This window comes from Vicugna pacos, chromosome 11, assembly GCF_048564905.1.
Source record: "Vicugna pacos chromosome 11, VicPac4, whole genome shotgun sequence".
NCBI classification, from domain to species: domain Eukaryota; kingdom Metazoa; phylum Chordata; class Mammalia; order Artiodactyla; family Camelidae; genus Vicugna; species Vicugna pacos.
The window spans coordinates 32,244,915-32,317,003 of NC_132997.1; the positions used below are offsets into that span (position 1 = coordinate 32,244,915).

The window sequence follows — 72,089 nt, forward strand, 5'->3', positions numbered from 1 at the left end:
ACACGATGCTGGGACAGTAGGTAAACTGGGCTACTTGGGAAAACTATGATTTATGCATCGTCAGGTTAGCAGATGATGCCAGAGCATTCCAAGGTGTGTGCTAAGTGTTCCCCTTGCTCTCATGTTTTCTCTGATGTCATAGAATCTGACTGGTTCCATTTGAGGCTTTGTTTTTTAAGTTTATTGAGTGATAGATATTGTATTTTTATTTTCCATCTCATCCCTCAAGAGTTTTATCATCTTTAGCAGAGAAAAGCACACATTTAATTTAAATTCATCAATATAGAATTCAAAGCATCAGGATAAACTAAGCAATACAGTGCTTAGAAATAGACAAACTGACTAATCATCAGCTTTTGAAAAAATGTGTAAATTGTAGCGATGTCTTTGCAGGAGGATTTCACAATACATGTGCAAGTTGAAAATGTGTGTATCTTTCATGCAAAGACTGGAGTTCTTGCTGTGTATCCTAAGACATATTTATCCATTAACACAGAGGCTGGTGCAAAATTTTTTGATTAAAGCTACAATATAACAATTTAATACTAAGTTGATTAAATGCAATCTTACAAATGAATTTTGTAAGTTATATATATTTTTTTGCAATGATAACAAAGTCAATATAAATTTTTCAGTGAAAAAAATAAGTTTCTATAAATATGAACTGGCCAACTTACCAGAAAGCTGATGAAGCATAGGCTGTAGAGCCCTTCACCTGAGTGGGACCTGTCCAGTTCCGGATCTGCCCTGGAAACATGCACATTACAGTATCACACATGTAATAAAGCTTTTCACAAAACAGAGAGATATGCCTATATCTCTAACAGACAGCTCAGCAAAAATGCACACTTACATAAATGCCTAAGGATGACTATTTCTGAAGGTGGGAATTAATTTCCAATCAGGTTGAGGCTGGAGAAGTTCAAAGGAAATTTAACTTCATATACATTAAACATTTCAAGGGGGCAGGGTATATAGGTCAGTGGTAGAGTGTGTGCCCAGTATGCACAAGTTCCTGGGTTCAATCACCAGGACTTCCACTAAAAATAAATAAAAACCTAATTACCCCCCCCAAAAAAAAACCCAAACAAAACAAAGAGTAGAGCAAGTGCAGTAATTAAAAACCTATTTTAAAAAATTTCTGTAGAATGAGTATGCTAGTGTATGATTTATGTAACTGAAATAAGAATGTTAACTTTACATATCCAAAAATTAGAAGGAAAAAGCTTGATAGAATTTTATTCTCTTGTCAGGTATAGAAAAAGGATATATATAGAAAAAGTAGGGGAAAATGGAAACTTAGAGGACAGTTTGAAAGTCTGCAACATAGTTCTGAAGGAAGCTACAGAGAATTAAAATGGGTAGAATAGTCTGAAATAATATTCTGAAGGAAGAAGTCTGAGAATTCTTATGACAAGTAGACAGGTGAGTTTGCAGCTTGGCAGTTACTGCGAGGCCTGAGGGAGAACAGATCCCTCTGCCAAGCTCTGCAGCCCCTGCACTCAGAGGGGACCTGCACTCCCTGCCCCTCGACTCTGCGCTTGTCCAGTTACATGTGGGCGGAAGTGAGGGAGCTGTGTCTGGGTCAGTGCTGTGTCTTGCCACGTCTTGCTCTGGCGTTTCTGGTGTGTATCATGTGGCGTCTGTCCACCTGTCAGGCTGGCTGATCCCAGGACTACCTGTAGATTCATGAGCATGAATGAGTGTTCTTTTTAACGACTGAGTGTGGGGCTGATTTTTCATATAGCAGCAGTTTGACTAATACAGGTGTTGTGCGGGGTGCCCCTGGGCGGAGTTACAGACTTGAGTGTGGCGTCTCCCTCTGTCCTGAGGGCTCTGTCTGGGGAGGGGCTCAGGCCTGGCCTTCTCCATCACCAGCTGGTGAATGCGTGTCTCAGGCGACGGAGGCGGGGTAGGGGGTCTGGGCCTCCAGCAGGTCTGCTTACTGATTTGTATTTGCAAATAGTGGTGATGAGCAGCATGCATCCTTCTTTGTGTCCCCTCCCTGCAGAGCTGTCCCTCTGCGTCTGACTGTGAGGAAGGGCCGTGCAGGCGAACTCGTCCCTTGCGGGCTGCTGAGGCTCCAGCAGCATTCTCGTCTCTTCTGTAGATGCCTTCTTTCTCTCCACCTCATGTGCGGAGTGTGGGATTTAGCACTTCTACTCCTCCAGCTGGGCGGTGCTTGATTCTTAAGTTATGATGGGATGGGACCAAAAGCCAGGAAACCAGTCAGAGCTCTTTCTGCAGGGTTGCTGAGCACCACACAATGTGAAGAGGACAATTCCTCCACATACACGTTTGTTTTCCGTGCTCCCAACAGTTTCCCTGAAGGCAGGAAACTTCATTGTCCTAGCAGCCCTGGACTCCAGAGCTGGCACTTCCCAATACACGTTTGGTGTAAGAGGGCTGAGGAAGAACCCAGAACCCAGAAAACTCTGGGCAGCCGTTTGCCCCTGAGCCCCAGCAGTCCGCAGGGATGGTCTGCCCTTTGCTGCATTGCTTTGGGCATAAATTGTTAATCCTTGAGAACACAGAGCATTGACATGTTTTTGTCTTATTTCGGATGCTAAGGGCAAGCAGCTTCTTTATTTGCATGCAAGGAGGAATCAAGACGCAGAATCTCTAGCAGAGGACTCTAAGTGAGGGATGGTACCCAACCTCTGTGAGTACTGACAGGAGCAGGCTGTGTGTAGTGACACTTCCACCGCTCAGGGAAAATTGTCATCATTTTCCTTTTGTTTCATAAGCTGCTTTAGGAAGGCTCTCTCATTACATATTGGTGTTCAGAGTGTCAGGCCTGCTTTTGTGTTTTCCTAAGCATCTCCCCTCACATCACCAGGAAAAAGTGGTCTCTCCCTCCTTTGAATTCACACGGCAGTTGGGATTATGTCAGCGCCCTACACCAGTAAGAGCCGTGTTTTGATCAACAGGAAACCTGCGTGTGAGCTTGCATTCTGCCAGTTCCTTCTTTAATGAGTTGAGCCCGGGTCTGTGAAGTGTAAGCCTTTATTTTCAGTCCTGTGACGTGAGAAGAACTCTGGAGTGGTGTCCTGCCCTGGGACAGGGAGGTGCAGTTTTTATACAGTCCAGAGGCTTGAAGTTAAGCTAGTTTTAGGAATAGTTGGTCAAAATGGTTTTTGGAAAAGGGAGGAATTACTCTTGCAGTTTAGCAGTTGCTGGCGGGACACTTCAGGGTCAGCAGGAAGGTGGAGCTGGGGCAGGGGCTGGTCATGTACGGTCGTGGTGGGAAGGAAGGCCTGCAGGGGTTGAAGTAATGCGGGGGCCATGGGAGAATGTTTAGCCTTTCAGGGTCTCTTACGGACTGGTTTCCTGGTCAGCAAGGGAGCTGTTGCTCTGCTTGTCACCAAACCAAACCTGGGTCCACTTTCCTGCGCAGTGGATCCAATCTACTGACACCAGGTTGTGGGGGAGGAAAGTGCAGCGTTCACTGCAGGCGCCAGACAAGGAGTGCGGGCGGCTCATGCTCAAAGGGCCCCAACTCCCCGCAGGGTTTCAGGGCAGAGATTTTAAGGGGAAAGTGAGGGAGGGGGTCAGGGTGTGTGATCAGCTCGTGCACAGTCAGCTCTCTGGTTGGTGGATGGTGAGGTCACAGGGCGGGGTCGCCGGGGTTCGCACCACCAACCCTCAGGCTCCAGCTGGCCTGGGGGCCACGTGCACGCGGTCGTCGTGTAGTGAGCGCCTTCCATCTGGCGGGGGCTTTAGCGTGTGTGAGACAGCTCCGGAGCGTGTGACAGACACTGTTGTCTAAGTCCTTCAGGGAGGGGCTGAGGGTTCTGTGACTCTACCGTGTGGCTGGCTTAGTGTTCACACTGCCACCAGGTCTCCTGGCCCAGCGGCTACTTTTGTCACTACGTGTTCACATTGTTTCAACCATTCATTCTTGAGCCAGGCTTTTGTGACTCAGGCGAGGCCTGGGAGACTGCAGATTTCCACAGACAAGACGCAGGCAGGGGACTTGAAGGGGGTGGTCTGTCCCAAGAGGATCCTGTGGGGCCCTGCTAGGTTATGTGCTCTGACTCTAAAGCAGCTGCATCCTGCGTCCCGTGCCGTCTCAGACTCGCTGGGCAGCACTGCCACTGGACTTGCTGCAGCTGTTGTCACTGGCACTGATCTCTAACATTTGTTGAGTTAGTAGCTGTGCAGAAGCATTTGAGAATCAGGAGAAAACAGTGACTTGTGGTTAGAAACAAGCATTCACGTGAGAATTATGAGAAGGCTTGAAACAAGGCCTCTTGGCCCAAATCCCGCCTGGGATCAGGACGGAGACGAGATCCCGTCCCTTCTGAAAGGACCGCGCAGGTCTGATACCCAGGAATTTGTGTTCATTCTCTAGATCCATCCAAAGAGCCAAGATTAAAAGAAACATTAAGAACTTCATGTTAACCATGAAAGCCTTAAAGCAAGAGAGAGGGAGAAAAATGACAATGGAAGAGAAAATGACCAAGACCCCTGTGGCCGCTCAGCCTCGTGCGGGGGTCGTGATGGAGAGGCCTTGGGCAGAGGCAGCTCGTGTCTGCTTGGATGCCTGACCTGAAGCTCCTGGGAGAACGGTCTCCTTTGGATGAAGTTTAATTCTGCCCAGTTCTGAGGAGACTCTGTTTGAGGTCTTCTGTCTGTGTGGCTGCCTTAGGGGTGACTGTAAGAAATGTCTTAAACTTGGAAACGAGAACCCAGACTTTTATAAAAGCAGTGGAAAGTGCTTTCCTCTTCCGGCCTCCGCCTGCTGTGATCTCCAGCTGGAGCCTGTGAACGGTGCCTTCAACAGGCTGTTACAGAGAACGAAAGACAAATGTACGTGTGTGTGTCCGTGCGTGTGCCTGTGTATTTAACGCAGACCGGAACACAGCGCCTCGCCTCACCTGCAGCAGACTTGATGCCGGTTCAGGAGGGAAGTGTTTCCACTACCTGGTGATGTGCGTCAAGTTAGCAGAAACATCTCCAAATGCCACTGATGCTGGTCAAACTAGTGGTAAGGTCCAGCTTGGGAGAAACAGACAGTGAATGGGAAGGTTCAACGACAGGCAGTTTGAAAAAACAGGTTTGGACAGTCTGATACGCTGTGTTGAGTTCTCTCGTAGGCAAAGGGGGAGGCCACTGAAGTTTGATCCGGGGAGGAAAGGATTCAAGTTGTTCTCGAGGCAGGTGTCCATGGCAGTGGTGTGTGCTTCGGCTTGAACGGAGAGAGCCTGAGGCAATGGGACAATTTGAAAGCCGTTGGTACATTCTAGATGAGGTAACAGGGGTTAAACTTGTGAGATGGCAGTGGGGGTAAAACAGAAGGGACACCCATTATACATATTACACACGTGATTTCAGAAGTAGTCTGTTTAATCTGCAAGGCTTTGTGACTGATGAGGTTTTGAAGGGATAAGGGAGAGAGGAACTTAACCAGTTTTGAGGGCGTCTCGGAGGATACTGGCCCCATTAAAGGAGAGGTTTGGTGTGGTTGGCAGACACCTCAGACTTTGATTTTGGACGTTGCAGAATTGCCCTCTTGTCGCTGGTTCTCACTGGTAACATCTGTTACATCAAATCAACCCTTTTGACTAACCTACATTTGTGAAATGACTGTGAGGCCTGCAGCGTGTGTGGCGTTTATATTTTTAAAATAAATTTCACACTAGCTTTTATGATGACCATCAGGGCAGCCTGCACTGGACAGGAAGTTTACGAAGCCATGTATCCTCAAGAAGCTAAAAACTCTGAAACTCTATTTTTATGTGCAGAGTAATCTTGATAACACAGAAGCGTCGGGCAGCGCTGCCAGCCACTCGACAGCTTGCTTGGGTGCAGGGCTTAAAGGACAGTTTAGCGGAGCAGTGCTCCTGGGCATCATCACCGACGTCCAAAGGGGCAGCACACAGCCCCACCCTACGTGGACGGCCCGCTCCACTGTAAGCCCCGTCGAGCGCCAGTGCACATCTCCTCCTGTGGGACAGTCTCTCTGCGTGGACCACGGCCTCTGTGCGTGTCCAGCCTTCCTCCACAGGCACAACGGAACAGCTGGCAGAAGCCCTCAGCTGCAATTCCTTGTGGACTGGATGGTGGGGCATGGAAGAGGCAGAACTTGAACTCTTTGCAGGACCTGAATAAGGCTGGGTGTTTTAAATTTCAAGGCAAACAGTTGAAAACATTCTCCTTCGTCGTTGCCAGTTTGCAAAATGAACGATCTCCCTGCCTTTCTGTAAGTCAGGAACTTTTTCCATGCACATGACTATTGAGAGAAAAAAATAAGGTTCGTATACTTGGGGAGGAAAGTCAGAGCTGTTATCCCAAAATACAGATGTGCGTACAGTCATCCTTCATTTGGGTACACGCCATCTAAAAGATGGACTCACGTCATCTCAGTACCCACAAGATGCGTCTCAGCAAACCTTCAGTCTCCCCAGCCCTCTGGAGCCCGAGCCGACTCTGTATTCCAAACACCCTGATGCCCCCTTTCCCCGGAATTCCCTTTCCGGCCTCCTGTCTTTGAACAGGATGCTTCTTATCTATAAATTTCCTTCTAATTTACCTAGAAATCATTTGTTTATCCTTGGACACTGAATTCAAGTGTTAGATTTTCTATGATCTTCCCTGAATTTCTTAAGGCAGCTTGAGATTTAAATTAACTATTATTTGGTCACAGTTGGTTTTCCATTTGAACGCTTAGCACATAAGTGTGTTTTCATATATTTATACTAATTGTTCCATTCGTCTGTCTGTTCTGCCTCATGATATGCTTCTAATTCAGATCTCCCACAGAAACTCAAATAATGAGAGAAATTAATAATTTATAATAATTATAATTATTATTGGGAAGTTATTCTGTATTAGGAATTGTACACGCAGTATCTCACCTGGCCTCAGAGCAGCAGTCAGTGCGGTGGGAATCATTATCCTTAATTTGCAGGTGAAACAAAGTCACACGGCTAGAGAACAGCTGGGGAGCCACGCCCGCTTCACTTGACTCCAGAGACCTTGCCTGTAAACACAGTAATGTCCACCCCCTTTAAGATGACTCTGCTTTTGGAGAGTCTTTACATTGCACTTGCCTTTGTAGCAGTTGGTCAGCGTCTGATTTGTCTTTTGTGAAAACACAGCTGCGGCACCTGAGCTTAGTATGTGAATACCCACGCAAAGGTCACGAGGAAGCCCGTTCCGCTACTAATTTTACATCTCAAGGACTCTGGAAAAACCGTACTCTGGAACATTCATTTTCAATCAACTGTCGGAGGCACAGAAAAGAGCTTGTCAAGATGAGTGGCGAATGAGCTATGAAACACAGTGCCTATTATAAGCAGACTCTCAATAAATTATTGTTGAATTGAATATGATGGGTTAATTATTACGCATGAGACTGTGAGTTAAAAGTTTTGACATTTTCCTAAAACTGCTTTTGACAGACAAATATTGCTCTCGCATGGCTGAACTTGTAGTGTGTAGTTAATTAATAGGTGTTCTTGATTGCTCTTAGCACTTTACTTGGGCTTCTCTAGTAAAAACAGAGGACCATTACTTAAAATGGATCATGTTCAAGCTCTAAAAATGAATCAGCTAGAATATATTTAATGTCATTGGGGGCTAAGAAAGAAAGGTGCTGTTAGGGACAAGGACAAATGGACTTTCAAAAATTGCAAATACTTTCTTCTTTCTTGTGTGGTTTACTTGAGGCTATTGGATTCCACTTGGAAGATGTTGATACTGATGAAATTCTCTCCTTAACCAAATTCTAGCCAGGCTGCTCAGAGTCACCTTCTCCATTGTCTCAGCTCTGGCCTGTGAAGACCTGAACAGACACGAAATAGTTTCTGACAGCTCAAGGCCACATCTCTAGCATGACCCAACATTTCATCCCCTGTTAAGGTGTCTGCCTGAAAAAGCTCCAGACTGCCAAAGAAGTGACTGTCCAGCCCACACCTGAGGATGGGCCCGGACCACCCTTTCTGTTTGTTTGTTTTTGTTTGTGTGTGTGTGTATTCTTTTTTTACTTTTTTTAGATTGACGTATAGTCAGTTTACAATGTTGTGTCAATTTCTGGTGCACAGCACAATGCTTCAGTCATACGTGAACAAACATATAATCATTTTCATATTCTTTTTCACCATAAGCTACTGCAAGATATCGAATATAGTTCCTTGTGCTGTACAGTAGAAACTTATTGTACATCTGTTTTATATATAGTAGTTAGTATCTACAAATCTTGAACTCCCAGTTTATCCCTTCCCAACACCCTTCCCCCCATAACCGTAAGTTTGTTTTCTATGTCTGTGAGTTGGTTTCTATTTTGTAGACAAGTTCAGTTGTGTCTTTTTTTTTTCCAGATTCCACATATAAGTGATATATCACATGGTATTTTTCTTTATTTGTGGCTTACTTCACTTAGAATGATGATCTCCAAATCTGTCCATGTTGCTGCAGATGGCGTTATTTTATTCTTTTCCATGGCTGAGTAGTATTCCATTGTATAAATATACCACAACTTATTTGTTCAGTCATCTGTTGATGGACACTCAGGTTGTTTCCATGTCTTGGCTATTGTCAATAGTGCTGCTGTGAACATTGGGGTCGTGTATCTTTTCAAATTAGAGTTCTTTCTGGATATATACCCAGGAGTGGGATTTCTCGATTATGGGTAAGTCTGTTTTTGGCTTTTTGAGGAATCTCCGTACTGTTTTCCTTAATGGCGGCATCAAACTACATTCCCAGGAGCAGAGAGTTTGCATTTCTCTGATAATTAGTGATACTGAGCATTTTTTCCTTCGCCTGCTGGCCACTTGTGTGTCTTCACTGAGAATTGCTTGTTTAGGACTTCTGTCCGTTTTTGGATTGGTTTGTTTTCTGTTGTTGTATAAGCTGTTTATGTATTTTGGAAATTAAGCCCTTGTCAGTTGCATCATTTGCAAATATTTTCTCCCATTCCACAGGTTGTCTTTGTCTTGTTTATGGTTTCCTTTGCTGTGTAAAAGCTGATAAGTTTAATTAGGTTCCATTTGTTTATTTTTGCTTTTATTTCTATTGCCTGGATAGACAGCCCTAGTAGAAGATTGCTAAGATTTATATCAGAGAATGTTTTGCCTATGTTTTCTTCTAGGGGATTTATAGTGTCTAGTCTTATGTTTAAGTCTTTAAGCCATTTTGAGTTTATTTTTGTGTATGGTATGAGGGAGTGTTCTAACTTCATTGATTTACATACTGCTGTCCAGTTTTCCCAACCTTTCTTGCTGAAAAGCCTGTCTTTTCTCCACTGTATATTCTTGCCTCCTTTGTCAAAGATTAATTGACCATAAGTCTGTGGGTTTATTTCTGGGCTCTCTATTCTGTTCCATTAATCCGTATGGCTGTTTTTGTATCAATACTACCCTGTTTTGATTACTGTAGCTCTGTAGGATTGTCTGAAGTCTGGGAGAGTTATTTCTCCAGCTTTGTTCTTTTTCTTCAGTATTGCTTTGACAATTCTGGGTCTTTTGTGATTCCATATAAATTTTAGGATTATTTGTTCTAGTTCTGTGAAAAATGTCCTGGGTAATTTGATGGGGATCACATTAAATCTGTGGATTACTTTGGGTACTACTGCCATTTTAACAATATTATTTGTTCCAATCCAACAGCATAGGATATATTTCCATTTTTTTAACTCATCTTTAATTTTCTTATTCAGCATTTTATACTTCTCCATGTATAAGTCTTTCACCTCCTAGGTCAGATTTATTCCTAACTATTTTATTTTTTTAAATGATTGTTTCTTTAATTTCCTTTTCTGCTATTTCATTGTTAGTGTAAAGATATGCAACTGATTTCTGTATGTTAATCTTGTATCCTGCTACCTTGCTAAATTCTTTTATCAGCTTTAGTAGTTTTTGTGTGGAGCTTTTAGGGTTTTCTATATATAGTATCATGTCATCTGCATGTAGTGACAATTTTACCTCTTTTCTTCCAATTTGGATCCCTTTTATTTCTTTTTCTTGCCTGACTGCTGTGGCTGGGACTTCCAAGACTATGTTGAATAGAAGTGGTGAGAGAGGGCATCCTTGTCTTATTCTAGATTTTAGCAGGGAAACTTCCAGTTCTTCACTGTTGACTATTGTATTGGCTGTGGGTTTGTCATAAATAGCTTTTATTATGTTGAAATATGTTCCTTGTATGTCCTCTTTGGTAAGATTTTTTTTTATTATAAATAGGTGTTGAATTTTATCAGATGCTTTTTCTGCATCTATTGAAATGATCCTGTGAGTTTTGTCCTTTCTTTTGTTGATGTGTTGTATCACATTGATTAATTTGCATATGTTGAAACATCCTTATGTCCCTGGGATGAATCCAACTTGATCATAGTGTATGATCTTTCTTCTGTGTTGTTAGAATCTGTTTACTAATATTTTGTTGAGGATTTTTGCATCTATGTTCATTAACAATATTGGCCTGTAATTTTCTTTTTTGGTAGCATCTTTGTCTGGTTTTGTTATCAGGGTGATGTTGGCTTCATAGAGAATCTGGGAGTACTCCTTCCTCTTCAATCTTTTGGCAGAGTTTATGAAGGATCAGTATAAGTTCTTTGTATGTTTGGTAGAATTCCCCAGTGAAGTCATCTGGTCCTGGACTTTGGCTTGCAGAAAAGTTTTTTTTGTTACTGATTCTATTTCACTTCTAGTGATTGGTCTGTTCAGATTATCTATTTCTTCTTGAGTCAGTTTTGATGGACTGTGTGTTTCTAGATACTTGTCCATTTCTTCTAAGTTGTCCAATTTGTTGCCATGTAATTGTTCATAGTATCCTCTCATGGTGTTTTTTTGTTTGTATTATTTTGTTTTTTGCATTTTTCTGCTGTTTATAATTTCTCGTTTCATCTCTTATTTTGTTTATTTGTGTTCTCACTCGTTTTCTTTTGGTGAACTTGGCCAAAGGTTTGTCAATTTTGTTTACTCATTCAAAAAACCAGCTCTTGGTTTGATTGATTTTTTTTGTATTTTTTTTAATCTCTATTTTATTTCCTCCCTGATTTTGATTATTTCTTTCTAGCTGCTGACTTTAGGTTTTGTTTGTTCTCTTTTTCTAATTTTTTAGGTAGTAGGTTAGATTATTTATTTGAGATTGTGCTTTTTTTTTTTTTTTTTTTTTTTTGAGGAAGGCCTGTATCACTATGAACTTTCCTCTTAGAACTACTTTTGCTGCATCCCATAGATTTTGTGTGGTTATGTTTTCATTCATTTGTCTCAAGGTATTTTTTATTCTTCTTTGATTTCATTGTTCACTCATCAGTTTTTTAGTAGCATGTTGTTTAATCTCCATGAAGCAATTTTTTTCTCTTTTTTTCCCCCTGTGGTCAATTTCTGGTTACAAGGAAGAAAACTGCTCTTTTAAGAGTCATGTTGAAAAAACACACAGTTATTCTAGTTAATGTGAAGGCAATGCCTATGGAGAATAATTTGATTTTGATTGCCTCTAGGTTTGATCTAGGGCACTGGGAGTTTTGGATAAATTACAGTAATTTTCTTGTAGCAGTGTATGGGTGGTGTGCTCTAGCAAGCTGCATAACTCAAGATGGAAGGAGCACCCCTAGAGAGCTGGTGCAGAAGAGCCTGTGGGTAGTGGAGGAGCAAGAGACTGGACTTCCAGGACTACTTCTGATAAGGCTTATTATGTGCCTGGAGCAATTGATTTAACTCCACTGGGCATCCATTTTCCCCCATCAGTTTAAACTGATGAAGTTGAACTGAGGGGCTTACCTTGAATTTTTAGTGCTCAAAAATTCTGTCAATATCATGGAAAAATATTATACATACTTAATTTTTTTACTGAAGTATAGTCAGTTTACAATATGTCAATTTCTGGTGTACAGCATAATGTTTCAGTCGTACATATACATACATATATATTTGTTTTTATATACTTTTTCATTATAGATTTGAAAAATAATATATATACTTTAAAACTCTTTTATGTAGTCCTTAAAATTCACTCTGATTTACTTGAGGGGTTCCTTTTATTATTTGCCCCTCCTTTTATTTCTTCAAGAATCTCAAGAGAAATGTGTCAGCATCTCTTTATCTTACTAAAATTCATTTTCAGTGGACGTAAAAAATAATTTCCAAACATTTAAATGCTAAATTTCTGATGGGGGAAATCTTTCTCATAAAATCATACTTACCATTTTTGTTTCTGTAGGAGTCTTCAAAATACTGAATAGTGAGTAAGGGGGTGGAGGTGAAGGGAACAATCTGAGTGTATTTGTCAAAGACAGAAGAATTTTAGGTGCTTGGAGTGAATTTGAATTAAACTTTGAATTGTCTGGCAAATGTTTATACAATTTAACAGAGGATATGGTTGCAAATAAAATGGGGACCATGCTCATGCAGATAATGGGACATCAAGGCAATTTTGTGTGTGTGTAAATTTCCCTTTCTTTACCACCAGCAATTAACATGTAAATTGAAAGTATTTCACTTTGACAGAAATAGCATTGCCGTTTGAGTTTTACTACTGATTACCTATGTTTAATATTTTATTTACCTATTCATCAGCTTTAAAGTAAACAACAAAAATTGTATGATTTCCATGTTCATTGAAAATCAGCTGTATTACTTTTACAAAGGGAGGATTGATTTGGCTTTGTCCTATTTAAAGGAACCATTGTATTTGGTTGATAAGTTTTCCTTGTGTTTTTCACGATCACATTATTTGCATGTTGTTTTCATTTATTTGCAAGGATCCTGGTTAACTTCTCATGAATATAATGCTGAGTGTTCTCTTTATAGCATCAAGCAAATGACTCAGTCCACAGTCCAGGGCTGACTTTTTGTCTTTCTTCACGTACATAGGGTGCTGTTACCTCTTTCTGAATTATTGAAAGCCATACTGGTTCAGAACTTTTCTCCGGGTTTTGCCAGCCTCTTATAGAAAGGAAACTCCAGTTTGGAAAAATGGGGTAAAGAACTGAAAACACTTTCACAGAAGAGACAGATAAGCAGACATGCTTATTCGCTAGTATTTCACAGCATGGCACTGCCTCTTGGGGAAAGTAGTTCCTGCACTCATCACACTGTCAGCCATCTCATACCAGTGATGGACATCCTGAATATTTGTGCAGTGAGAAGATCTGGATTTCTTTTAGGTTTCAGGACCAACTTAACAAATCAAAGCAAAATAAATAATGCTCTTCAGTCAGATAATGCATCTCTGCATCTTTCATACGTCCATAAATAACATTTCTCTGGGTAGCTCCAAATCCCTGTGCTATCTCCAGCCCTTTGGGCTTTGGCTATCATGCTTCTAATAACCAGCCACCATTTTTACTTTGCTTGTTTTCTTTAAAAACAATTTTTCTTGAAATACAATAAATATCCAAAAAGTTTTACAGCTTAGTGACATTTTCAAAAATTGCCCACATCTTTATAAACAACATTCAGATAAAGAAACAGAACGTGGCGCTACCCTTGTTTAGTGACTTTCCCTGCCAAGAGCAACTACTGTCCTGATCCCAACAGCATAGAATGGTTTTGCTTATTTTTGAAATTATTGTAAATAGAATTATACTCTAGGTACTCCTTTTCTGTCTTTAAGTTTATGATGTTTATTCATTTTATTGCATATAGTTGCACTTTGTTCATTCTCAACGTTTTACGGAAGTTCAAGGTCTGATTTTACTATAGATTATTTTTTCAATTGTTGACAAGTATTTATTGAGTTTCTAGTTTTTTTGTTTTTATAAATAGAGAGCATTACAAATACAAGAACATTTCTGTGCATGTATTCTGGTGTATGTGAGTGTATGTCTGTCGGAGGTATGCCTCGGGGTGGAATTGCAGGGTCACGGGCACTGCATATATTTAGTCATTGTTAAAGAGTTTTCCAAAGCTATATACACACAGTCTGCGACGTGAGTCATAGTTTTACTGTGTTCTCACCGAAACTGGTGTACATTTTCTTCTTTTTCTCCTTTTGCTTCATCTTCTTTTGAAATTTTATCCATCCTAATGGGAATGTATTTGTATAGCTTTGTGGTTTTTGCTTTTTCCTAATGTCTAATGAGATGAAGCACATTTTATATGTATTTCGGCCATTGGAATATACTCATATGAAATTTTTGAACAAGTTTTTTGCACAGATTTTAATTTTATTTAGACTTTTTCTTACAGTTTGCAAAAATTCTTTATGTATTGTGAACACAAGTCTTTTGTCAGATATCTCAAATATCTTCTCCCACTCTATAGCATGCATTTTTCTCTCAGTTAATCAAAGTCTTAAACTATAATATGTTTTGATTCATCAAATTTTAAATTATTTGTGATTATTTACTTTCCCATTCTATTTAAAAAGAAATTTTTGCCTCCTTTAAAGTCTCAAAGATATTTTCTATTTTCTTCTGAATATTTTGCTGTTTCACCTTTTTCAATTAGATATACAATGGTCATGGCATTAATTTTGGTGTGTACTGTGAATTTCTTATCAAAATCCAGTTGTTTTCGAAACAGATATTTAATTGACACATCATCATTTATTTAAAAAAAATCCTCCCTGCACTGCAGTGTCATCTTTGTCAGAGTATCCATACATGTATGTGGTTGCTCTCTTTTTTGAAAATAAAAAGCTCAGGTAAACTAAGAAGGATAGAGTGGTTTGGTAAGTGTGTGTGGAGGAGGAGTGTGTGTGTGTGTGTGTGTGCGCTTGTTTTAGTTCCACTGAGATACAATTTACTGCCACAAAATCCACTGGTATTATGTGCACAGTGATGGAGTTTTCTAATTGTATACAATCGTAAGACCGCCATCAAAGTCAAGATACAGGAAAGTTCTTTCTGTCACTATGAAAAGTTTCCTTGTGACCTTTCTCAGTCAGTTCTCTCTGGTCCACTGGCCACAGGCAACCACTGATCTGCTTTCTGTCACCCCAGTTTCGCACTTTCAGTATAAACATGTGCCTACTGTATGACGTTCTTAGCATTAGACTTGCTCCTCTAGCATGTTCCTGAGGTTCATTCCTGCCGTTGTGTCGGTGAGTGTTTGGGGATTTTTACTGTTGGGTGGTACTTGATAATGTGAACATGCCACACATTGCCTGTACATTTACCAGTTTATGGATGACTGGGTTGCTTCCAATTTTGCATTAATATGACTAGTGCTGCTGTGAATATCAGTAAGTAAGTTTTGTGTAGACATGTTTTCTTGCCTTTCTCTTGGGTAATATTTCTTATGAAACATTGTAATGGGATGTTCTGAGATCATGGAAATGTTCCTATAGCCCCATGTGCAATATGGTAGCCACTAGGCACATGTGTCTATTTGGAATTTGAAATGTAAGTAGTTTGACTGAGAAACTTAGTTTATATATTATTTAATTAATTTAAATTTAAATAGCCACATGTTGCTAGTGGCTATTGTAGTGCACAATCCCATGAGTGCGCTGACTAGGTCAAATGGTAAATGTATGTTCAGTTTTATGGTTACATTTACCATGTAACTATGGGTTTATTCTTGCTTGACCTTATTCTGTCCCAATGATATATATATATATATATACACACACACATACACACACACATATATACACACACACACACATACATATACACACATACACATTTTATGCATGATAGGTATTTATGTCACCTTCTTTATATATATATGTGTGTGTGTGTGTGTGTGTGTGTGTGAATATATATATAATTTCTCTCCTGATACCAATACTGCACTGACTTGATTAATGTAGCTTTACTATAACCTGAAATTAGGGAATGTAAGTTCTTCAATTGCATGGACTATATGATCAATGTGGGGAGTACTGCTCTTTTAGCAATATTGAATCTTCCAAAACATGCAAGAGTTTATCATTCTCATTGTATTTATCTTGCATTTTTCAATAATTTACTCCTAAGTATGTTGATGTTATTATAAATGGAACTGTTTATAAAACAGTTATTCAAATAATTTCATTTTCTAATTGTTCATTGCCAGTGTATATGAATACAAATTATTTTTGTACTTCGATCTCATGTCCTGTGAGCTTCCCAAACTTACTTTTTAATTCTAGTAATTATGATTTTAGGTAGATTTGTTAAGGATTTCTACATATTTCAGCATGTCACTTCACGTTGATTTGTATTTCTCCCTTCCCTGTTTTTATGCCTTCTTCCCTTGCATTACTGTGCTGGTTAGCCTCTTCAGTACAATATTGCGGAGACCTGTTGAAAGCAGACATCCTTGCCTTCTTCTTGGTCATAGCTGGAAAGCACCAGGCCCTTTGATGGTGTGACGTCAGTTGTACATTTCATCATAGATGCCGTTAGTCAGGTCATGTTCCCTTAATTCCTGGTTTCCTGAGAGGTTTAATCATAAAGGGGAGTCGAATTTTGTCAAATGCTTTTTATCTTGCATCTATTGCAATGGTTATGTGTTTTCTTCTTATTCCAGTAACATGGTGAATTACAATGATGGAAATTAGATGTGATAGAAACTTTAATTTCTGAAATAAGCCTTACATGGTCATGAAATACTTTGCTTTTACATATTGTATAATCTGATTTTCTAAATTTTTTAAATGTTATTTTTAATCTGTCTTCATGAGGAATAATCATATGTAGCTTCCCGTTCTTACGCCTTTGACTGGTTTTCGCATCGTGGTAGTAATGCTCTCATAAAATAAGCTCTGAGGAATTCCCTCTTCTATTTTCTGAAAGTTTGTGTTAAAATGGTAATAATTCTGCTTAAAATATTTGAAAGAACACACCAGTACAAGCGCATCCAAATTTGCTTTGAGGAGGTATTACAATTTGAATTGAATATTTTTAATTAACTCAGGGCTTTTTAAGTTTTCTGTTTTCTTTTTAGGTCAATTTTGGTCATTTTTGCCATTCAAGAAGTATATCCATTGAATCTACATTGTCAGATTTATTGGTGCTACGTTGTTCGTGATCCTTCCTAATTATCATTTTATGCATGATAGGTATTTGTGTCAACTTCTTTATTCCTAATGTTGCCAGTTTTTCTTTTTATTTTCTTTTTAATTTTAAGGTTAGTCTTGCTAGAGGCTTATCAATTTCAGAGAACTTTTTAAAGAACCAGTTTTTGGTTCATTGATTTTTCTCTGTTTTCTACTTTCTGTTTAATGGAACTCTGCTTTTATCTTTATTTTTCCTTCCTTCAACATATTTTGGGCATACTGGAGTCTCTTCTTCTAACTTTTAGGGTGGACAGGAGATCATTAATTTTCATTTTTTTCCCCGTTTGAGAAGACTAAGCCCGAGAGCTCTGTCCTTGTGCAGGTGGGAGGCTCCCTACCAGGACTGCCTCTGCTCAGCCACCGCCCCGGCCCCAGCCCCCACGCACAGGAGAGAGACAGGCCAGCACTCTGCACCTGCTGTGGGGGTCTTCCCTGCTTCTGCAAGACCTCAGTTACACAAGTAATAAACCTCCTCAGAACCTTTTGGTGTGTGCACTTGTGGCCTCATCCGTCTTGACATTTGGCCCAGGTTTGGGGTTGGGGTTCATCTGCTTCTGAAGGAGGCCATGATGGCTCTGGGTTTAGTCACTCTGCATGGTGTGTGTCTCCTATATGCTCTCTCATCTTACCTCTCTTTGTATTGAAAGTGTGACTCCTGTAGACATCCTATAGTTGGGACTAATTTCTAAAGCCATTCTGACAACCTCTGCCTTTTAGTTGTTACCCATTTCAGCTCAGATAACTTTTCACATGTTTGACTTTGGGCCTATCCTTTCGTTATTTGTTGTCTATGTATCTCTTCTTTTTTTGTTGTTTCTCATTTCTCATTTACTGGCTTTTGTTGGATTATTTATTTTCAGAATTCTATATTGAATTTTCTATTGGCTTTTTAGCTACAATTATTTTTAAGAGCCTACTCTCCATAAAATATATGCCCTTAATTTTTCAGTCAAACTATTATTAATAATACATCAGTTCATATAAAATATAAAAACCTTCTCACCAAACAGGCCCTTGACTCGCCCTGATTTTTCTTGTCATTATCATTACATGTATCATCTCTACATAGATTATAAACCCTGTAAGAAAATGCTATAATTTTTGCTTGAAATAGTTAAGTGAATTACAGAAATGAAGAAGTATAAACAAAGTAAAAAACGTTTAAAACCATTTTTCCTTGGACATGTAGCCTTTTGAGTATTCTTCATTCTACTCTGTGGATGTGAGTTTCTATCTGATGTCCTCTCCCTTCATCCAGAAGAACTTCCTTTATCACATCATATAAAGCAGCTCTCCTGGCAAAGAATTTTGTCAGTTTTCTTTTATCTGAAAATTTCTTTATATTTGCTTTTTTTGAAGACTGTTTTCACTAAGATACAGAATCCAGGGTGGATTTCTTTTCTCCTGGTGTTTTATACTTGTTGTTCTACTCTGCTCCGACCTCCGTGGCTTCGTATGAGAAATGAGCTACTCATTTGCTCATCGTTCGACTGTTTGTAATGTTTCATTTTTCTCCTTGCTGCCTACAAGACCTTCCCTTTATTTTGACTTTCAAAGGCTGAACAGTAGGAAAGTCTGAGGAGCCGGGCAGGTGCAGCCACTGCAGATGGAGCAAAGCGGGGACACTGCAGAGAGGACTATGGGACTGCTGTCTCTGTGCGTGGGCGTCCCAGGGCCTGGGCGGACCGGGGCGCTCTCTTCAATAGAGCTAGAAGGTGCAAAGACGAAATGCGCAGGGAACGGAGAGGAGAGTGTATTTCGAGGCCTGGTGGACACATCCGATTTTGTCATCCTGTCTGAGCCCCCGTGACTGTTTTGAGAGCAGTGATTCTATTCTCCAGAACTCACTCAGGATCAGTGAGGAGCAGTGAAAGCTTTGAAGCACACAGAGACGGTTTTCGTAGGTACTGCTCTGCTCAGCCATGGAGGATGGCTTCCAAGGGGCTAGGAGGGCTCGTCACAGCCATGCAGGCAAAGCTGGTCACTCCTCGGACAGGGGACGCAGCGGCATGGCTGGTGTGAGGAAAACGTTCCCCTTGTGGGTAGAGCCAAAAGAGCCTGGCGGTAGATCAGACGTGCAGGAAAACTGGGGGAGATGAGCCAAAGGTGACCAGAATAAATGAGGAGGTGGTGGGGATGGGAGTGTTGAAGACGGAGCTGGCCGGGAGATGGAGGAAAGGGAGAACTGACCGGGGGCATCAAGGCTGGTGTCCCAGCCACATGGAGAGGTTCACCAGGAAGCTGGCACTTGACCCAGGATCTCAGGGCACTGTGCTGAGATGCAGATCTGGACTGACGGAGATCGAAAGTATGGATGTGGCGATAATGAGAACAGAGCCCTGGGCTAGAACCCATGGAATGTGGGGGGGCTCGCCTGTCACACAGCACTGTTTGTCTGTTGTTGGTCATAGTAATGATTCGGAAATGAAACTCTGACTGTTTGTTGCTGTGATTAAGAACATAATGCAATACGGAGGTTCACCTTTCCTTGGGTTTGTAATATCTGTTCTACTTTTTATTTCATTCCAATAAAAATTATGTAAAGCATCTCATTAATAAGCTATGCACTGCACGTTTCGCTGCTCTTAGTGACCATCAACCTAGCACCCAGACAGATGACCCCTCAGGAATTCTCTCTGGGCCTTTCTTACTGTATGTTTTCTATTTACGATACAAATTGGACTTGACAGTTTCTCCCCAGCTGCAATCTTACTTGAAATTGCTAAAGTGGAAAAGAGAGACAGCATAAAAATACAGATGACTAGCTGCTTGGACAGCTAGGGTTTTTGACTTCCACACACTGGTGAACTGGGTGGTAAACAGTATTAACCGTCATGTCCAGTTAGATGCTTACTAAATATAGATAATCTTATTTAATTATTTAACAGTTAATTGTTTCAATTTGTGCTTCATTGAAATGAAGGTGGTATCAGACTTCATAAATGCCGCTGCCAGTGACTGTCCCTTATACAGTTGCTTAAAGAGGTTTTTATTTGTATCTTGTAAATAAATGGCAATTACAGATCAAACTTCAAAGAGACGCAGTTACTAGGACGCACTAAATTAAATGCCAGTTTTCTCTCTGCAGGATTGTCCTGGGAATGTCATTATGCTGTGGTACTCTGTCTTTTGCCTTTTAAAAACTAATCATTTAGTTATGAAAAAAGTCTCAGTCACAACCATCCAGTGACTTTGTCTGCTTTTGTAGCATCCCTGTGTAAAAAGTAATATTCAGAGAAACAGATTAATTCAGATACCACATAGCATAGTTACCGCTAGGTAGCACGTTATCACTGGCAGACTCGTTCAGGACTTAACTGTGAAGTCAGCCTTCATCACAATACAAAACGCCGTCGTCATCAGAGTTTGTGTAGGACACAAGCCTGCGTCACCCGCAGTCCCCTGCGGGAGGGGCTGTCACGTTCCCGTGGGTGTGGTGCCCTGTGGACGCTCTTTCTTTGGCTGTTTCAACACCCTGGACTAGCACAGGTGTAGAGAACAGAGGACTTCGGCTTGGTCTGCACATGGTTGACATTTCTCCCCCTTCACCGGTGACCGCAGACCGCCTTCTGGACTTCGTATTCCGCTGACTGGCCTTCACCCTTGTTCAGCATTTGGATTTGTAATTTTTGTAAGGATTTCCTTATTTTAAAAACAACCTTATTTTTCAAATTAGTTATTTGTACGCCAGTGCACACATGCCTCCTCCTGAATGTGCTGTGCCGTTCGAGGCAGGTTCTGCAGCGCCACGTGTAGCACGTCAGCCAGGAAGACGCCTGGCTGGTTTCACATTCTTAGAAAAGTGTTTATTTGGTTGGCACACTCCACATATGGACATTTTTACTGAAATAGTCATTTGGGTTCACCTGAATCCAGTCTTTTCAATCATGGTCATAAATAATTGTGGTAGATAAAAGACTACTAAATTGAAAACATCTGCATCATGATGCTGGTAGTGGAATGAGACATCTGAAAGTCCCTTTTATGGCTTAACTAATGATAGAGATAGGCCTATCTTAACATAATGTTTCCCAGTAAGGACTGGCCCACTGTGGCTGAATGGATGCTCTGTAGTGTGTTGATTTTACTTTATTTTGACACCTTAGTCCTAGTGGTCCACTCTGGGGTGTCATGTGATGTTCTGTGCCCTCATCAGACTGGCCAGTGTTGTCTCTTCTTGGTGGAAACAGCTTTGTTACTGGTTGTAGAGACTTCTCACATCTGCACAGGTAGTGACTCAAAGTTAAGATTTTTCTATGTTGCTTTTTCTTGAATTATGTTATCTCAAAGTTGTGGCATTCACAAAAATCCATGAAGCTATTTTCTCAGTGCCTGGAAGTGTTTCTCTTTGTGGACCCCGCCCTCTTGCCAGACTTCACCTGTCACTCTTCCTGCTGGTGCCACCAGGTCTTGGCAGGGGGGAGCTTCACACTTGCTCTTCTTGTAGGAGAAGTAAACTCAAGGCTGCATTAAACATAAAGAATCCCCCACTCTGTGGAGGCGCAGTATAGATCCGCTCTGGCTGTAGACGTTTGGGTTTATTCATGTCTGGAATTACAGGGAATTCAGTTACTGTGTTTGAGGTACCTTTAAACATGTCTGTTCATTGATTAATTAATCATTTCACTTAAGATGGCAGATCCTCATTCCATTAGGAGATACTCCTTTAGTAATCAAATCAAAGCAACCTTATAAGTCAGGCAAGCACATGGTATAGGATAACACATGGTAGGTCTGGAAGGGAAGTGTTGCAGATTGGGGTTGGATCTGGGCATGTCTATATGCAATGCATATAATTAACATTGGTATGGCCGCTGTCTGTACTCTTGCCCTGGTCACTGAGATGTCTGGGCCGGGCCTGGAGGGAAGGCGGAGCAGGGTGTAAGCCACATTCCTCCTGCAGCTCACAGGGAAGTGTGGCAGATTGAGGTTGGATCTGGGCATGTCTACGTGCACTGCATATAATTAACATTGGTACGGCCGCTGTCTGTACTCTTGCCCTGGTCACTGAGATGTCTGGGCTGGGCCTGGAGGGAAGGCGGAGCAGGGTGTAAGCCACGTTCCTCCTGCGGCTCACAGGCTATCGGCGTCAGACGGGAAACAAACCTGATACCCACACAATACTGACTTGAAAGGTTTGTTAGGAGAGTCGTGATTGCTGTGTGATGTCCTAACACGGTTCCGGGTTCTCAGAGATGTTTGATACATGCTGACATTTTCCTTTCTCTGAACAAACGGTGCATATAAGAGGAAAACAACTTTTACTGTGTTCATAAGGTTTCTTACATGTAGCTGTTTGTCTTATAGAGTGTTTTTGAGATGTGCTTTCTAAAAAGCGATCTAATGAATCCCTGACTCTAACTTCTGTCTGGCTTTGACAATAACACTGGATGAATTTGATGGCAGATTAATTTTTCCCTACTAATGCTGCATTCACTAAGCTAGTTTAGACATGCGCACTTGGAAAATTCATGTTCTCTTTGTAAGACTCTGTTATTTATCTCTCAGCGTCTGTCTGCCTGATGTACATTCCTTCTCCCCCAGAGGAGTGCAGTGCGAACACTGCTCACACACAGTCCAGGCACAGCCTGTGAAAGGACGGACACATGCCTTCCCTCCCCCATTTACACACAGTGCCCAGGGCTTAATCCAGGACGCCGTTTTTCATTTCAACAGAAAAGCATTAACGTTTTAGAGGAACGGGAGAAACCCACCAAAGGGATGGAACCATAAGCAGTGTTCACCGTGTCAAAGGAATACGCAGCTGGGGGATTTAGCCTGTGAACTCCCTCTGTCAGTGGCCTTGAACTTCACGCTGTAGGATTACTTGACGTGCTTTGGCACAACCCACACTTGGACCTCTTCGCCATCCTGCTTTTTTATAAGCTGGGCTTCTGCGTATGTGTTGGGCAGGCTCTTCTATGAACTTTGACGTTGCAGACTTTTTGGTGCCATCTAAGAAGCTTTTCTCACCTCTTTCAGGAATTGAACTGTAACCATTTTTGTATCTATCAGTGATTTATGCTCTCCTTTAGGCTATTGAATCTATTTTTAGACTCGGTTGATGAGGGCCTGTTTCAAGTATTCCAGAATGTCTTGTGCACGTCTGTGTTGACAGTACTCAGATTCCGGGTAGTAACAGTGCTCTGTAAACGTCACGGCTGTGTCCTTAGAGGCTCCTCTTTGTGGACAGAAGCATTTTTGTTTTCAGTTATTTGTGTTTCAGTGCCGCCAACCCCTGATGCTCGAGGAGTGTAGGCTTCTTCTCAGCGTGTCTGCTGGCTCCGTTAGAATTTTGGGGTGCCTGGCAACAAGGCTGGCTTCAGGGCTCCGTTTCCAGGGGCAGAGCCGACCAGGAGTGGCCCTGCTCTCTCTGCGTGTGAGGCACTCTGGGTGCAGGGCCATTCACTCAGGTGGCCGGCTGCTCTCTACTTTCGGAACAAGCTTTTGTGCTGTGATCAGTTTGTCGCGGCAATTTCTCAGCTGCAGGGTAGGCGCCACAAAGTCCTTTTCAGATGTGTTTGAACTTAAGGTAGTTTCTCTCCTATTCCTTAGTATTTAAGGCATTTACTGAGAGAGAATGTAGCACTGAATCTGGGTGTCTGAGACCGCTCTGTGTTCTCTGCTCGGCGCCCCAGTCCTTCGCCATTCACTGCTTCAGGCCCCTGCAGACCGCGTGCCTCTCTGAGGGACAGAGAGATATTCAGGTGGAATGCGAATCTGGTAACTGTCTGAGCTATTTTTCCTTCAGCGAAGACCATTTGTTTTGTTTGTTTTGTATTTTTCCTTTTTAGAAAGGGTTTCATAACTGTGCTCAAGAAGCATAAAAAACTAAGGTCATTTTATTGATTTTGATGGAGCCTTACTCTGAATTTAAAGAAAAATTAATTGATTAATGCTCAGAAAATATATATACTTAAGTGTGTGTGTGTATATATATATATCCATGGATATATAAAATGAACATAATGAGTACATACACATATCTATGAATTTTGCACATGTCTGCTTACACATATGCACCTGAGTTATTGCTAGGTGGCAGATACAACCTCCCTCAATTATTATAATGCCAAACAATTTTCTGGCTTTATTCTTAGAAATTTAAATTAATGCTTATGATATATTTAAAATTATATTGAATTAAGAGAAGACATTTTAAGAACCATTTATTTTGGGCTAATATTTATTACAGATTTTAAAATATTCTCATTTTATTAATTATTGGTTTTCCTAGACCTTCATGAAAGCTGATTTTTGAGTATCATTCAAAGTAATACAGACAAATGATTTGGTCCTTCTATGATTCTTCCTCCAAAAGATATTATAAACCATCTTTTCCCTAATGCATTATTAATTAGAATTTGAAGAGACGAGGAAAACCATTTTCTAAATTTTTAAATTCTAGTAATTTTTCTATGGATCTCTTGTGACTAAGTGTCTCTATGATCTGTGTGGTGATTAAACTTTGATATCATTCATTGCTTTTCCTCTGGGATTGGCAAGGCTCTTCACAAGTACTTAGTAATTAAAGTAAAGCTAAGAAGAACATTTCAATTAAAAAACTAACATATTAAAAACACTCTCATAAATTTTATTCAATTTCCTCATGCCCAGTTTTATTAATTTGCATTTTCTCTCCTTTATTTTTGTGAAGCTCTAACTTTTCTTTCTGTAGTCCACTTGGGCATCACCTTTCCGCGTGGCGTTCTTTGACCCCCGGACTCCTCTCTCATACGCCCTGAGTAACTGCCACACTTTTCTGTCCCATTTACCGCAGTTGATTACACACTTACTTCTTCTGTTCGTGTGATAGCCTGTAAGCTCTCTGGAAGGGAGACTCCTGTGTTCTTTTCACGTCTGTATACCTCGACTCTAGGATGGTGCCTGGCACAGAGTAGTAAATCACTGTTGGGAGGGAAAAATAGACCAAAAAATAAGCAACTTCACCTCCATGATGCATGTGGTAGAGCACATGTCTTGGAATTCCAAATCCATGATCTCACCACTGGGAACAGTGCTTCTTTACCAAGAGTCAGAAATCAGCCAGCATACACTGAACAGGTAAGAGATCCTGAGAGAGTGGAGCTTCTCCTGATCGTGAGTGGACCACTGCAGAAATCTGAGAGGAACTAACTGGCTTGTATGATCGTGGGAATGTATTTCTTAAAATGGCATTGATGTTTCCAAAAAGGTAGATGAATGACAGTGGTTTTCTGTCATTCCCAGTGTGTAAGTAAGCAAACCAATGACCAGTCGTTGTCAAGTTGTCATGGATGCTTTAAAAAAAACAATCCTCCTATTCATGAAGAGGCTTCCCTAGAAAAGGTACAATTCTGGTCCAGTGTTTGGGTATGATTTTGAGTCATCGGGTGATCCAGGTAAACTGTGTGCAGAAGGTCTACAGTGAAAGAAAAACCAGCCAGATGTTTCCAAGGCCACCAGAATTAAGCGGTCAGAGACACAGAACGAGAGAGCAGGTGTTTGTTGCTTTCCAATTTAGTAAAGCACAGTGGATTCAGTGTTTCAGCTCAGGTATGTAAAGTGCTAGAAAGAGCACAGCTACCTGGCTTATGACAGGGAAAAGCTGGGTCCACTGCACAGGCAGGGGTTGTCTTGAGCCCTTCAGAGAACAGGGATTGCAGAGCAGCGGTCTGGGGGAGAGGAGCGTCAGGGAGGCAAGAACCCAAGGATCTGTGTGCCTCGAACGAGCAGACATCGCCAAATGCAGTGTAAGCTGCTACGAAGATTCATCTAGAACTGTTAAACAGAGTGCTCCACGCCAGGTGAGGGCTAGCGCAGGAGGCTCCTTGGGAAGCAGACAGAAGCTCCTTGGGAGCGTGGGCTCCCACGCTCCGCAGACGTCTCCCCCCGAGGATGGCAGCAGGGGATTCAGGTGAAGCGCCCAGATCCTGGCTGGCCGAGGGAAGGCAAGGAAGCACGAAGACCTGCCCAGACGCCTGTCCCCCGTCCCCCGCCTGCCTGGTGAAGCCACAGCCTTGATAGACTGCACCCCACATCTTCCCTCTGCAGCAAAAGCCCAGTCCCTGCGCTTTGGCCTGGAAACCCTCCCGGCAGTGGCCTGGGGCAGCCAGAGGGCTCCCCTTGACAGTTTCTGGTACCTCAGGGGTCAGCATCCTTCACTGCCGGGTGTTCTTTGTCTTGAAAACTATGGGCATACACAATTTCTGGTCTGTTTTAGACAGGAGGGTAAATTGCTTTCTGCTATTCCAGCTGGATTGGAGACACAGGCTCGCCAACACAGACGTTTTAGCACCTCACTTATAAAGACAGAGCTGTCTGCGTTCTAACTCTTGAATAAAGGATTAGGGGTCCCTCTAGTCTTCACTTCGTCTGAAACGCGGGCTACAAATCCCTGAGGTGCCCAGTCAGTTCTCGCACCAAGGAACAGACCTGTTCTGGTATTTATTTCTTACAGTCACAAGTTTACATCATGGGAGCGCTACAAAGTGTATTTGTTATTATTCCGACTCTGAGAAAATATTCTCTTCATTTCATATAAATTGTACGTATTTTTCCTTGAAAGCATTTATAAAAAATGGATGACATTTTCCCAGTTATCTCTCAGTCTTACTTTATAATCTTGTTACACATTTTAGTAAAGGGGGTATCTTGAAGTGTTATTAAATCTTGTTTCTTGAACCGAACAGGGTTCAAGGTATCTTTAAAAATTCCTTTTAAAAATCTCAGAGTAGGTCATGGAGTTTTCAGAATCACTGCTTGTCAAGGTCTGGTATTGTCTGGAGAAATCTTAAGTAACATTGTTTCTAAAGCACTTTTTTTTTTTTTTTTTTTTACCGTGGCAGCCGTGTTTATGGATTGCTGTTCCTCTAATTGCTCTCCTCTCATGACAGTCTCGTTAAGACAATTACTAGCTCCATTTCTCCCATCTTCTGTTTTGTATTCCTGATCTGATGCTTTTTCACATCTCACATTTTTTCTCATACTAATTCAATAGCTGTTCCCTTGATTTGTACTTTACAGTCAGTAATTTCTGTTATTTTGCTTTTACTGATACGCATGTCCGCAGACTGTGAGGCAGAGTGCCCTGGGGCCGCACTGCAGACTTGCAGGGCATTGCGGGATGCTTTCGCATCGTTGAGGGTCACAGCGATGCTAGCCCTGGCGGACACTGCGTGAACTATAGCTTAAGGTCTAGACTTCAACACTGAAATGTGCTGTATTCTTTCCATTAGAGCCTATCTTTGCGAAGCTGGCTTTTGGCAGCTCTGTTACAGGAAAGACCACACAAACCCGGACGTGGGGGAAGCAGTGAGGGCAGAGCTGTCCAGCCTGACGCAGGGGCTTGAGCAGCGTGAATGCCTGGCGGATGCCCGCATCTCTTAACACAGTAACTTGGATTTTTTTAAGAGTGAAAATAAAATATTATTTCCTTTTAAGTTATGTGTATAACATTTCAAATAGTTACTAAGTTGTGAAGACGTACATATTATTAAGTTGTTTAGGTTTATGTACTTAATAGAAGAAATAGATACTTGTCACAGTGTACAGATTTCATCTAAGAAAATGGACTTTCGTTACCTTCAGATAATATTCGTCAGCCTGTAGCACACTATTACAGCATTATCAAGTAGAGATTTGATTTGAACTGATAATTTTGTGAAACATATTAAGTATAAACATGTGTCCAGCTTAGTTTTTACCAAATAAAAAAAGTGGTCCCCTAATAATGAGGTTCTTCAAAACTCCTTTGATTTCCTATGCTGTGTTGCAACCTCAGTGTTTTAATAATTAAAGAGAATTATAAAACAAAAAATAGTTCACTGAACTTGATTTTGAGAAGAAATGAATAAAATGTTCACTTATTTTTGAATTTAAAAAGTAATATATAATTACAAAGAAAAAAACACAGAGATATTAAGTGCGTAATTTGATGAGTTACACAGATAGTTCCACTGGCTTCAGCCAAGTGCCACAAGACACAGAACACTTCTATCCCCACAGAAACCCTCCGTGCTTTATTCTAAATGGGCTCCTCACCCTGAAAGCCAGCGGTTGTCCTGGTTTCCACCCGTGTGAACTTGTTTTGCCACCGAGCGACCTGGCCAGGCTGGAGGAAGCCACGTGCCTTCCTGCCACACTAGAGAAGCCACGCAGCACCATGGCCTCCGCGTTGTTTGAGGTGCGTCCCCGCTCGCTGAGATTCCGGCGGAGAGCACACAGACCCCGGCTCTGAATGACAGGCGGGTTAAGGCCCTACTGCGGAAAACTGTGATGACAGATACGGCTGTGGCTGGATCATTTGCAGCCTGGCTTTGTGGTTTTCTTTGGTGTTCGTTCTTTTCCCAGCGTATCTGTGTTCTTTGCATATTTCATCATATTTGATAGTACACAGGACTTTGTGAGTAGAAAAATGGTGGAAATTGAAAACTACTGTTCTGCTTTTATGTTCCACAGAGAATGTGAATTTTATTTTATATCTGGAAGATAAAGTGAGGTGGTGAGGTTTTAGATGTGACTGAGTTTTAAGTTTTTGGGGGCCTGGGCTGCAAGAACTGAGCTGCGTGTGTTCATTTGCTCTGTGGCCTCAAGTTACTTGCTTTCTTCCTCAGCAAAGTTCAGAGCTGTGAAGATGGAGAGTAGCAGTCCTGCTGTGCCAGAAGTGCTGCGCTTGGGAGCCTGCAGACTCTAATCCATGTCTGTCTGACCTTTGCCAGGGGCTCAGCTGGTCTCCTCCTTGTCTTTAGCAAGTCTTCTCTTTTGCTGACTTCATACCTGCTCACCATAATAGATAGCAACTTTCCACTAGTCCGTGAAGTTCTCTTCTCTGTGAAACTCTTGTAAGGAGGCTTCTGTGTGTGCCCACTGCTCTTCGATACCACGGGTAAGGCGCCCTTGGTAAGGGTGCTTTCTATTTTATTGCCGTCTTCTTGGTGTTGCTGTGTGAGTGAAGGTCTTTTATAGCCTCTACATCTTAGTCAGAAGAATGACTTATTTACTCAATTGTAACATGACAACATTTTAAAGAGATAAATGCAAACCTGCAGAAAAGAAAGTATTTTTTTCATGTCAAACCCACTCCCCACTTCTAAATCTCCAGAAAATTTTTCTTACTGTTTTAGGTAGTAAATAATAGTCTCTATTGACTTGCTTTTCCCACAAATAATCAATTAAATGTTTTAAGTACTTATCATATAATATGCTTACACATACACGCATTATACATTCAAAATAATCTCTACTTGATTATGACATACAAGATTACAGTTAATGTCACAAGATGACTTACCGGAAGGAAAACAGAATAATGTGTGAGCAGCTGATTTGGGGTGACGTTATACATAGAGGAGTGCCTGGAAAATACATTTTAAAGATTAAAAAAAGATTTTAAAAATACTGAGGAGGTCCCAAAATAGACTCAACATGCAGGATTTCTCATTTGTTTGATTACAGACCCAGTTTTGCAGAGTTTTGGGAAAGCAGTGTTCTCAGAAAACACTGAAAAATATTCTATATGATTGTGAGCATGGAGAAATGCTTTTGAGCTGGAGTAATCAGCAGAAATTCCTCAAGGAACTAGAGCTTCAGATAAACTTGAAGAAGGCAGACAGTTTGGAGGAGATGAAACAGAAAGACTGTTAATTCCAGGTAAATTTTTGTGGGAGACAGAGCAGCTTAGTAGAGGAAGCAAGCTGCAGGGTGAGAGTGTGCACTGGAAATGGGTTCCCCTGGACTGGATCCAGTTCTGGCACTTAACTGGTCTGAAGAGATGACGCCATGCAACTTAAATTCACCTGAGACTGAGTTCTTGTTCTGTAAAAGTGGGAAGGGCCCCCTCCTCCCAGAAGGCCCTGCGGATGCAATTAGACCCAGATGTAAACCTAGAGGAAGTATTAGCGCATAGGGACACTCGGAGTGTTAGCTTCGCTCGCTCCCCTGTGAAGCCAAAGAAGCAAAGCATGGGAACGTGGAAGCTGAACAGCGGGTGGAGTCAGTTTAAGAACTTTGTGGGGTTTTTCCTTAGGAATGCTTTGGTGCTGTTGTCCCATGTCCCAGCCCTTAAGATCACAGCCATAGTATAGTAAGAAAAGCCTGTTCATTCTTTTTCTCAAGTCTACAGCTTTAACCATGCCGCTCTTCTGCCCAGGGTCCCTTCAGAGCAGACGTGGACGATGCGTCCACTCAGACGTTTGTGCTAAGTGAGCCCCGCCCACTCCACGAGGAGCACGTGCCTCGCAGCTGACGAGCGCCCCCACCTGACCCACACTTCTCGTGCCCCCCCCCCCCCCCCCGGGCGTGAGTCCAACACTTGCGCCGCCGCAGCCTCCCTGTCCCTCCAACGCTGGGCTCTCCCCGTCCCTCCGCCCGTCGTCCCCGGGTGACTTCACGCGTGCCTTTGGCTTCCGCTGTACGTCCATGTCTCCGAAGTCCATGTTTCAGGTCATCAGCTTTCCGGGTTCATCGCTATCATGTCTCCAGTTTCTGCCAGAAACCTCCAGCTGCAGACGGAGGGGCACCTCCTCACGTGTCCGTGCTTTGAATGCACGACCCACAAGCTTGTTTTCTCTCAGCGTCCCCCCGGACCTGAGCCTTGTCCGGCGCCGTGGGCAGCAGTGCTCCCCACCAGCCGCTGCAGCCTTCCTGCCTTCTTCCTGCCCTTGTGCTCCACACGTGCCAGTGAAGTACGGGGGCCTCCGGGTTCCGCTGTCTCAGCATTTCTTGAATTTGTTCATTTGAAGAAGAAACTAAACGACATGCAGGAAGAGGCGTCCTGGTAGTGTCTCAAGTCCTCCGCCGCGTTGAGGGCCCCAGCCCTCCCTTTTGGAGGCTCCGCGACGCCACCTGGCGGAGTGCAGAGCGAGCAGGCCGGCAGAAGGCGGCTTAGCTAGGCGGGGGCGGCGCTCGCCCCGGGCGGCTGCTCGTGCGGGCCGGTGCGGAAACGCTTCCTGCCGGAGCCGGCGCGCCCTTGCCCTCTGTGGGCTCCGTGGAGCTCGTTTTCAGTGTATTTCTTCCCTTTTCGGGTATTCATGGCACCACTTACAATGGTGTGTCCACATTCGTAGCAAAGCTTAACACGCTGGTACGGGCGGCCTGCCCAGCGCTGCGTCCTCCTGGCAGGCTCAGAAGTGGTTCTTTGTCACCCTCAAGCTACTGCTGAGCCTAGTGGGTTTAGAGCTGACCAGGTTCTTCCGCTGTGTGCCACTTTCCTAATTTAAACAGCAGAGAGCGGGCTCTTTCCCCGCGGAGTGGGACCTGTGACGCCGCGCGCCGGGTGTTCACACACGCCGCTGCCGTGGGGTTTCTGCGCCGCCTTCTACCCGGCTTGCCCCCGTGAGACCTGTCGCTCCCCAGCTGTGCTCCCCTGCTGCACAGTGACCTCCGGAACGCAGGTCTGCCCGCGTGTCTGTCCTGCTGCAGCGTCTGCAGTTGCCTCCGCACCTGCACAGTGGGGCTGCCCGGCTCGGATGGCGCGGGGGCCCTCCCGGCAGCGCTTCGTTCATCTTTCCATGCACACTCACACGCGTGCTTTTGTCTCATTCACATCTTCCTTTGCCTCTGGTCCTTTCCGTAATACGGCACTTTCTGGTCTGAGTGTCCTGGTCACTGCGGAGGATAGCCCCGCCAGAGGCTTCTCCGAGAGAGAAGGCCTCCTGAGCCCGGTGCCCTGACACGCCCGGCCCCCGGCGGGACGGGTCTGCTGGGTCCCCGTGAGGTGCACGTTTCCACTGCTTCGTCTCATGCCGTTCTCTCCTTGGTGCCTGACGCCCTGACTAGATTCTTGAAAGCACACACCTGGTCTTCATCCCTGTGGTCACCCCTCTGTTCATACAACGCCCAGCACACAACAGGCTTATGATAGATGTCTGCTGAAATGTATCCAGTACATAAATAAACGGCTCGTTCCTTTATCATTCTACGTAGGCATTTGTTTGCCCTCTGACTCTGCCTCTAGAAATGTCTCACATTCGTTTTACACCTTTGACAGCACCTCGCATAGTGTCAAGCAGGTAGTAAATGCTCAGTAAGTCATTTCCAGTGGCCAGATGAACATGTCTCATTCTGTAGTTTTCTTAGTTAATATTACCTCTGTAGTTGTGTGTATGTTTTTAACCTATATTGTGTTTCTAAGACTAGTAATAGAAACATAAGCATACCCCAGATGAGTCCAAGGCTGAAAGACTGTTAATCAGGTAGTGCCTGTTTCCTAATGGAAGCTCCTGAATTGTGCCAGGTGTTCTGCAGCCTTTTAAAAGTCTCACCTTTTTCATAATACTCTCTTTGTTCAATAGCAAAGAACAGTTACCAAATACATAAGTGATTTTATTGATAATAAAATTCCTTAGGCTAAATCAAGCTTCAGATTTTGATGAAAGGCAAGAAATTATGCAATGTTTGTGTGAAAAGAACTGAAAACATGCTTGAGAAGCTCAAACCTGCTTTACCACTAAATTCTAATGGGCTTTTATTAGAGAGAAAACCTTTAGAAAGCAAGACGTAAGATGCAGATAGTTGTTTTTGATACTGTTCTCAAAGCCAAGTGGGACAAAACAAGCAGCCTTAGACACAAACCTGCTTGCCAGGATGGACTTGCACTCGATCGTTGGCACTAGTTTTGTATTCATGCTGAGACAAACGACCACAAATTTAGCAGCTTCAAACAACACGGATTTATTAAGTCACAGTTTATGTAAGTCAGGAGTCCGGGAGGGTTGGACTGGGTCCTCTGCCTGGGGTCTCTGAAGGCTGCGGTCTAAGCTGTGTCAGGCTGTGTTCCTTCCTGAGGCTTTGAGAAGTGTTTGCTTCCATGCTTATTAGAGTTGTTGGCTGAGTTCAGCTCCGGGGGTTGTAGGACCAAGGTCCTGGTTCTGTGCTGGCTGCATCCAGCGGGGGGTTTTGCTCCTGGAGGCCGGCTTTATTCCTTCCCATGCTTCCTGCAGGTCCCAACCCCCTCCAGCAACAATGGGTCAGATTCCTCTCATGTTTAGAAGCTCTGACTTCCCATCTGTCAAATTTCTCTTGTCTCCAGCTGGAGAAGGTTCTCTGCTTTTAAGTGGTCATGTGATTAGTTTGGGTCCACCTGGATAATCCAGCATCATCGCCCCACTTTAAGGTCTAAATTGCATCTGCAAATCAGCGTTTTCATTGTAATTAAACAACCTACAGATTCCAGACATTAAGGCATGGACATCAGCTGGGGGCTGTTTTTCTTACTGAATAATCTGTGATACTAGCATGTCGAATAGAAATCCTCACCACCCCTCTTAGGGTTTGGGAGATTTGATGACAGAGCCACTGGCTTATCCCAATTGTTGTGGGCTTTTTTTTTTTTTTTTGAGAAATATACATTTAATGCATTATTTTTATTAACATCTTCATTTAAGTTCTTGGGCTTGTAGATTTTTAATGTTGAAAGCAAAAATTATAATGTTATATCCGAATATAATCAATTTTAATAACAAAATTTAAATTTTAATATTATAAACATAAGTCTACCAAGATAAATTGAAACACACTGAAATATTTTTCACTGAAATTCACTTTGTGTTGACTGGCTCCGATTTTGAGAAATGCAAGTTAATACAAAAATTACAACAACAACAGCAAAGAAAACCCAGAAACAACAAAAACAAAACACCCGAGCATGGAAACATGTGGCGAGATGGGGATCTGAGTGCCATACGTTCAATAGATGGCGTCCAGGTCGCTGAGAGTGATTCAGTTTCCTCTTCGTGGAGTTTGGGAGAAGCAGTGGTGTTACATAGGCAAATCTCTTTGAGAGACAAATTTTACTAAGGAAATAAAACCTTAAAGAATACCTCCGAAGGAAGCAATTAGCCTAACTTTTTCTCGATTCATGTTTTCTATAAGTTATAACTTGAACAATACTTGACAGTATTTGAATATAGGAAACTGACTTAAAAATCTGTGGATTTTTGCAGTGTTCAGCCTCAAGGAAATTGAAGACATAAATGTAGTAAAGTTATGTCTGAGTCTGATGAGAATAGTATAATATGTGAAAATATCCCAGCAGGAACTGCTAAAATCTTCTTCTTACCTTTCGTCCGTCCTTGTGAATAAAGCTTTGCCGCGACACAGCAGGTGGAGTGAGCGTGACCTTGGTGTGCTGCACTTGGTCATCCCACGTTCCCGTCTTACCCTGCGAGCGCAGCTCTGCCACTTAACACATCATTGTGAGCCTTTCAGAGTCATCCCAGGTATAAATCACTGGAAGCAGCATGATGGGGGTGATTCTGGTTATTAAAATTTAGTTTGAGGTTTTTAATTGAAATGTGTATCAGACATTTCACACCAACCTACCACCGACCTGTGATTAAGTGGTACAGTATCCACTGTTAACTGCGTTATTTCCAGAGATTTCAAAGAGTTGCTAAGGTGTGAATGTAACAGTTTTGGTAAAGAGAGGCTAGACTGAAATTAGGTAAATTGTCATTAAAGGCGCTGAAGACTGTAATCAAGAAACTCACTGTCAGTAGTAGGAAAGGGGAGGAAGTGCCCTCGTAAAGATCAGATGCTCTGCTGAGGTCTTCTTGGAAGCTCGCTGGTTAGTATTCAGCATTTTACAGCTCCTCTCACACAGCAGATCTGAAGTGAGGCCTTTGGTTTTTGTCAAATGACCCAAAACCCGAGGAACAAAGAAAAATGAAGTAAGCAAAAAGAGAAGAAGAAATATGAAATGTCAACCCCCAAGACAACTTTATTAATAAACCGGACCCTGCTTATGTATGTATATACCTGTCCCAATTTTAGGCATCAAGATTATTTTCAATTTATACTGTGATGAAAGCTGAAAATAGTGCCTCGTTCTTTAAATTGTATTCATGGCGATGCGTGTTTATGGACCTGTCTCTTCATGTATATTGGCAACTTCTCTTTCTTCTTTTGTGACATATTTATCCAGTTGCCTCTTTTTCTGTTGGGCGCTTGCTCCTTCCTTAAAAATTTGTACCATCTCATGATTTATTGAGGTCATTGGCTTTTATTTATGACCTATGTAACATCTGCTTTTTACCAGGTCGTTGTCTTCACTTTTATTCATGGAATTTTATACCTAATACATTTTATATTTTTATTTATTCACATTTACTAAATGTTTTTGTCATTTCTGTCTTTTAAATCATGCCCAGAAAGACTTCTTTATCACAATATTTTTAAATTTACATATGCATACTTCTACTTTGTCTTCACATTTTACATATAAATTTTCAGTCTGGAGATTATGATGATGGTGCTGATGATGGATATTTACAAAATAGCCTGGCTAAACACTGTTAATTAAATATATTGACAAAACTATCAATTCCTTTTGGTTTAAAATGATGACTATTGTATATTAAAATTTGCATATGCTTGAATCTGCATCTTGACTGTATCTATTGGTCTATTTGCCTGTTATGATGCCAAGAACACATTCTTTTCATTAATTAGCTTTCTACTTTCAATAATTAATAGAGCTTATACCCCTTTATTCAAGCTAAAATTTCAGAAATTTCCTGACTTGTCTTTCATGTTCATTCTTTCACATAAATTTAAGCTGTATTTTCTTAAGGTCCATCAAAATTAGATGGTGATTTTAATTGAGATTATCTTAAAATTATAGATTTATTTTGGGGATAATTGAGTCCCTACCTTTAGTACTCCCATTTTTCTGAGAAACATTCTACTTTCACCTGGGAGTTTCTGCATACATGTTATTACTAGAGTGTATGTCTATCTTGGTCATATTTATTTGATTTAGGGTAGGTGTACTGGCATTTACTTTTGTGGAGCAGTCTTACAATACTTTTACTATGTTTAACCTCTGCATTTAATAGATTTTCTCCTTACCTTGATAATTCTATACATTCTTATTATTAAATATTTTAATATTTTTATTAAAGAGTAGTTGATTTACAGCATTATAATAGTTTCAAGTGTACAACACAGTGATTTTATATATATATATATATATATATATATATATATATATATATATACACCCCCTTTAAAATTGTTGTAAAGTGTTGACCATATTCCCTGTGGTGTACAGTGTATCCTGTAGCTCATTTATTTTGTACATAGCAGTTTGAATCCCTTCATCGCCCCCCCCCCATCATCTTGCCTCTCTCCCATTCCCTCTCCCCACTGGGAACCACCAGTTTGTTCTCTGGTCTGTGAGTCTGTTTCTGTTTTGTTATATTCGTTTGTTTGTTGTATTTTTTAGATTGCACGTAAGTGATAACACACCATCTGACTCACTACCTCAGTGACTACTAGATTATAATCTGGGTGCTTCCCGCTGGTGACTGACCTCATGCAGTGACTCTGCCCATCTCGCAGATGAGGAGCCTTGTGTTTCCGGTATTGCTCTTCATGCTGTTGATTTTACATCTGATCTTGCCTCTCTTCAAGGAAGTGTTTTATCTGTGTGTTTGCCTGCATTGTCTGTCGTCCTTCATCAGCATCTTGTCTGTAAGGCTCCCACTGTCTGCCCCCTCCCCTTGTGTGGCTCTCAGGGCTGCTCCCCACACCGCTGATCCAGGCTTCTCCACGGTCGAGTCTGCTCTTTACTTCTCATGTGCCATTCTCTTCCATTATATTTTTCTATTTTAAAATCATCTTGTGTTTCACTAAGTTCAGTTCTAATAAGATTCACACCATCTCCACATAATTTTTTTACATCTGATAGAAAACATTAATTTGGATTTCCTTCCTTAATAACGCTTTAAATATTTTCATAAATGCTTTCTGAGTTCTTTAGGGAAAAACTTACCTGGATGAATGCATGTGCTATAACCATGAAGTAAAATCAATGATATGTTCTAAAGGAATGGAAAATGATGATCTTCACTACAGTGTGTACTGATAATGCAGTTTTACCCAATTAAAAAGAAAGATGCAAGTGAATCGAAGCTTTTCAAACATATCACCCTTTTTTCTCCCACACATCTATCAAAATGTCAGTTAAACTTGAGAATCTGTATTTAGTACACAGGAAACAATGAGTTTCTGTAATTATATCTAGCAGGATTCATTCACCCACATAGACCATTTTACCCAAATGGTGGAAATCGTCACACCTCTGGGTGAGTCCTCTGACGTCATGCCTCAGACTGAGGATCTGCCATAACAAAAAACCTTACAAAGTACTGTAATACTTTCATAAAGGTAAGTCATCTTTTCATAAGGTTTTACATACAGAAGTGATTTATTATACATTATCTCATTTGATTTAATCTTTAAAAACTAAAATGGACTTTATTACAATTTCTGTTTCCCCTTTTGTGATGGTTAAGCTTATGGGTCCCCTTGACTTTGCTGTGGGATGCCCAGATGTATGGGATATGGTCATACGCTGTTTCTCTTTCTGTGTGTGAGTGGTCTGCGAAGAGGTGAGCATTTGGGCTGTGGACTGAGGACAGCAAGCTGTCCCTCCCTGGTGTGGATGACATGGGCGTCATCCAGTCCTTGGAGGGAGGCAGGAGCATCCTTTCTCTCTGCCTTTGTGCTTCAGCTGGAACATCGGTCATCCTGTGCCCCTGAGCAAGTGCCTACACCGCAGGCGCTCCTGGGTCTCAGGGCTTCGGACTGGAACTGCACCACCAGCATCTGGGATTGTGGGAGCTCTCAGCTTCCAAAGTCACGTAGACCAGTTCCTTCCAACAAGTCTCTTTGTGCATCCAGATGTCTTTTTCCTCTCTAATTCGTTAATATATAATATATATATATGTATATGTATATGATATATATATGTGTATATATGTATATATATGTATATGATATATATATGTATATATATATATAGCAAGTCTTTTTATGTATCTGCTTCCAAAATCTCAAAAGCCAATTCCTTATAACAAGTCTATATATCTATATCTATTTTTTCTATCTAGTTATAATTTTATATATATATAAAATTTATATATATATATATAATTGGTCCTGCTTCTCTGAAAAACCATGACTAATACACCATTTACACCATTTTCAGATGATTAAAGGTAGGCTCGAGTTTTTATTTATCCTAGGTAACCCAGCTAGTTTTGAGCTAGGATTAAACAAATGTCTTTAAATTCTGAGATAATGACCCCTTCCACTACAGTATACTGCTTTTCAATAAGTGATGCTCCTAGATTTTTTCAGTCATAGAAAGTTAAATTTTATAGATGGGAAGAGAATATATTTGAACAAATGCACCAGCATTCTGTCCTTATGACTTAACACTCCACTTTCTCTGTAGACAGCTGAGACTGGAGACTACAGCAAAGTAGAAAATCAAACAGGTCCCCTAAGAACCTTAACCTTGGTTTGTTTCATCAACCTGTGACTTAACTAACTGAATAAGTAACAGCCAGTAGTATCTGGTCATTTTGAGTCAGCAGAAAGTGGGAAGTAGAACGATTATGCCTGGTCAGATTTTAATACCTTGTTTGCCTTCGTATCATTTTTTGGTGTCTGTCATGTGTAATTCCTCCCTTTAAACTACAAACCCTGGTGTGGAAATGTCATTATCAGAAGCTAAAGTTTAGGGCTCACAGAGCTCAGATGTGAGTTAGCCCTCTGCTAAGCAAGCTCTAGCTCAAATAGAAATGTGAACCCTTTCCACAGGGAAATCCCAGTTTCTGACCAAAATGCAATTTGCAGCACTTGCTGGAGCTTTTGTTCTTCGAAGACTCAAGGGTCCACTGGCATGGGAAGCAATTCAGCAGGGCCAAGAGAGCTGGAAACGGCTGCGCTGAACCTGCCGCGGGGCCACGGCCAAAGCTGCCCAGAAACCTTGGAGTGCGTCCCCTGCTCCACTGCGCGCCAACTGTGGCCGTCTCAGGAGTACTCCTCTAAATGGCAAGACCAAGTCATATTCTACTCTTTAAGGACAATTAAAGACAAGTTGTGTATGTCGTGTTTCCCGTTTTGCTCTCTGACGTGCTTTCTTACGAAGTCATAGTCCAAAGTGGGGTGTTTAGTCGACCATACGGAAAACTTAAGTCATCCGGGCATAAACTGCTATACCAGCAACTGAGACGAATTAGGTTGAGGTGATTGGTAAAGCGAGTATTAATTTTCGTTTGTAAGTTAAAACCACTGATTACAGGAGCAATGCAACTCCTTAGAGTCGCCTGAGGAAGCAGGGTTCTAAGGGGACGTCGCAGGTATCGGGCTGTTTGTGTTGGTTTCCTGAAGTTACTGAGTTTCTAACACCTGCTTTTCTAGAATTTCTCTGTTGATTTCCAAAATAAAAGCAAACTTTATTTCCAGTTAAAATCGAGTTCTCAGGAAAGAATGGCCAGGCTCATCGTGGCAAAAAGGAAATCATGACTGTTGGCTTAGATGATTTTACGTAACTTTTGATCATCATCTAGCTGTGTCTACATGCACACTGTATAATTAAGATGTTACGTGTTTGTATCTGTCACACTATACATGTAGGTGTGCGCAAGCGTGTATAATCTCCATCTTATGACATTTAAGAAGTTTTCCCACATACTCCCAAAGAGCACAAATTATTTACCATCATAGTACTTTTGTGCATTGACTTGAGATGAATGAGTTCTTTTCTTATAAAAATCCTCTAATGCATGACCTGGCTTTCATTACTATAGCCCCTCAAAAGCACATCCTGGGAGCACCTTGTCTGCTGTTACCTCAGATGGTGCTGATTAATACAAGACACACTATGCAGTGCATTTTATTTTGTGAAGAACCCGTTGTAAATAGGAGGCATATGCACTAGGTTGATGAAAACAATTTTTTTATTTTCAATGATCAACTATATCTACTTTCCCCTCTTCCTTCTAAAGAGATACGCATATTGCTGAAGACCAAGACTGCCAGGCAGTACATGCAAGGCCTCGGTTACAGGCCTGTTGCTTTTAGTCATAGCTCCGTGGAGCGTGGTCTCACCCGAAGCCAAACAGAACGACAGGAAAACAGAACAGGGTGCGACATGTTGTCTTAACTTCCACGGCTGCTTTTTCCTGCAAATTTTCCTTTGGTACAGTATCTGTTGTTGTTGTTTTTGTAATTGGAAAAGTAAACCCAAGGAATTTCAGGCCGTCAAGCTTTGTATATGTAACAGGAAAATAAAGATTACAGCTGACCCTTGAACATCATGGGCTTAGAGGCTCGACCCCAGTGCAGTGGGAAATCTACATATTTGCTGTCTTTGCCCCCAAAACAGAAGCACTGATACGTGACTCACCCAAAGTAAGGAATATGACACAGTTTGGATAGAATCAGGTCTGGTCTCACACCCTGGTTCTCCTGATTTCACGTTGTGATCTCTGAACACAAACATTCCCCCACACTTTCTGTAAAATGGAAATTATTGAAAAACTCCGTGTACGAGTGACCAACCCAGGTCAAACCCCTGTTGTTCAAGGGCCAACGGTAAATATGCATATTTAGTGACATACATATTAATCTTACCCTGCCATTTACTGATCACCTTATCCTCAGGTAACCTTTCAAACTATAGGTTTCATTCCACACAATATATTTTCCAAATATACACAAAGGTATCATGTGTCTATATATTCTACATATTTTCTATTTTATGTTTTTCAAGTATCATCTAATCTATAAAATCCATGTTCAATATATGTATATGTTTGTGTATCTGTAGACTCATACAAATGTACGAGTTGATTTCTGCTAACCTCTGGTCACAGCCTTGAGAAACAGGTGAAATCTGGTTGGGGGGGCAGGGATGTGGAGAATGGTAGGAAATGGTAAAAAAAAAAAAAAAGTCCTTCTGTCAAAGCATGATATATATGCAGCCAAAACTGAAGAGCTGCTAATACAATGTATAAGTGCAGGCTACAAAGAGAAAACAAATACAGTTTCCCGTTCTGCAACACTTCACCACAGAACTGCACCGTATCCCATAAGGGAAATTTCTTCTGCATCGCTGCTGCGAACCTCTCCTGCGCTCCTGCTTTGAGTGTGCGGATGGTGGAGAAGGCAGAAAACTCACCCCCGTGGTAGTCATGTGGGGACAACCTTCTGCAGGGGCAGGGCTGACATTTAAACCACAAGTCAACTTTTGATCAGGGGAGACGGACTCAGAGACATGCTCTTCCCTTTCTCTTCAAGAGAACCTGAGCCAAGACACGTTGCACATGATCAGGCCGTCAGGTGCCTTTTGGTTAGAGTCTCCTCTTGGTGCATCACTTGGAAACACATGCTTGTACTGGCTTTTCCTTTTTCCCTGTTTCCATCCCCCTGTTTCTTACCGTGACACTGAATGGCACCTGCAAATAAACTATTTACAAATAGCCTTTTTTTCTCAGGCTCTGACTTGGGAGAAACTAAGGTTAAGACATAAAGTAAAATTAGAGTTTGAATCAATATAAAGATGAAATGTAAATTCATCTATTACAAGAACATTTAACCCTTTTTTCTCATAGATTCGCCACAGTTTTATGTTACCTCTTACCATAGAAAACCTAAAAATAGTTTACTTCTTTTTGATAAAAACTGACCTAGGGAGAGGAACAAAAACAGATCAAAGAAAGGCTGAATCTTCCCAGAGTCCACAGTCAGTGTAAAATTCACCCGAGACATCGAATGCTGTCACAGGCATCTGACTTCCCAGGTGAACGGAGGATCACAGTTGAATTGAATTGTTGTTTCTAAGAGGAAAAGGGTTTTAAAGAAAGAAACGAAAGCTAGTTACAGTGTAAAGAAACACAGGCAGCAGCTGGGATCATTCACCGACGAACCAGCACTGAGCCTCTCCCGTGTACGGCACCACAGGGTCCTGGGTGGAGAGAAGTAATCACTTTAACCTGAACACACGCCCATTATAAAATGCCGTGCGGTGCTGAATGAATATAATAACCGACATTTAAGTGCATATCCAAACTCACAGAAAGCCTGCACCAACAACGAAGGAAACACTTACACTCAGAGCAGTGCGTGGAAGCCGCACCCCTGATGGAATCCCAGCCACAGGGGAGCACGTGTGCTGTAGACCCTGCACGCGTGTGTGTGACTGAAGCATGGTGCTGGGCACCAGAGACCGACACACTGTAACTGACCGTACGTCGATCAAAAAAACTAAAACTAGAACTAAAAATAAAAATGAAAGCACTGCTAGCTAACCCCGGGCACACCTTACATTTTAAGATGCATCTTGAGTTCAGAGATCTTGACACTTGCCAGGTTCACAGCCATCACACCAGCAGAGGTGATCATCGCTTCACTCGTGGGTCACGATGGCCTCTAGAGGCCCCTCCTGCCTTCTTGACCCTCTCTGTTTGGTCCACAATGGCGGCCAATCTCCTTTCAAAAATGCAAATCCAGTCATGCTTCTCTGTGTAAAAACTTTCCCTGATTTTCAACTTAGAAAATGCTTCTTAAACCTGATTTTACCATGGTGCACCCCGACACTCCCCAAACTTAATGGTAAGCGTCTCTGACTCGCGGTGCCTCAGCTGCACAGTCTTGGCTGTGCTTCGTTTTATCACGTGTCCAGGTGACCCCTTGTCCTCTCTCCTCAGCCTCTCTCGTCACTGCAATGACTCTTGTTACTCTTTAAGGACTCAGCCTTCTATGACCTTCAGACGAGGTGAATTGCCCTTGCTTTAGACTCTTAACCTCTACCGCACTTGTTGTGAAACTTCATAGAACTACACAGGATCATCACTGTCATTGCTGAATCACTGGATGATGTGTATAATTAAATTTAAACTTATATTGCATTGTAGCACACATTTAAAAAAACCAAAGTGTTAACGTAGAGTTTACAGGATCATCAACAAGTGCACACCCACTTTATCACCGCCGTTAGGAAAGACAACACTGTACATGGAGCAGAACGTCCGCCCAGACACCTGTCCGTCTCAACAGCTACCTCTCCATCACTGTCAGTTACTTGCTTTTCTTTTTATACCATAGTTTAGGTATGAGTGTTTTGAACTTTTCAGTCGTACTCTTTATTTTATTTTGAGTTTATTTTTGCACTTAACATTCTATTTATATAATTCATCAATGCAGTTGTGAAGTGGTACTTTCTCATTAATATAAAAAATCCAATCTATTTTTTAACATTTTTAGTTTTTTTTACCTAAAATACTGCTATGACATTCTTGAACATATTCCTTAGTGCGTATTTTCACACATTTATTTTGGTAAAAAGTATGACTGTGGATTTTCATTGTCCTAAAATATACATCTATTCAAATTCAATACATAATGGTAAACTATTTTTCATGCAGTTGTAATGATTTAAATTTCACAGCAATATATGGGTGTTTCCTTCGTTCCAAAGCCTTGCCAATATTTTACATTTTAGCCATTCTTCTGAATACGGACTGAGACTTCATTGTGTTTTTAATTCGCCTTTTGTTGAAGACCAATCAATCTGATCACGTTTTATTATGTATCATAAAATTAGCCATGTGAATACACATTTTGAAGTCCCTGTGCAAATCTCTCGACTGATTATCTCTTGGAATGTTCACACTTTTCTAATTTATTTGGGGATGTTATGTATGATGAGTGTGAGGTGTTTCTCAGTTTGAATTATCCTGTGGCTTGTTTTTTCATTGTTTTAATGGTATTTGTTGATAAAGTTAAGGTCTTAACTGTAATGCACAGTGTTTGCTTCATGTTCATTTTCTGCTGTCAAAAAAGGCCAAATGGTGGTAATTTCTTATGATTCAACCTGATGGTTCATTTTCTTCAGTCATTCATTTTCATATCTTTTAAAGAAATACTTCCTCCCCTACATCATGATATTCTCATATATTGTAACTGAGGGGATTCCTTGTCCTTCCATTGGCGTTAGTGATGCAATTCATCTGAAATACATTTTTGTGAGACTGTCATAACCTTTCCACTGTCACCCTGGCCATAAACGGATCTCTCTCGGGGCTTCCTACTCTGTCCCGCTGGCCTATTTGTCTAACATCCCTTCAATAGAACACTCTCTTAAATGATGTATTTATTTTATTTTATATTATAAAAATTATCTTGTATTTTTATTGAAGTATTGTGAACATGCAGTATTATATTAGTTTCAAGTGCATGGCACAGAGATTTGACATTTATATGGTTTATGAATTGATCACCGTAAGTCTAGCCAGCCGTCTGTCACCACGCGAAGTTATTACAGCATGATGGATTATATTCCAAACGCTGCCCATTACGTCTCCAAGACTTACTTACTTTGTAACTGAAAGTTTGTACCTCTTAATTCCCTTCATCAGTTCTGCCCAGTCCCAAACCCCACTGTCCGCTGGTGACCACTAGGTGTTCTCTGTACCTTTGACTTTGTTTCTGTTTTGTTTTGTTTGTTCCTTTTGTTTTTAAATTCCACATACGGGTGAGATAACATGGTATTTGTCTTTCTCTACCTGACTTAGTTCACTTAGCACAGTGCCTGGTAGGCATCCTTGTTGTCCCAAATGGCAAGACCTTATTCTTTTTTATGGCTGAGTAATATTCCAGTGTGTGTGTGTGTGAATGTGTATTACTTGGTACTCCTTTCTCATTTTTGGGTGTGTATGTTACAGGGTTTTGGTTTGTGGCTACCATGAGGTTCATGTACCACAACCTGTGTATGCGGCAGTGAGTTTTAAGGTGATGGTTTCTTAAGCTTGAGTGCATTCTAAATGCACTACGTTTTTACCACCCCTTAATGTCATATGGGTTTGACATCGTATTCTACGTCTTTTTACTTGGTGTATCATTTAGCTGATGACTTTAGATACAGATGATTTTACTACTTTTGTCTTTTAACCTCCCTACTAGCTTTATAGATGGTTGACCCGCTACCTTCACTGTATGTGTGCCTTTACCAGTAAGGGTTTTCTTTCATAGTTTTCTTATTTCTAGTTGTGACCTTTCCTTTTCTGTTTAACACAGTCCCTTTGTCACTGACCTGAGGGCAGCTTAGTGGCGATGTGGTCCATTGGCTTTGGCTTGTCTGGGAACCTTTTCATGTCTCCTTCAGTTCTGAATGATAACCTCGCTGGGGGAAGTATTCATGGTTGTTTAAGTTTTTTAATTTCAGCACCTTGAATGCATGGTGCCAACCCCTTCTGGCCTTTAAAGTTTCTGCTGAAACATCAGCTGATAGTATTATGTGGGTGGGGGTCAGGGGATGGATTCCCACGTATGCATCTAGTTATTTTTCTCTTGCATTTTTAGAGTCTCTCTTTATTGTTAACCTTTGACACTTTTAATGTGTATTGGTGTGGGTCTCTTTGGGCTAATTTTTTGGAGGACTGTCTGTGTCTCCTGGACTTGGATGTCTTTTTCCTTTGCCAGGTTAGGAAGATTTCAGCCATTGTTTCTTCAAATAGGTCTTTTTGTCCCTTTCTCTCTGTCTGCTTCTTGGACCCCTAAAATGTGACTGTTAGCACACTTGATGTTGTCCCAGAGGTCCCTTAACCTCTCCTCATTTTGTTTTCTCTTCTGGCTGTTCTGAGTGGGCTGTTTCCATTACTCTGCCTTCCTGGTAGCTGACTGTTCCTTTGCACCTGTAGTGTGCTGTAGATTGCCTACAGTGTATTTTGCATTCCAGTTTCTGTAGTCGTCAGTTTTGATGGCTTCTATTTTATATTTTTCACGTCTTTGTTGAACTTCTCACTGAGTTATCACCCATTCCTCTCCTGAGTCAGGGAGCATTTTTATGACTATTCCTTGAACTCTTTATCTGGTAAATTGCTCATCTGTTTCATGCAGTTCTTTCTCCGAGGTTTTGTCTTGTTCTCTGGTTTGGAAGGTACTGCTTTGTCTATTTTGCTTCACTCTCTGTTTATGTGTATTATGTATCTCAGCTATGCCTGCTGGTCCTGAAAGAGTGGCTTTAGTAGAAAACGTCCTTTGGGGCACAGCGGTGCACTCTCCTCTTGTCACCAGAGCTGGGCGTTTCAGGGGCATCCCGTCTGTGGGCCACCTGTGCCCTCCTGTTGTGGTTGGGTAGCAACCCCTGCAGGCACACGGGTGGTTGGGGGTGGTCCCCAGGCCTGCTGGCTTTGAGGACCAGCTGCGAGTGTGGCCTGCATACTGGTTTGGGGCTGGCCCCCTGGAGCATGAGCCACTTCGGAGGGGGCACCAGTGCTGACTGTGTGACCCACCAGGTGGATGGGGCTGGAGTGGCCTTGAAGAACCCAGGTGGGTGGGCAAGTTGGGCAAGATGGTTCCTCATGGAAACACCTGGGAGGGGTGAATGGCGTTATCTAGGCTGATGGAAAGTGACAGAAAGGGTACCCACCAGCGCTGCGCCAGCTAGGTGGAAGGAAGGTTTTTAGGAAAGTCTCCTTTCTTTCATTCTTTTCTCTTCTTGCAGTTTTCCTTTCAGTTGACTATGAGGTATTATATGAAAAAACTTAAGAAATAATTTGAGGTCAAAATACTATCTTCCATTTGACATGATTTAAGACTGGATTTTAAGTTGGGTTCCTTCTGGATATATGCCCAGGAGCGGGATTCCTGGGTCATATGGTAAGTCTATTCCCAGTCTTTTGAGGAATCTCCATACTGTTTTCCACAGTGGCTGCACCAAACTGCATTCCCACCAGCAGTGTAGGAGGGTTCCCTTTTCTCCATAGCCTCTCCAACATTTGTCATTTGTGGACTTTTGAATGATGGCCACTCTGACTGGTGTGAGGTGATACCTCATCGTACTTTTGATTTGCATTTCTCTGATAATTAGTGATATTGAACATTTTTTCATGTGCTTTTTGATCATTTGTATGTCTTCCTTGGAGAATTGCTTGTTTAGGTCTTCTGCCCATTTTTGGATTGGGTTGTTTATTTTTTTCTTATTGAGTCATATGAGCTGCTTATATATTCTGGAGATCAAGCCTTTGTTGGTTTCACTTGCAAAAATTTTCTCCCATTCCATAGGTTTTCTTCTTGTTTTATTTCTGGTTTCCTTTGCTCTGCAGAAGCTTGTAAGTTTCATTAGGTCCCATTTGTTTATTCTTGCTTTTATTTCTATTTCTTGGGTAGACTGCTCTAGGAGAACATTTTTAGATGTAGGTCAGGTAATGTTTTGCCTATATTTTCTTCTAGGAGGTTTATTGTATCTTGCTTATGTTTAAGTCTTTGATCCATTTTGAGTTGATTTTTGTGTATGGTGTGAGGGAGTGTAGAAGCTTCAATGATTTACATGCTGCTGTCCAGTTTTCCCAACACCATTTGCTGAAGAGACTGTCTTTATTCCATTGTATATTCTTGCCTCCTTTGTGGAAGATGAGTTGACCAAAAGTCTGTGGGTTCATTTCTCGGCTCTCTATTCTGTTCCCTTGGTCTATACGTCTGTTTTTGTACCAGTGCCATGCTGTCTTGATGACTGTAGCTCTATAGTATTGTCTGAAGTCTGGGAGAGTTATTCCTCCAGACTCTTTCTTTCTCTTCAGTAATGCTTTGGCAATTATAGGTCTTTTGTGGTTCCATGTAAATTTTATTATGATTTGTTTTAGTTCTGTGAAATATGTCCTGGGTAATTTGATAGGGATCGCATTAAATCTGTAGATTGCCTTGGGCAGTGTGACCATTTTAACAGTATTGATTCTTCCAATCCAAGAGCATGAGATATCTTTCCATTTTTTAAAGTCTTCTTTAATTTCCCTGATCAATGGTGTATAGTTTTCTGTGTGTAAGTCTTTCACCTCCTTGGTTAGATTTATTCCTAGGTATTTTATTACTTTGGGTACTATTTTAAAGGGGATTTTTTTCTTTACTTTCTTTTTCTGTTGATTCATCGTTAGTGTAAAGAAATGCAACTGATTTTTGAACGTTAATCTTGTAACCTGCTACCTTGCTGAATTCTTTGATCAGCTCTAGTAGTTTTTGTTTGGACCTTTTAGGGTTTTCTATATATAGTAACATCTCATCAGCATATAGTGACACTTTTACCTCTTCTTTTCCAGTTTGGATCCCTTTTATTTCTTTCTCTTGCCTGATTGCTGTGGCTAGGACTTCCAAGACTATGTTGAATAGGAGCAGTGATAGTGGGCAGCCTTGTCTTTCCCAGATTTGAGTGGGAAGCTTTTGAGTTTTTCACCGTTGAGAACTATGCTGGCTGTAGGTTTGTCATTTATAGCTTTTATTATGCTGAGATATGTTCCCTCTATACCCACTTTGGTGAGAGTTTTTATCATAAATGGATGTTGAATTTTATCAGATGCTTTTTCTGCATCTATTGAGATGATCATGTGGTTTTTGTCCTTTCTCTTGTTGATGTGATGTATTACACTGAGTGATTTGCGTATGTTGAACCACTCTTGTGTCCCTGGGATGAACCCCACTTGGTCATGATGTATAATCTTTTTTATGTGCTGCTAGATTCTATTTGCTAATATTTTGGTGAGGATTTTTGTATCTATGTTCATCAGTAATATTGGTCTGTAATTCTCTTTTTTGGTAGTGTCTTTGCCTGGTTTTGGTATCAGGGTGATGGTGGCTTCATAGAATGAGTTTGGGAGTATTCCCTCCTTTTAAGTCTTCTGAGAGAGTTTGAGAAGGACTGGTATGAGTTCTTCTTTGTATGTTTGGTAGAATTCCCCAGTGAAGCTGTCCAGAAGGAACCCTACTTCAAAATGACACCTGCACACTAGTGTTCATAGCAGCACTATTTACAATAGCCAAGACAGGGAAACAACCTAAATGTCCATCGACAGATGACTGGATAAAGAAGATGTGGTATATTTATACAATGGAATACTATTCAGCCATAAAAACCGACAACATAACGCCATTTGCAGCAACGTGGATGTTCCTGGAGAATGTCATTCTAAGTGAAGTAAGCCAGAAAGAGAAAGAAAAATACCATATGAGATCACTCATATGTGGAATCTTAAAAAAAAAAAATAAATACAAAACAGAAACAGACTCATAGGCATAGAATACAAACTTGTGGTTGCCAAGGGGGCTGGGGGTGGGAAGGGACAGATTGGCATTTCAAAATTGTAGAATAGATAAACAAGATTATACTGTATAGCACAGGGAAATATATACAAGATCTTATGGTAGCTCACAGAGAAAAAAAGTGACAATGAATATATGTATGTTCATGTATAACTGAAAAATTGTGCTCTTCACTGGAATTTGACACATTGTAAAATGATTATAACTCAATAAAAAATATTAAGGAAAAAAAAGACTAATTTTTAAAGTTAGCCGTCGATGCCAGAAATCCGTTCTTACTTCAGTCCAGTTATTAAAGAATAATGTAATTTGATTTCCTTTTCAGCCTGGCATATTTCTGTCCACCTCTTCTCTAGGACAGGAGTCAGCACTACAGGTGTGGTCACAGCTGGCCTGCCACCTGCTTTTGTAAATTAGATTGTACTGAAACACAGTGATGTCCATCTATTTATGTGTTGTCAGTGATGGCTGTCCGGCTAGAAAAGCAGAACTAAGTCGTTGCTCCAGATAGAATGTCTCACAGAACGTAACATAGTTATGGCCTCGACCTTTACAGAAAATGCTTGCCGACCTCTCCTGCGCGATATAGTACTTTACGGTCTCAACATAGATTATGGGGGGTGAATAAAGATCCCCCCTCTGGTATATCTGGATTCCCAGGCGCCCTCCAGTCCCAGAACCTGCCACAGTCCCCGCTCAGTGTCCCGGCCTCCCATCCGCCTCCCCAGGAGATGGCAGCTGTCCCTTATGGAGAAGATGTTCCAAATGCTGCTTTGAACTATTTTTATGTCTTTCTCCTACTCCATTGCTCTATCGTCCTCATGACACTGCAGCCTTCCCGTGCCTTCAAACATATTTTAAAAACATATTTCCCAGTACTTCTCACCATTCTCAGTAGAAAGGTCAGTGCACATTACATAATGCGCCGTTAGTGTAAACAGAATGGTCTATATTAAAAAATACATATCTGTCTGTTCTGCTGGGATGTCAGCCCCAGGAAGTTCGGGGCTGCCTCCCTGCTCTTTCTAGCAATGTGCCTCTGGGTCTGCTGCTGAGTTTGCACTGTGTTAAGTAAATGGAATCACACCAAAATGCAGAACTCAGGCGCATCTGTGATGCAGGGCTGTTGTTGTAGAGCTTTACTTTCCAAAATTGCATTTTCTTTAATCAGTGGAAGCAAGAACAGACAAGAATTTGATAAATACTCTCCGTATTATAAAACATGAATAATCCCAAGCTGCAGCAAATGGTACTTGGCTTTATAAGAATGTAAAGCTGAATTTTATTGGTTAAACACTTGACTTTATTAAGCTACTTGTGGTTGTTAGAACCTAAGAACTTACTTTAACTTTGGAAAAGTGCCCTTTTTTTTCTTCTGGGAATAGAGATGTCGTGTAAATAACAAGTAGGCTTAACACGTCCCCTCATCTGGGAGAAGAGCCGGTGTCTGCAGAACAGAGCTTCAGCTGCAGACATGGCTCCTTTCTGGGGGCCTCTAACCATAATGCAGGAGCTTTGGAGTCGATTCCTTCCTGGAAGGCAGACAGGGTGTTATATACAGTCTTTTTAAAGACTTTGATTTATGTGAAGTGGGCATTCATGCTGTGGTCAATCAGCCAGTCTTTACGATGTAGAAGGAATAACGTCACATGTGCCGTCACATTTTTGGGGAAGTTCTGAAGCACGTGGACTTGACTACGATGATGTGCTGACAGGAGCCCTTCAGTTACGCATGTTAAAGAGAGCATGTGGATAATCGTGCAGGCATTCACCGCAAAACCATTGTAGTGAACGGTTTGTCTCCATGAATGATGTGATCAGTGCATCCAGTGGTGATGCGAATAAGAAAGCCTTACAAAGATAATTTAGTCTAATTGCGGCATCTTCCTTTGACTCCTTGACTTAGGAAGGCTCGGGCCATGCTCGAGGGCTGGCTTTTCAGACTGCTCCTCTCCCCTCCTCCTCTCCCCTGGTGAAGTTTCAGTGTGCATCGGAGAAGCGTCAGGCTTACAGGCCCTCACAGCAGCTGAGAAGAGGCCCGACCCAGAGTGCCCTGCACGGTGCCCTGGGTCTTCCCGGGACTGCTGTGGAGCAGGGCTGATCTACCCCCTGACCTTCTGAACATGGAGGAGCAAACGTTCTGGCTGCTTGGACCGTTCTGGTTCCATTGCTACATATGAGATGCAGCCTCCGAGCCAGCGTCCCTGCCCTCTGAGGGCGTTCGGGTCTGCTGCGACCTAACATATGACCTCAGTGCCACCCTGCTGGGCGCCTTGCCGCTCTCCAGGTCCTCGCACCCACGTGCAGGCCGTGGGGAGCCAGGGATTCTACCTGGGGTCACTTACCTGCTTCCCTTCTGACAATACGTTCACATCACATCTCCTGCGGTGTTATCAACGGTTCATTTACATGTTCCCTGAGCAAAAAATTTTAAGGGTCTCCTGTGACGAAATTGTTGCTGTGCGTCTGTCGACCTAAAGCAAAAGACCTAAGACATGTTGCCAAGTGTCCGTAGTGTCCGTGCATCATCAAGTGTGTTTTGCTTTTGTGTTTTGCAGTTTTCTAAAATTCTGTGCAAAACTTTTTGTCCAAAGAGAAGAGAAATAAATGAAAACAAAACTGGAAAATGACTGAAATATTTTATTAGAAAACTGACAAAGGACATAGCCTGTTTGATAAATGTATAAAAATGGTAACTTCATTAGAAAATACATGAATGATAAGTAAAATTTTTAAAATGCTGTTTTTCAGCTGTCAAATAAAATGTAGCAACTGTGTTTCTGCTACGGAGGTGAGTTTTGAGATTTGAGGAAGACACATTTTACTGGCAGTCAGAGATCGAGCAGGAAGGATTGTTTTGATTTCCTCAGTACTCACTAGAAAACACATCCAACAGGGGTAATTTATTCCGTTGCTGGACAGATGAAAATCTGTGTTTGCAGTGGCAGGTGACCACCCCATCAGTACCATCATGTCAGTGTCACATTAGTGACACTCTCGGATGAAAAGTCTCCAAGTCTTTAAAAGTGAAACAGAAAGGAATCTTTTGGGACTAAAACAAGTAAGCGTCTTGAGGAGGAAATTGATTGGAAGGCACAGAATAGGTTTAAGTTTTAATTAACACTTCAGCTGAAATTCAGCCTGTTTCATAACACTTACGGTTTTTACTTAAACCAATTTTCACAGTCTTTTTTTCCCTCTAGAATCAGAATTGCTGGATTAATCTAAAGATCTTTCTCATGTAATAGAGTTTTATTAACTTCTGGTTATAATTTATAGTTTACAGATCCTCTATTTAATAAAGTTTTTTTTAGACTGTGAGCACCCTAAATGGCTATTTATTAATGTACTTTTTAGATCTCTGTCAACATGACATTACTTAAGGTCTTCTGCGTGACGAGAGTACTTGTTAAATTAGAAGCCCTGTCTAAAGAGATCTCAGAATTTCAAATATGCATCTTTTATTGGCGTTGGTCAGAGTTCTTTACAGGGTTCTTGCCGTGAACACAGTTAAGATTTGAGCAGTGATGTACAGTCTGGAACTTTCTAATTCAATATCTCATTTAATCCTCACAACAATTCACTGATGTAGAGTTGTTAGCCCAATGTCACGGATGTGGAAAGCAAGGCCCAGAAAGGGAGATGACTTATGCAAGATGGCACGGAGAGACTGAAGTTGCAGACGCTGGACGCTTAGCTCAAGTCCTCCAGCCCCGTTTCATTGTGTCATGTCCCTTGGAAAAGAACGCGGATGAGGTCCACACTGCCTCGTGTTTGGGGCTTGAGTGCAAATGCGAATGCATATGGACAGCAGCTGTACAGAGTGAGTGAGTGAGGCGGGAGGATGGGCCGTGTGAGCGAGCGGAGAGCACCTGCATAAAGGGGGATTGTTCATCTGCTGATTTTTGTCTTGTGTATTTGCGGGCTGGGAGTTTCCACATTTCTCATGTTCAAGAGAAGCTGGAAGTTGTACTTATGTATGAAATTTTTCTTATTTTAAACGACTGAAACAAATTCTGTTTTATTTTATGCTGCTCACACCAAGCAAAACTTAACTACAGTAACCTAACTAAAAAGCATTTCTGCAGACTGAAACTGCCCTGTTGACTGCCATTTGATGAACTCTGATCTGCAATAAATAATGATTAAATTGCTGTAACTCTGGAGTACTCAAAGTAAACTAGGATAAAAAATACTTTGTAAGTTCCTGTTTTTTAAATAATTTCAGACCTCAGAAAATTTGCAAGAGAGTGGAAAGAATTTCCATATATCCTTTTCCAAGATTGCCCTACTTTAAATATTTACTTGTCGTTTTATAGTGTTTTCTTTGCACACACATAATGTGTATATATTTAAACCGTTTGAGAATGGGTTGAGGACTGAGGATATAATGCCCTCCTTAACATGTAAACGCTGTGTGTTTCCTTGGAATAATGACATTCCTTTACATAACTTCAAATTCAAATTAGAAAATTAAATGATTCACACTCCAATATCATCTATAGCTTTTATTTGATTTTACAGATTGTCCCTAGAATTTCCTTTGTAACAACCGAAAATCTCAGATCATGTCTTGCATTGAGTCGTCATGTCTTTTTAGCTCAATTTGGAAGTTTCTCAGTCTTACCTTGTGTTCCATGACCTTGAGATTTGTGAAGACTACTGGTCAGTTAATTTTTAGAATGTCCCTCGTTTCGATCTGTCTGATGTTTTCTCATAATTTGATTGAGGTTTTACATTTTTGGAGACATAGCCTAAAAGTGAGTTTGTCCTCAGTGCACCGTATCCAGAATCCCGTGTGGTTGGCTTGTTCCATGACTGCCGACGTTGACCTGGTCACTCAGTTAATTAAGACCCTGTCTCGCAGGTCTCTCCGCTGTGCATTTACTGTTTGTCCTTCTGGAATGAATATTGCTGGAGAATGTTTGAGAACATGTAGGTTTCTGACTCATCGCCAGTTACACTAGGGTATGTGTCAAACAGTGATTTTCTGACTGCATGGCTATTACTGCATTTGTCAGCTGGCATTCCACTACAGGGAAGGACATGCCTTGCTTTGTATTAATTTGTCTATATCAGCAAGGACTCATGCATTCCTGTTTCATTCAATGGATTTTAATCAATGTGTTATAATCCTTTAATATGATAGCTTCCTTTTACACTGACATTACCCTGGACTCGGGGGCCGGGAGCCTCTCCCGGCTGACTTGCGTGTGGCCACAGCATCTCCCGCCCTACTTGAGCGCCTCTTCTCTGTCTGTCCGGTTCGTCATGCGGTTTCCTGCCCCGGTGCTGACGCTGCTTCTCTGAGGACGCACGCTTACCTTAAGTGAATGATATTTAACAATTAATATCTGGGTGCCAACGTGTTAACTGCAACTGGATGCTGTTATTTCTAGTTCCTCGCAGTGAGCAGATGTAGAAAGTAAGTATTTTTAGCCACTTGGGATGCTGACGGACGGGAGAAAGTACCAGCACACTTGCGCCCGCGGTCTTGGGCGTGTCTGGAAGAGGTCAGCGGATAAACTGACATCACGACGCTGTGCTGTAGATGTACGTTGTTATTCTGAAATATCCCTTAATGTCTCTACCCTAAAATACGTTCTATGGAATTTTCAGCGTAAGAATATTCAGTATTATCAAGATGGCTTCGAATTGTGTAGACCAGTCTAACATTGGAAGGAGCTCCAGTAATTCCGGTCTCTTCCTGTTTATGTTAAACACGTGTTCAAGCGGAGTTAAATTTCACAGCTCGCCTTTGATAGGTGCTAGCACGGCAGCCGGGCCCAAAAACCAAGATGGAGGAAGTTCCTGAAAGGTTCCCCCACTTTGTAGAATTTCACTTAAAAGGAAATTTCTTGACATGCAAAGAAAAAAAAAAAGACTTCTCTCCAGTTTGCTGTTCTTGACAAACATATTTCTTACTTTTTAATGAGAAATGCTTCAAGATGGTGAATCTTGAAGAACATATAACTCCATGTAAATAAAAAGAACAAAGCTTCTGTCAAATCTGAGCTTACGTACTAACAGATTTCTGAGGAGTCACCTTCCTGGGAGAGACATGAGAAACCCCTGGGCTCATAACGCACGGGACCGGCGCCTGCGCGTTGCCGGGGGGGGGGGGGGGGCGCCTAACCAGGCTTGGGAGCAGCGACTGGGAGGGACCGGCGCCTGCGCGTTGCCGGGGGGCGTGAGCGCGCGGAGCCACCGCCGGCCCGGGCGCGGCCACTCTCCCCACGCGGGCGCTCCCCGACTCCCGCGCGGCTGCCGGAGCTCGGTTCTTTCTTTCATCCGCTGTAATGCAAAACAGTGAAGCAAAATACAACCCAAAATAGACTTCCTCTGTTTCTGAGACACTGCTTGGATCTGACCAAGGACCTGGGCCGAACGCTGGTTTCCGGGTCAAGTCTCCGATGAACAGTTCGTTGAACAGGGCTAGGTCTGCGCCGATTGTTCACGGGAGAGCCCGCCCTTAGAAGACGCCGCGTCCTCCCCAAATTGTTTCTGATTATGCAAAAAGGAAGATGCTGGTTTCTATATTAAAAAGTAACGTTTTAATACATAATTACTGAAGCAAATGTAGGCACTGTGAAAAAAATTTTTCAGGAAATAGTTTTTTAAATAATTGTTTTATTTGCGCATGTTCTTTTTGTACTTATATATAAAAATTAAATGAATTTTTCTCATTACAGTAAATTTACATTCCCTGAAATTTCTTCTCTGTAAAATATGATTGTAAGACACTTTAGTTAATAGATTTAATTTTTTTAATGAATCACTGTCACATAATAATGTCATTATTTGAACAGCGTTTTAATACGTATCATTTGAACAATACTTCATCACACGTGATACATGTTTTCTTTGTACTGATTTACGTGTATTACTCAGAAGGAACCGGTTCGGAAGCCTGCAGGAGGTGTGACCCAGTTCTTATCTGCCCCAGTCTTTCTTCTCGTGTCAGTTTTCTGCGTGTTGTTAAATCCTTCTGCTCTTCCTGGGGCTTCTTCCCCTGCCTCGTCTGCGCCGAGATTCTGCGTGTTTATAACCATGACCGTGACGGAGCCACAGGTCCTCAGACTCCCTGTGTAACCGCTCAAAGTCCAGACCTGAAGTGTCAGAGCCCTTTGAAAATGGCCTTGTTCACAGTGCTCTCTAAGCCTGCAGGTCACCCACTTTTGATTCAGCGATGGCTTCTCTTTCACTGCCCCCATCCCACACCATCCGTTCTGTCTCTATCAGATCTGAGTCCTCGTGGACGTTACTGGTGTTAAAACCAGAGATATGTACAGTGAAGGAACTTGGGTTTTTTGTTGTTGTTCCTTTTCAGTTAGAAGAAAGCAAGGGAGCAATGAAGTAGGAAGTAGGCAACATTTACTACTTTTTTATTTTTACTGGGAAAATAAAATCTATCATCCACGGATGCATTTCAGGCAATACACCAATTGGAGATTTTTTTTTCATCTAAGAAGGACTAATTGATTTTGCCTTTTGATTAGAAATCTGTTGAACTGTTAGTGCTGTGACTCCCTCACACCAGTGTTATTGATGAACTCACTGAGGTCTAAAGCATCTGAAGTGTAATTCTGATCTTTACTTCTAGTCACCACAGACCAGCATGTTGAGTTTCATTCTGTCAGTAACACATTTTGTCGCACTAATTCCTGAATCAGAACCGTGTTCTTCTTCTGCACAGCTCAGTGAGTGTTCTTGCTCAGAGTGTTGGTGTGAGTCTGATGCATTGCTTTTCCCTTTCCTTTTCTGCCTCAGTTTCCGGTTTTGTTACTCGCCATCATAGCCCCTGCTGAGGTGCCGACTGTATGTTGGGGATCTCTGATGCAGGCATTCACATTAGGGCCCCAGACACTGTGGTTCTTCATCCTGACCGCAGGTCACAGTAACCACCCACTAGCCAAGTGCACCTTATTCAAGTACCACTGTGACCAAAAGTGGAAAAGATACACCAATCAGATTCTTTTATTGAAAAATAAAACATAGGGGAAAATAAAAAATGTTCAGTAACTGAAGAGGATGCTGATTAATTATGTATTTATCATATGTTGTAGAAATACGTAACATACACCTATATAAAAGTATTTAATCCTGAATTGTGAGAAGAAACAGCATATACTTGGTAGGCACCTACATATTACTTAAAATTTGTAGAAAATCATGATGTGTAGTTAAGGTACAGAGAGGTCAGCTTTGCAGTTGGATTTTAATTTTAAATATTTCAGTTAGTAGGCATGGTTTGTGGTGAAGTGACTCAGCACCTCGTGTTTCTGTCTCCGTATCCGGAATATGAGGATAATGAATGGAGGTGCTTCAAGGAGTTTTTGAAAGGCTTAAATGAGATAATGAATGCAAAGATTATAAATGTCCACACATGTGAAGCACTCAGTAAATGTTAAGTTACAGTTATTACCATTATTAGTAGCGGCTGTTGTGGAAGAACATGGAGATTTTGTGTGACTGTTTGAGAAAGAAATGTGTAACTTAAATACATGTCATGTGTCTTTATGCTGCCTGTGACTGTATTCACCTCTCACCTTCACTTCTCAGACTTACTTCATGCTCATGTTGACTTCCTAGTGACCAGGTCAATGATTTCTCTGATCGCAGGTGTATCATATCAAGAGTTTGGATTTATAGTCATATTGGGGTCACAGAAAAAAAATTCTATCCAGAACAGCTTGATTAATTCACACCTCTCTACTCTCATTCTGGCCTATATGGGATTTTGAGAAAAAGCAACTCACTTCCAAGCAAAAGAAAATGAGGAAGTTTAAGCCAACAGGAAAACAGAAAACCAAACCAAACCAAACCATGTCTACTCCACAGCTGTCCCTTGCCTGTCATTTAAACTGAAGCCTGTGTATTGGTGACTAGGTATTTAGAGTTTACATATTTTTATCACTTTAAGTGATTATTTCCATAACAGCTTCTAATACTGTTAAACTAATTTAAATATTTTAGGGAGGTGGGATTGTTCAGATGAGGTTAGTTCAAACAGAGTAACAACCAAAGGCGCGAAAGGGTAAGACTGTAATGCAGAGACACTCCGTAAGTCCTGATTCATTCGGTAGTTTCACTTAGCTACCACTCCTGCTCTCACCGGACGGCTTTATGAGTAAGTGATGTGTTTTATCAATAAAAGTTCTGTGTGTTTCCCCTTTTCCGCCCTGGTCAGTACATGCCATTGCATTAGACATTGTACCGACAAGAGGATACTGGGCTCACAATTTGTGAGACGTTTGACTCCCAGCGGGGAGCAAATGTTCCATATTTGTAGCATAGAACTTAGTTTTTAAGAATGATTTTTGTTGTTGTTTTCATTTAGAAGGCAGGACTCATGGAATAATTTGGTTTATGCAAAGCTCCTGGGACCGGGGAAGGTGTCCACAGATGTCACCACCTCCGCAGTGGGCGTTCCCGAGCTCAGGGGTGGAGGAGTCTGCGCAGTTGATGTGGCGGGATGTGGCCTCACCGGGCGGAGCGTCGGGGCAGCCCCGCCCTCCCACGGAAGTGCCGCCCGGCCGCGCGCGCACCCCAGGGGACGCGGCGGCGGTGTCTTCCCCTGAGCCCCTCGGTCTTGCCCCTGAATCCTTCAGTTCCGAGTATGTGGTATACGTGGGAGCGCCCCCTGGTGAAATAAATAGGAATCTGCCAGCTACAAATAATAGGTAATACGGTATGGTCATTGTCAGCGCACTCAGTCTTCTCGTGCTGTTCCCTGCGGCTTTTAAGTGTGTGTGTGTGTGTGTGTGTGTGTGTGTGTGTGTGTGTGTGTGTGTGTAAAATGTTTTCCTTCCTACCGCCTGCGCTAGTCCAGTGGGGCATTTCCTGCTGTGCTGCCCCTGCAAGTCCTCCCGTGCCGGCCTCCGCGTTGCTTTAGGTCCTTCGACGTGACTCCTTTTTATCCTCCACTGCCCCGTCTCTCCTGCTTCATGGCTCCGCATCCCCAGCCCACGCCCCAGCGTTGCAGAGCTGCCCAGGCCCTGCAGGACTTGCTACTGGCGTGACCCCATAGCCGTGTCAGCAAGCGTGCGCATCGTTGACAGTGAGCTCATCAAGCAGAGAGGCAAAACACCACACGAGAGTTAAGATTCAATTCCAAACATCATGGAAGTGAAGTTCAAAATGTCATCAGTCGTGAAGGAGATAGAAAACCTCAGCTTGTGTATTTGCTTTTCTGGAAAGTTCCCCCAGCCTGATAGGCACCTGCCTGCACACGCACCTGTTGCAACGTTGCCCACACTGGCACACTCTTGGGGGTCTCTTTCTCTCTCTCTCTTATTGGCATGAAAGTTTCCTTGAGTAGAAATCCCCTATTAGCACGTGATACGTATTCAGTATATGTTTCTATAATGGAAAGAATTGCAGGAGGCTATCTCATTCCTTATGTTACATATGTAAGAAGAAAAACACAGTATGCAGGTGACCTTTGCCTCAGATTTAAGAATTTCACTATGGTGGGGAGGGTGTAGCTCAAGGGCTAGAGCTCATGCTTAGCATGCAGGAGGTCCTGGGTTCAGTCCCCAGTACCTCCTCTACAAGTAATAAATAAATAAACCCAATTACCTCTCCCCACCCCCCAGAAAAAAAGTAAAAAATATTTCACTATTGATATAAACAAATTATTAACAAATGTATGTGGTGAAAAACTAAGTAAGAATTGTTCCCCATCACACGTACTAACCTGTAACAGCTCTACAACCTGACACTCATATCTTCACTGAGAATCTAATACACTCAGATGTTTTTCCTTGATACAAAATGATTGCATAGAAATGATCACAGATTTGATTTCTCAGCTCTAAAACTCTTACTGTCAAGTGATTGAACTGAGGTGTGTCCTCACCTTGATTGCTCTCTGATTTGAAAGTTTCTTATACTAAAAATTCGCCATCTTATATTTCAAACAGATCATTTTGCCAAAATAGAATTAAAGGGTTTTATACAAAATGAATCCTTAGTTAATTTTTAAATAAGTATGATTTCATACTTCTATTTTCTTAAAAACAGTATCTTTGGTAACATACAAAATTTGAAAAAAAAAAAGTTCAAAAACTACAAAGTGTATACAAAGAAAAGTGTGCCTTCTTACCCCAGAAGGGCCCTTTTCTCTCTTCAGAGGCACCCACTCTCTTTCATTTCTTGTATTTACCTCAGAAATGTTCTATACATATTAAAACATGCATTTATGTACAGTACTACTTTTGTTATCCATTGTTATATAACAAATTCCACAAAATTGGCACTTAAAACAACCCACATTTATTATGTACAGTTTCTACGAGTCAGGAATCTGGTTCATGGCTCAGCTGTGCCTCCCGCCACAAGGTCTCTCGCGAGACAGTCAGCGTCTTGACCAGGACTGGGGTCTCATCTGAAGGCTTGACTAGTGAAGGGTCCACTTCCAACCTCACGTTTGTTGACAGCAGTTAGTTTCTTATGGGCTGAGGGACTAAGTCTCAGTTCCTTGCTGGAAGTATTCCAGGAGCCACCCTCACCCAGCCACCTGCACATGGACCTGTGTGAGAAGGTACCAGGGAGAGTCAGAGAGCAAGACAGAAGTTAAAAACTGTATGTAATTCTAACCATGGGCCTTATATCCACCCAACTCTGAGAGAGGGGTTTGCACAAGTCCATGGTCATCAGGGGGCAGGAATTAGCCACTGCAGAAGCTCTGACCCTGAAACTCATGGCTTTCACATGCCAAACACATGAAACCCCTGCTTCTCAAAAGTTCTTAAGGGTACTGTCCTGTTGCAGAATTTGTTCCACGTCTAAAATCTCATCTTCAGTAGCAGGATTAGGTGAAGGAGTGTAGATTGTGAAGCAGAACTCCTGAAACACAGCTTCTCTTCATCTGCAGACATGTGAAACTAATGAGACAAGTCATCTCTTGTCTGTCTTTCCAACATGCAGGGGTGGGTGAGGCACAGGGTGACGTCCGCAGATGCTCCTGTTGTAAACGCGGGGTGACGGGAGGTAAAACTAGTCCACGGTAATTCTGAATCCAGCTAGGGAATGTGGGGAGGTCCTTGATGAGCTTTCAAGGCCCAGGGGTAACTCTCTGTAACTTTGTTTATTTTGTTGTTGTTTTTGTTTCATCTTTCATTTTGTTTATTTATTTTTATTGAAGTATAGTCACTTTACACTGTTGTGTCAATTTTTGGTGTGCAACATGTTTCAGTCATACATGTGCATACATATATTCCTTTTCATACTTTTTCATCATGGGTTACTACAGGGTAGTGAATATAGTTCCCTGTGCTGTACAGTAGGACCTTGTTATTTATCTATTTTATATACAGTAGTATCTGCAAATCTCAAACTCCCAATTTATCCCTTCCCACCTTCTTCTCTGCTGGTAACAATAGTGTGTTTTCTATGTCTGTTAAGTCTGTTTCTGTTTTGTAAATAAGTTCACCTGTGTCTTTTTTTTCCCTTTAGATTCCACATATACATGGTATCATAGGGCATTTTTCTTTCTCTTTGTGACTTACTGCACTTAGAATAAATACCTCAAGTTCCATCCATGTTACAGCAAATGGCATTTTATTCTTGTTTATGGCCGAGTAGTTTTCCATTTTATAAATATGCCACAGTTTCTTTATCCAGTCATCTGTCGATAGACATTTAGGTTGTTTCCGTGTCTTGGCTGTTGTAAATAGTGCTGCTGTGAACGTGGGGGTGCATGTGTCTTTTCAAGTTAGAGTTCCCTCTGGATATATACCTAGGAGTGGGATTGCTGGATCATATAATAACCCTATTTTTTAGTTTTTTTAAGACTCTCCATACTGTTTTCCACAGTGTCTGCAACAGACTACATTCCTACCAGCAGTGTAGGAGGGTTCCTTTTTCTCCACACCATCTCCAGCATTTGTCATTTGCGGACTTTTGAATGATGGTCTTTCTGACTGATGTGAAGTATACCTCGTTGTAGCTTTGATTTGCATTTCTCTGATGATTAGTGATATTGAGCGTTTTTTCTTGTGCCCATTGGTCATTCGTATGTCTTCACTGGAGAATTGCTTGTTTAGGTCTTCTGCCCATTTTTGGGTTGGGTTTTTTGTTGTTGTTGTTATTAAGTTGTTGCTGTTGATTGCATATTCTGGAGATTAAGCCCTCCAGAATAGTTGTATCTTTGTCATTTTGGGGTTTTTTGTTTGTTTGGTATAGATTTATGCATCCAGTTTTGGATCCACTTTTTTTCCAGGAGTCTTTCAAAGTTGTTATCTGCTCTGGAGCATTTAGTGCACTTCAAAATCTCCATGGCCTTAGTTAGCTAGCAGATTTAAAAGGGAAAAGAAAATTGACTCCTATTGACTGACTTCCTGGCTTTTCAGTTTGCTGCCTCTTAGGACATATCCCCAAAGCCAAGATAGGCATATCTTTGCATATATAAAGCTAGTGAAAGACTTCATTTCTACCTCTAAAAACTCCGTGGCAATGGGAAAAAACAGCGATCACCCACAGGCCACCTTCCCCTATGCTCCTGTTATGTGCATCCATCTGAAACCTGCTGAGTGTAAACCCGAGAAGCATTAGTGTTCAAACATCACCCTTTTCAAGGACGGGCAGACTGGGCCAAAGTGCAGGAAGCGAGTTTCCCTTGGTTTGTTCCATTGCTGGTGTCACAGCTTTTAGAGCCCCTGGCTCTGCCTTTCTGCACTCTCGGCTTCATCCTCTGAGCCCCCCTGCCTTTTCCGTGAAAAGCAGCCTGTGTTTGCACCTGAATGGTTTTCTGGGTGTGCGCACTGTCAGTTGAAATTCAGCAGAGACCAACGGTGTCTTTTCCTTTTCAGTCCTCTTTGTTGCTTGTAATTCAAACTGCCAGTGATTTTTGGTGACATGATTTTCTCAAAAATTTGTGGGCCTTCTGCCAATTTTGCTTTTATTTACTCCATTAGACAAAAATCATACCTCAAATATCTTCCAGATAAACTCTTTTCTACTTCGGGGTCCTGCAGAGCTGACTGAGGACAAAACCTTAAAGCTTCCTGGACGCCCTGTGGTTTGACTGAAGCGTTCTATTCATGTCTCTAAGTGACTCTTGTTGTGATGGAATACTCTGAAACTTCATCTTTCTGAAATTTTAACAAAAGTTTTGTCCAGTTACATACTCAACTTTATCTGCAGACCAGGCCTCATCTATAGAATACATTGTTCTGACAGTGCGTAGAAGTCATTTCTTTGTTTTGGAATCCTCTGCCCTCTGGAGAAGCTGAGAACTTCACAGATTGTCGGTCCTGGTCCCCTTTTGTTTGGTGCACAGTTCACTGCAGTCGGTCTCCTCTTGTACTTAGCTGTGAGCGGTAAAAGAAACCAGGTGGCATTTTCAACACTTTACCTGGAAATTTCTTACCTGAATAACCACGTTTATCATGGAAGTGTTCTGTTTTCTACGTAATTGGGAGGAAAATTTTGCCAAGACTCCTACCACCACATAATAAGGATCCTGCTCCCGTCAGCTTCCAGTGGCACGTCCCTCTCTTCTTCTGAGCCCCCGCTGGCTGTGTCCTCAACTTCCCAGTTTCTGCCAACAGACTGATCAAGGCAAGTTAGGCATTCTTGGTTATTCTCCTGCAACTCTTCCAGCCTTTTAACTACTGCCCAGTTCCAGAGCCATCCCCGCACTGTAAGCTTATAGAAGCATCTCACTTCCAGGTACCAAAGTATGTATTAGTTATCCATTGCTGCACAGCGGATCATCACAGGATGAGCAGCTTGAAACAATGCCTACTTACTACCTTGCGGTTTCTTTTGTCCAGGTGCTCAGATATGGCTTAGCTGGGTCCTCTGCTTCTACACCTTTCATAAGGCTTCAGTTAAGGTATCATCCTGGCCTGAGGTCTCTTCTGAACATTTGTCTGGGGAAGAATCCACTTATATACTCTTTTTGTGGGCTGCTGGCTGGAGGGCTTCAGTTCCAAGCTGAGGTTGGCTCAAGGCTGCCCCTCGTTCCTCCCCATGTGAACATCTCCAACATGGCCGTTTGCTATATCAAAGCACGCTAGCCAGAAAGAAACAGACTCAGCTAGCAAGACAGAGGTGGCGGTCTTTCTTTTAAAGTTATTTGGGTTTTTAAATGTCTTTTTTTTATTATTGTATTATTTAATCATTTTATTTTTGGCAGGAAAAGGAGAGGTAATTAGGTTTATTTATTTTTAGAGGAAGTACTGGGGATTGAACCCAGGACCTCCTGCATGCTAAGGATGCGCTGAGCTGTACCCTCCACAGAAGCAGCGATCTTACGTAACCTAAATTTTAGTTACCGTCCTGTTACCTTTGTCATACTCTGTTTATCAGAAGCAGTCGTGGGTCCCAGCCACACTCAAGGTGCGGGGGTTGCATTAGCGGGTGAATACTAGGAGTCAGGGGTCAGTCAGGGCCATCAGAGTCTGTCCATCACAGATTTTCCACACCGCTTTTCCCATTAAATAACATATTTGGACAATCATTCCATATAAGTGTATATAGATCTCTTTCTTAAAATGGCTTCTCAATATGTTTATCTACAGAAACTCTCTCTGTGTATTACATCTTTGATCAGTGCTATTTAAGAAAGAAGAGTGCAATGTGAAAGGAAAGATATGCAAAATCCATTGTAAGTTCTCTAAGTCTATAAGATGCAGGTGAGCAAGTTGTGCGGAATTGATTCTACTCACAGAATTCCTTTTAAGACATTCTTACGGTCTTGTTCACACTAAAATTCATGCAGAAATAAAAGTGATAAGGCCTTTGTTACTTGTCATTTATTATGTATTTTCGCCCAAAGTTTGATGCAATGCAGTGGAGATAATTAAAATCTTGGCAGCATTCTCAGCTTAATCTGTAGCTCACTGGAGGCTGAATCACATGACCACAATAAAATCAAACCTGAACATGATGGTGATTGCATCACACTAACAGAAGTATTAAGTATTGTAAATATAAGCATAGAGCTGATGTCACTTAGCAAAAAAGAACGTGTAGAAATGTCTCTGGGTCAGATATTTGAGTCAGATCGTTTGAAACTAAGAGAAGGGCGCAGAGGAAGGATGGCACTTGGAGCACCTGGGAGATTCATTGCACTGCTGCTTTTGTGTTCTTTCTCTTGATTAAATAAATAAGACTGGTTTTTTGCTCATCTGAATTTTACCTACCAAGCCTTTGTTTGGCCGTGTTTCATGTATATTTCTGTTAAACAAAGTGGGGAAAGATGACACTGAAAACAGTTTATTTCAGGACTCACTTCATGAATCTAGAAAATTGTATATGGCTTCAGGAACAGGAAATGCACATTTCAATATTGCATGCCTCTCTCCAGTTTTAGAAAAAAATTGCCTAGTAAATACTCTAGAAATATTGAAGCAAGTCTCTGATGTATAAAAATGTCACCTTTTTAAAAATCGGTACTGATTAAAGTAGGACTGTTTAGCACTCCCTTGAATTTCCAAGAAAATCTGCCTGTTAATAGGACTTTATTTTCTTACTTATGTAATAAATTGATACGCAGAGCTCTCAATTAAACAGAGTTGGAACCCCAGAAGGGGGAGCCCTCACAGTGGGAGAGCCCGACAGGAAGATGGAAGACGACTCTTCTTCCCCGGGGAGGACTCAGCCCACGAGAGTCGTCACAAATCAGCCAATGGAAACCGTGGCCCCACAACCTCCTTCTCCCCCTGTAAAAATGTTCCCCTTCCATTTCTGCCGGGACTTGCACGTAGCTCACCGTGGTTGCAGACCCTGAATTGCAATTCGTTGCTGATCAGAATAAAGCCATTTTTGCTGGAGAAATAACTGCAGTCTTTTTGTTTTAAGAAAATATACTATATTTGATAACAAAACTACGTTAGAAACTTTTTCAAGAGAAAAGACTTTTTATCCATTTAATACACAAACATGATTGACTTTGTAATATGACCGCCTCTGGTAAAGTGATTTTTATAACAAAATCCTTATCCAAGTTACATTAAATCTCTGAATAAGAGTTTTTTTAACCCTTAAAATTAATCCAGAACTTTTAAAGTGGAGTTACAATTTATCGTGTGTTCTTCACAGTGGTAGTGGGATGTGCACTCGGTGAATTACCTTGGGCAGGTCACATGTTCAGGGCAAGGCGAAGTGAGTGTCTTACTTCCTTTTCCTTTTTTGAGCAATTTCTTTTTATTTTATTTTATTTTTTAAAAAATCTGATCATATACTAAGTTTTCCTATTTAAAATGTTAACATAGCTACTTTGAATCTGTGAAACAAGGGGTGTACTGACGTGTCACTTGCTAAATTTTGTAATCATTTACCACTTCTTGCAACAGGCTTTACCTGTTGTCAGGAAAATGTTATAATAATTTTCTTTAGAATGCATAATTTTTTACAGAGAGCTAGACTTTGGAACTCTCACACATTGGATTTCACAGGCGAACACTGACAGTGCCAGCTAGAGATTGTTACCGTAACTGTGGTCAGTCGCAGTCAGTTCTATCTTGTGCCAGCAGAGCACGTGTATTCCTGATTCAGAATTGGTTTGCGTCGTTATTTGAGCCAATCTCTTACGTGCTTGATATTCTCAGTTTATGTGTATAGGGTAGATGTGACTTTTAAATGTATGAAAATACCCAAGAATGTCATTTCTGGTACTTGATAAACACTGAGTGTTAGGTACCACTATTAGCATTCACAAAACATACCAAAAATCTGTACCACACCTAACTCCCTCTTTAGTCTCTCTTTAATTTTTAATTTGACGTCATGGTGTTGTGAAGCACTTACTCAGAAAGGGTAACATTTCTAAACGTACAAGTTGGCTGGGAGTGAGTGTTGTTAGCTCTGATGCACGCTGGACTTTAGTCCCAGGGGCTGTTTCTGACTAATTCATGATGTGATTTCAAGGAGTCTGGTCGGCATTTGGACAGAGCACTAGTTTATCAGGGCTACAGTTACAAGATCTTACCAGCCGTGGGCTTAGAGCAGTAGACGTGTGTTGTCTCACAGTTATGCACACCAGAGATTTGAAATCCAGGCAGCAGTAGGGCCGTGCTCCCTCTGAAAGTGTTAGCAGAGGATCTGTTCCAGGCCTCTCTCCGAGTTTCTGGATCCTTAACTTGGGGCAGCATGACTCCAGCCTTCATACAGCATTCTTCTCATGTGCTTGTCTGTGTCTGAGTCCAAATTTCCCTTTTTTATGAGGACACTAGTCATATCGGGTTAGGGGCCAGCCCTACCCCAACAAAACCTAATCTTAACTGATGGCAAATTCAGTGACTTATTTCCAGATACAGCCATGTGCTGAGGCACTGGGGGATGGGGCGGAGGTTAGCACTTCAACATACGAATATTTTCAACTAGACAGCAAATAGACAGCAAATAAATGCTGCATTACATTAAAGTGGTATAAGACACAATCTCAGGTTATTTAATAAAATTTGTATTTGTAAACATTGTTTTAAAGAGAGTTTTACGTGATTTTTGCCTACTAATAAAATGTGATAGGAAGTTACCCTGCATCTTCCTTAACTGTGTTTCTGTTTCTATTTTTTGAGGGGAGGAGGTAATTAGATTTCCTGAGCCATACCCTCCCCCCTTAGTTGCATTTTAATACACTTATTTTTAATCTTCCCAACCGGTTTGCCTCCATGTGTGGGTTTTCCTTTTTTCTTCTAAGAAGCCCCATGAAGTGAGAACGGGAGGCACAGAAGTTAAATTGCCGTCTGGGGACAGAGTCATTACTGCGCTGACCTTCCTGCAGAGCTGGGTGTGTAGCCGGGTACTTAGCGCTCTCCTGTTTCGTCGGGGTGTGGGTGTCTCAGAGCCCCGCTGCATTCACGTCTGCCCGTGGTCCAGGGGTGGAGCCTCCAGACAAGCCGTCCTGCGTGCTGCTGCTTCTGATCAGTGTTAGTAACTGTTGCCTAGTTCTCCAGAGAATAATTGCCATCGCTTTGCATACAGTCTTTTTATTTTTTGTTTTCTCTTTCTCTCGTCCTCTTTTTCCTTTTTGTGTGTGGGGCCGTTTTTGGCCAGTGGTAGAACATAAATCAACTTACCTGGCTACGTCCATGCGCACTGTTTTTCATTTTCCGGAAATGAGCCTTAGCACTTAGACGTCGGCGGGGAGGCCTACTGGTGCAGTAGTCCTGTAAGCAAGTGCGAAAATAGCAGATCCTGAGTTGGCGGTTCTCAGGTGCCGGTGGTGTCTCGGGCACTTCAGGGTTACTAATAAATCGGTGCTCACAGTAATTGCGTGAATGCGTACGTACGACGTGACGCAGCGCTGACGGGCGAGGAAGCTGAGTCTCGGCGTTTTGTTTGTTGCGTGATAATTATGTTTCACACGCAGATGTGTTAGTGTTAATGAAACTGGAATACATTCAGTCCTAATTTTAGGATTAAATTTCACTCTCCCGTCTCCAGGATGGGTGGTCAGCAAAAGTTTTCCCTGAAGAGTCAGATAGTAAATACTTTAAGCTTAGCTGGCCATGTGGTCTTTGTTACAGTGAGTGAATTTTGTCCTTGAAAATAGGAAGTAGCCCAGATTTGGCCCATGGGCCATAATTGACTCATTTCTGATCCAGAATATTTTTTAAGAATCCATCATGTATTCATTTATAATTAAGCTGAAAAGAGAATTTCCTAAGCACGTACTTCATACGCTACAGAGGTTATTTTCCTCAGGGACCATTTCGGGAACCTTTGTAAGGTAGTACTTCGCTTGAAGATAAAGGATTTTCCTTGGCTTTTAAACTTAATGTTGGCAGGAAGCGCATACCTAAATCCAGAAAGTAAACGTGACTTTTGAAGTGCAGTGTTGCGTCACTCCTAAGATGCACACTCTTGTTCAGTATCTGTGAAACTGGAACGTCTGGCAACCCACGTCTCACGCCTGAGGAGCTACAGGACCAGCTCCTTTTGTTACGTTGTATTGTCAGTAATTCTTAGTGAAACACCGAGGCGTGCTCAGTACTCGCTGCAGGGAGGGGAAGGCGCGGGGGACAAGCGGTCGAAGAGGACGGGCGGGGCCGGGGCGCGTCGGCGGCCTCCGGGGAGGGTGTGGAAGCGGCTGTGGGCGGGCGCCGCTGGAGGGCGCGCGCGGGGCCGGGGCGGGGGGGGGGGCGCAGGGGCGGGGGGGGGCGCGTGGGGACCCGGGGGGCGGGGGGAGGCGGGCGCGCGGGGGCCCTGGGTGGGGGGAGCACAGCGCTGCGGACGGGTCCGCGCCCGGCTCTCCTGCAGGCGCCGCTGGAGGGCGCGCGTGGGGCCGGGGGGGTAAGGGGCCGGGGTTGGGGGCGCGCGGGGGCCCGGGGGCGGGGGAGGGGGCCCCCGGGGGGCGCGGGGACGCCGCGGCTTTTTGTGGCGGGAACAGTGTTTACACTCACAGAGCGGCCTCCTTCTTCGTCTAGTCCATCGCGCTCGCAGTTGGCCTTGCGTGCTGCTGCTGTTCCGTGAAACCGTCTGTGTCCGCGAGCCAAGGGCTAGCACCCCCTGGGCGGCCGGGCGGCCTCCGGCCTGTCCTCGCCGACGGCCTGTGTCGCATCAACCTGCTTAGCCTGGAGGCGCCGCGCTGCGCGCGGAAACACCTGATGCGTGCGCTGACTGAAGTTAAAAAAATCAATTCATCACATTGCTATAAACATTTAGTCGATACCAAAGGGCTCTAAATAGTTGTTATTCATAGAATTTTAGATTTCTTGAAATAATCAAGATGGAACTAGAGTGCCTAGTACATTTTCCAGAGTCATAAGGATTCGGTGAAATGGTTGTTAATTACACTCACAAGGTGTGGTTTTCTCCACGCATGTTGGTGGCTGAATCCTGAACGTGCCTGGGAGCAGTGGCACACAGAGATGTCTATTAGTAGTCTGGCATGTCCGACAGACCTTTTAAACATTAGACCGACCCACTTCCCTTAGTTCCCTGAAACACTGGGCATTTTTCAGTGTTTCTTAACTCTTACCTACAGGAGTAGCACCTTCAAAACAAAACAAAACGATTTACAATTAGGCCAAAAGACCTCTCAAACATGAGGATTTAGACAAAGAAGTAAACTCTTCACCCTAAATGAGAAATAAAAATTATTCCAACAACTATAAATTTTAATGCTTCTGACTAGAGAATTATTGAGCAATTTATTTTGGTTCCTAATCCTTCCCAAGTCTTGGTCCTGGAAGTTAATAACTTCATGTAACAAGGGTAGAAAATACCGCCTGCTAGGACTTGCAGTAACAGGGGGAAAGCAAAGTTAGAAAAAACAGTAAACAAAGCACACAGGACCTTACACAGGGAGAACCTTCTGCACTAACGATGGGGTCGTTGAAGCCATTTAAACTCCTTGACTTAAATTTTTTAGTTAAGTGTATCCGTCTTTTCTGACAATTCTTAAAATGTCATCTTTTTCCACAGCAACATCATTCTCATAAATAAGAAGAAAGTTGTTTTTAAAGTGTCATTTTTTAACACCAAGAGCAGAGAGCTGTAAGATGTGTTTCCTTATATAAGTGGGGGATCATGGAATCATCTTTTAAAAAAAGTTTTCTGAAAAAAGTTCTTGAAAGTGCTGTGTATCTTGTTAGGATGGAGTTTAGTTCTGACTTGCAGGACCACAGAAACGTTCCTCATGGAGCTGTCAGTCAGAGGCCATAGCAGTAGAATAAGCTATTACTGATCTGATCAGGCCTTCGGGGTTTTGCAGTCTCATCGTAACGGTTGTCTGCGTGTGGAGAGGAACTCGTGTTACCGCTTTTTAATTTTTTTAATTGAATATAGTCGGTTTACAGTGCTGTGTCAGTATCTGGTGTGCGGCACCATGTTTCAGTTGTAGGTACACATATACACGTTCATTGCATTGTCGGTTACTACCAGATGCTGCGTGTATCCCCGTGCTGCACAGAAGCAGCCTGTTGTTATCTAGTTCATATACAGCACTGTGTATCTTAATGTTACTAAGTTCAAAGTTGGCAATAGAGCCAAGGCAGAACTTTGCCCTCTGCTTGGCTGTAGTCGTCATTCAGGTCTTGTGTCTCTCAGTTAAGGAACATGGCTTTTTAAAATCCAGCTTCATGAGGTTTTTCAGTATGGCGTCGGCTAAAGGAGAAGGGACTGGAAAATAATTGTAAACAATAAAGGAAGAAGGTACACACTTGGGGGGCATAAGGAAGTAAAGTTAATTGAACATGAAGCCCTATTTGGTCATACATCTTTTTGTCCATCGAGACACCTAACGCCGTGTCTTGGCACATAGATAACTGTTGAATCTAACTGTTTAGTATAATCTTTCAAAAACTTTATTTTAAGGCATCATTAAGAATTCGTTTTTTAAAATGTGGTTATTTGTAATAATACAAATTGGATAGTTCAGTAACTAAAATTTCTTGTTTAAGATCCAGGATAGGACCACTTCATATGAAATTCTAAGTTGCAATACAATGGAAAACTTAGGGGTATTATCAATCTAAAATGCCTGCACTGACTGCTTCTGCTCTGGGCAAGATACTTCACAGCTGTAAACGTACTGTTATTCCTCAGAGCTCCTTTTAGGAAGATGAGAGAGACCAGAACCTAGAGGTTTAGTAACTTAGGCAAAACATCCCCCAGAGAATTGTCAGAATGGAGAAGTCCCTCTAGGAAATGGGTGGTGGGAGGGGGCGGGATGAACTCCTGTCACGAATGCAAAGCTGTTAGGGTGCTTTACTGGAAATCTTATTTCATGGCCTCAAGCTCAGTGTGTCTCCAAACTCAGGGGGACGCAGCCCTACCAGACAGGCCAGTAGCTGGGGCTCTCTTGGCAAACATCCGCTTGTACGACTGACGGAGTCTTGTCCAATCTCTTCCCCCCACCAGCCTGCAGCTTGTCAGTGCTTAAACCGCGGTGGTGAATTCGTGCACTCAACAAGCAGCACTCGTTAACAGACTCTATTATACTCGTTAACAGACTCTACTCACCAGTGTGAGTCTCTATAATAGTAGCATGAATGAACTTGGCTAGCATCGTGGTCCTGTTTTACCCAATAAGTTCTCCCAAACCTGCAGAAACTGTCACCTCCTTCATGTGAAAGTCTCTGCCCCCTTCGTAAGAGTGTAAATTGGTATAAACACTGGGGAAGCTATCTGGAAATACCTGAAAAAGCTAAATGAACATATATGACAAACTCCTAGGCACAGACAAGGCATGGATACAGTAGAAGTGCGTAGATACACGTTCAGGAAAGAGTCTGAGTCACATTTATTGCAGCTGTATTTCAGTAGTCCTAGCATTCGTTTTCTGGGCTGCCATAGCAAAGTGCCGTGTACTGTGACAAACAACAGAATCGTGTTGT

The 72,089-nt window shown here is 42.0% G+C and overlaps 3 long non-coding RNA genes across 5 annotated transcripts; 1 reads left to right on the forward strand and 2 right to left on the reverse strand.

Moving 5' to 3' along the window:
• Positions 1-19,897: 19,897 nt before the first annotated feature.
• Positions 19,898-23,191, reverse strand: LOC140699267 (uncharacterized). Its single transcript, XR_012077313.1, has 2 exons — positions 22,647-23,191; positions 19,898-21,480 (listed from the first exon to the last, which is right to left on the reverse strand). It is a non-coding gene; the product is annotated as an uncharacterized lncRNA (long non-coding RNA).
• A 94-nt stretch (positions 23,192-23,285) lies between these two features.
• LOC140699264 (uncharacterized) lies at positions 23,286-38,807 on the forward strand. 3 transcript variants are annotated; one of them, XR_012077309.1, is made up of 5 exons: positions 23,286-23,422; positions 27,919-28,096; positions 28,527-28,798; positions 29,368-29,562; positions 38,521-38,807. It is a non-coding gene; the product is annotated as an uncharacterized lncRNA (long non-coding RNA). The 3 variants fall into 3 exon arrangements; XR_012077307.1 differs by having other exon boundaries at positions 38,557-38,807; XR_012077308.1 differs by lacking the exon at positions 27,919-28,096 and having other exon boundaries at positions 38,557-38,807.
• Positions 38,808-60,056: 21,249 nt separating this feature from the next.
• Positions 60,057-67,976, reverse strand: LOC140699736 (uncharacterized). Its single transcript, XR_012077986.1, has 2 exons — positions 67,827-67,976; positions 60,057-60,328 (listed from the first exon to the last, which is right to left on the reverse strand). It is a non-coding gene; the product is annotated as an uncharacterized lncRNA (long non-coding RNA).
• Between the last annotated feature and the right edge of the window lie 4,113 nt (positions 67,977-72,089).